General features: G+C 48.5%; 5 non-coding genes across 5 annotated transcripts; all 5 read right to left on the bottom strand.

Annotated features, from left to right (window-relative positions):
* Positions 1-34875: 34875 nt before the first annotated feature.
* Positions 34876-34948, bottom strand: TRNAK-CUU (transfer RNA lysine (anticodon CUU)). The gene has a single exon. It is a non-coding gene; the product is annotated as a tRNA-Lys (tRNA).
* A 7508-nt stretch (positions 34949-42456) lies between these two features.
* TRNAG-GCC (transfer RNA glycine (anticodon GCC)) lies at positions 42457-42527 on the bottom strand. The gene has a single exon. It is a non-coding gene; the product is annotated as a tRNA-Gly (tRNA).
* Positions 42528-45763: 3236 nt separating this feature from the next.
* Positions 45764-45836, bottom strand: TRNAK-CUU (transfer RNA lysine (anticodon CUU)). The gene has a single exon. It is a non-coding gene; the product is annotated as a tRNA-Lys (tRNA).
* Positions 45837-56195: 10359 nt separating this feature from the next.
* On the bottom strand, positions 56196-56266 carry TRNAG-GCC (transfer RNA glycine (anticodon GCC)). The gene has a single exon. It is a non-coding gene; the product is annotated as a tRNA-Gly (tRNA).
* Positions 56267-59495: 3229 nt separating this feature from the next.
* On the bottom strand, positions 59496-59568 carry TRNAK-CUU (transfer RNA lysine (anticodon CUU)). The gene has a single exon. It is a non-coding gene; the product is annotated as a tRNA-Lys (tRNA).
* Between the last annotated feature and the right edge of the window lie 12521 nt (positions 59569-72089).

The following is a 72089-nucleotide window of genomic DNA, read 5'->3' as shown; positions in this document are numbered from 1 at the left end:
AAGAAGCGACTGGAAGATTGGCGGCTTAAGGTTAGCAGCGAAGGATTGAAAAATGTATTTAAAGATTATGGAGAATTCATGGACTGATTTATTGTGCACACCACTGACAGTTTTAAATAAACGTATATATATATATATATATATATATATCGCCGCGAAATTTTTCAGTGTTTGTTGCTTGCGACGCAAGACGCGACCACATTTATCTCGATTGATCGCATACAGGCAGAGCTGACTCTGCGTTGTTCCAGAATGTTCGAGTGACTTTGCACGCTTTATCTCAAAAGTTCGCTATCTGCTTTAAATTGAGAATGGCCGACAGTGGCGGGCATTCTGTTCGACGACCGCCGAGCACATTTGTGGCTACGCCGCCGCCGAGGGATTCAGTACATTGTGGGTGCAAGTCAGCCCCCAATAAAGTTTTGTTTAGACGCCTTCTTCGCTGTCGTTCTGCTCCTCGGATTGCAGTCACCACTTCGTGATATCTGGTGGAGGTGCTTGGAGCCTTCCTTGTTCCGGACGCCGCCTTCAAGTCGTGACGCCAGCCCTCAGCGCTTCGCACCCGAGGACGAGCCAGCAGCTCTGCGAGGCAGCCGACGTCTCCAGGGAGAGGAGCCTGAGTTCGGGACCCTGCCGGACCGCACCAGACAGCGAAAAGACGCTGCTACGAGCACCGCAACATCGCCGAAGGTGTCGACACCGATCATACTACAGCAGCCGCGGGTGCCGCCAACTTTCAACGGATCCCTAGGCGAAGACCCCGAAGAATGGTTGGACCAACTTGAGTGCGTGGCATCATTCAACAAGTGTTATGATGCGGCAAAAATTGGACACGTATTTTTCTCATTGGATGGCTCCGCACGCACCTGGTACGAAAATCACGAGTCGTCCCTTGCGACATGGGAGCTATTCAAGAGAGAACAATTGAAGGCATTCACCAGTGTCGTGAGGAACGAAAGAGCCGAACGACTCCTCGAGTCCAGGATCCAGCTCTCGAATGAGCCCGTCCGCGGTTACGTCGAGGAGATGAAGCGCCTATTTCGCCGCGCCGACCCCGGGATGACCAAGGAAAAGAAAGTTCAGTTTTTAATGCGTGGCGTAAAAGAACAACTCTTTGGCAGCCTCGTCCGCCAGCCGCCAGCAACAGTCGAGGAATTCATGCAAGAAGCCTGCATGATTGAGAAGACCCTCGACGTCCGAGCTCAGCAGTACAACCGCCCTTCATCTGCCTGTGCAATCCGTTCGGACACGATGGCCACAACCAGCGACAACTTGCGGAAACTTATCCGGGAAATCATCCCAGAGGAGCTACGCCGATTACTGCCATCCTCCCCACAGCCGCAATCAGCGACTTTGTTGGATGTGGTATGGGAAGAATTGCAACAGGCACTTGGCACCCCGACGGCCACAGAACCCCAGGCCATCACCTACGCCGCTGCAGTAAGGACTCCTCAGCCACAACGACAGCCCCTACCTCCTCCCCGAGATGAGCCTTTGTTCCACAACGCCGCCTCCCAGCCCCCGCCCGCCCAGCCTATGACCGACGCTCAAGCCACAGCAAATGCGACGCCTCGAGTACTTCCGACAACCAACCATTGTGCTTTCATTGCGGTGAGGCTGGACATATTCTTCGTCACTGCCCGTACCGATATATCGGTCTTCGAGGATTTGCTGTTGGCGCCCCACGACCACGCTTCGGCCAACATGCGCAGGAAATCGACGAGTACCTGCGTCGAGAGGAGAACACGCCGAACTGCTTTTCGCGCTCACCATCGCCGTCAACGTCGCGCTTTGCGTCGCCACGCCGCAGCTACGCAGCCGCACTACGAGGAAGGTCTCCCAGCCCCCGTAGGGGAAACTAAAGGCAGCAACCTCTGGAGGTGAGGTTGCTCACGAGCGAAACGCCGAAGATCCTCCACCGACCACGCCCCATGAAGACGCTAGACCCGCTAAGCCGCATGAAGAACCTACACTCGCTGCACCAACGCTGCACAAAATGACAGCCCTGACTACGACGCAAACTGCCTTCAAAACGACGCCGCCACCCACAAAAGCTTTGACCACATGCCCACTCGCATACGCGACGAAGCCGTGACCCAACGCCGAGGACGACATGCAATGCAAGAGCCAGGACCTCCGACTTAGAAGTGACTATCGACAGCCGGAAAGTTACCGCTCTAGTCGAGACAGGAGCCAATTACTCGGTGATGAATGGAACATTCGCTGCGCAGCTGAGATAAGTCACGACGGCTTGGGACGGCCCACAAATTCGCAACGCAGGAGGCAACCTAATTGCGCCATCAGGACGATGCACAGCGCGAGTGACTGTCAAAGGACATACCTACCCTGCGACATTTGTTGCGCGACCGCAATGCTCCCGTGAAGTGATCATGGGCATGGATTTCCTTAATGAGCATCAGCGATCATCGACCCGCGATCCAAGGCCAAGCTGATCACGCTTTCGATAGACGAGGCCATCCCTTCGATGAAAACTCTGGAAAATCACGTTTCCCAGAGTGTCCTGGAGGAAGAAGTGAGCGTCCTACCTCGTTCAAGCGTTATCGCCACTGTAGGCGCCACGAAAGCCCTTAACGGTAAAGCCATCATCGAGGGGAACATACAGTTGCTTCTAGACCAAGGGATCAGCGTCACAAGAGGCATCGGACATTTCCGCAATGGCCAGGTCGAAGTGCTGCTGACTAATTTCAGCGAAGAATACCGGCACTTAACAGAGGAACGACGATTGCTTTTTTCGATGAAATTTCCGATGTACGAGACTGCTTCGCATTCTCCGACCAAACCGCAGAAGATTCGCCTAACCAAAACAACTCGCCCACTTTCGACATCAACCCAGCCCTGCACCGGAGCAGACAAGACCAGATCCGCAATCTGCTTCAAAACTACAGTGAGTGCTTTTCGACATCGCCGAAGGTGCGACAGACGCCAATTGCCAAGCATCGCATTATAACGGACCAACACGCCCGACCTCTCCGTCAAAGCCCCTACCGTGTCACCGCGAGAACGACAAACCATCCGGGACCAAGTCGAAGAAATGCTTCGCGACATGTCATCAAGCGTTAAAACAGCCCATGGGCGGCACCGGTTGTTCTATTGAGAAAGAAAGACGGCGCACTTCGATTCTCCGTTGATTACAGCCGCTTGAACAACATATCAAAGAAGGAAGTCTACCCCATCCCCCGCATCGACGACCCTGGATCGGCTCTGCAACGCCAAGTATTTCTCAGCGATGATCATCAAGAGCGGCTACTGGAAAATTGAGCTCGACGAAACAGATCGCGAGAAGACAGCATTATTCACTCCGGATGGGCTCTTTGAGTTCAAGGTGATGCCATTTGGTCTCTGTTCCGCACCAGCGACGTTTCAGCGAGTAACGGATACAGCATTGGCAGGCCTTAGATGGCAAATTTGTCTGGTATATTTAGATGACGTCGTTGTCTTCGCCGCAAATTTCGAAGAGCACCGAACCAGCCCCGAAGCCAACGACGACGAAGCGCTCGCGCCGCCGGTTGGATGCTCGTGCTGGATGGAACACGGCCGCTTGTGTCTGGTCTCTCGGCTCTCTGCGTCGTAGATTGCCTGTGCCAAGGTCTTCGTAGCCGGCGCTTCCATCGTGCCAATAAACCGCTCTACATTTGGTGGAGGTTGCTGTGTTCCCCTTTTCACCATCACCGTATACCTTCGCAGCCGCACCGTCCCGATGTCCACTACCAAGGCCAGTCAACAGCCCGCCGCCACGTCGCAGCCAGTCATCTGCTCCGGTGCCGTCCGGCAGCGTGACCCCGCTGTCTTCAGCGGCCATAGCGACCAGGACGTGGAAGATTGGCTGGAATCATACGAACGGGTAAGCCGCCACAACAACTGGGACGACCGCGTCAAGCTTACCAACGTCATCTTTTACCTCTGCGATGTTGCGAACCTCTGGTTCCGCAACCACGAGGCCGACATTCCCACTTGGGCCGTTCTAAAGAGCACCCTTGCCGAGGTTTTCGGCCGTCCTGCAGTGCGGATACTGCGCGCTGAGCAAAGACTGCGCGTCCGAGCTCAGCACAAGGATGAGACTTTCACCAGCTGCATTGAAGACGTAGTAGACCTCTGCAAGCGTGTTGATCCGGCTATGTCTGAGGCTGACAAGATCAAACACATCATGAAGGGTATCGATGACGATGCTTTTCAGCTGTTGTTAGCGAAGAGTCCCACCACCGTTACCTCGGTGTATACCCTTTGCCAGAGTTTCGACGAGTTGCGCAAGCAACGTCTTTGCGCTCGTCGGCCTCCTCCGCCAGCCGACTCCATCTCCGGCCTGGCTATCAATCCAGATCTACTTGCTACCATCAAAGACTTTGTGCGGGACGAGGTCGGCCGGCAGCTCTCGCTCCTATCTCGCCAACATCAGACACCGGCCCCCCTCAGCGTTGAGATCCGGCACGCCATCACGCAGGCGGCCGCTGACGCCCTCCCTCCTCTTCCACAACCAGCCCCCTTGGATCCCCAGGTCGGCCTTCCCCCGACCCCGCCACCGCCTGTTGCTGCTCCGTTGAGCTACGGTTTTCCAGGTTAAGTGCCGCCTGCCCCCGCTCCCGTGCCTCTCACGTATGCCAAGGCTGTCGCGCGACCACCGCGACCGCAGGCTTATACGTACGTTCCTCAAGTGGTGCCTGCGCCTGCTGCTCCACGGACCCGCTTCACGCCCCCTACCTACAACCCTTGGCGCACGGCTGACAATCGACCGATTGTCTACGCCTGCGGTCTTCCGGGCCACGTCGCGCGCCTCTGTCGACGTACTCTGCATGCGCCTGTCCACCCTCTGCCAGACTACCCTGATGCAGACCGTACCTTTCGCCCACGTTTCGGACCACAACCTCAGGAGACCTCTCCTGACCGCGAGCACGGTCGCCAGCCCTACGTTTCCCACCGCTCGCCTTCGCCTCGCCGCCGCTCATTGTCGCCCATGAGGCGTCGCAACGTCCGCGCCGATTCGGAAAACTAGCAGCCGCAGTTCCGGGGGCACGAACTGCGCACTCATCGCCCTGCTTAAGTCCTCGCCTTTCCCCGCCGAACCTTCTTGACGTTTTTGTCGACGGAGTCAAGACACTTGCGCTTGTGGACACTGGGGCCACCGTTTCTGTTATTCACGAAAACTTCTGCCGCTCGCTTCGCTAAGTTACAACCCCATCTTCTGGACTCTCACTCCGTACCGCCAGCGCCGATACCGTTCATCCCTCTGCCGCTTGCACAGCACGCGTCGTCATCGCCGATGTTTTGTATGTTGTCGAATTTTTAGTCCTCCGTGCCAGCTCCCATGACGTCATCCTTGGATGGGATTTTCTCTCCCTGCACAGTGCCGTCATTGACTGTGCCCGTGCGCACGTCGTCTTCTCTCCACTCTGCGATGCGCTCCTCGACGAGCCTCCGATTCGTTGTGCTGCTAAGCTTGTTGTCGCCGAGGACACTGACATTCCCCCTGACAGTGCCGTGCTTGTCCCTGTTTGCGCCGCCTCAGTTTTTGACGCCACCGTTCTCTTCATGCCTTCCCCTGTACTTGCCTCTCGCCGACACCTATGTCTTCCCTTCGCCGTCATCGACATTCGCCACTGTGCTGCCGCCATCCTCGTCTCTAACGAATACCACCTAGACTAGCTCAAGGCCTCCGCACGCGTCCGTGACGTCACACACAGCAGATATGCCTGGAAGTCAGCTTCACCCCACGCTGTTTTTCCGGTTGCCCGTCGGGCACCCATTTCTCAAAATACTGAGTGTTTTGTGCCAGCGTAATATTAGTATTTAACGGTTTCTGATTAGAATATGTATTCTTCAGGAACAGGCGGGAACGCGAAATAATCGACGCCTTCGCTATGCATTTTGCTCCAGATAAGCAATGCGTCAGCTCCGCTTCGGTGCTGTTAGGGAGAACTGAATTAAACTACCTCAAGATAAGTAATATTCGGCTGTTGTTCGTTTCTATTCTATTTTATTTCTTTCTTCATATCGCTCTTGTCAGTGTGGTGCGGTCTTCCCTCTTCTGCGCATGATTTCACGTTAACATGTCTATATATATTCATGTTTCTTCATAGAATAAACAGTTGCTAGAAAGCGCTTTGTCCTGTTTGTTCGTCACTTCTCGTATTTTGACAGCGCTTATCATCCCCTTCAAGAATGCATTTCCAGCTAGGCCCAGTTGTAGCTCCTTTGACTTTTTTAATTCTTCCTAGTCAGTTGTCTTGCATCCATAAAATGATTACACTATTCACTTCCCACTCATAACCACTTCAGTAAAAATCGAACATTCCCCTATGCTTTCGTTGGTTGCATTGACTGTCAGCTTCCTTCATATGTTATTCTATACTACTTCACGTTGCACGGATGTTTCACAACAAACCAGCAAGATTTCTAAAAAAAGTTGCAACGAATACGGTGAATAAAGAGTTTAAGCACTTCACACTCACACACACATACACAAAGAATATAGCTGTCACCAAGTTGTGTGATTTGGTGAGATGCACACACAAGAATCCAGTACAATTTGTTCAGTGCCATACTGTATGAAACAGGAACAAACATACCAATTTGCATTTACATGTCCATCATACAGAAGGGAAAAAATTTGGTACACAAGTTACCACTCACTACAGTTCTATCGAATGTTCTATAGCTGCAGTTGCTAAGTATGAAAAGAACATGTACAGATTATAAAATGCCTTAATACAAAGCTATCTTTATAATGTAATCAGGTGTGCAAGAAAGGTCCGCTATCTCAGAAACACTTGCCATTAAATGATACAGTCATCAATCCTCAACTCTTTAGAGTTTGCATTTTTCGCTGCTCCTTCGACACTGTTGTGTTGTTTTTCGTTTTGCACAGATTATAGAACAGCGTGTTGGCAGCAGCACTCAAAGTATGGTGCATGACTTTTTCTGGCGAATGACCAGAATCACACGTATCAAGGTCTCCAGAATCGTGGAGAATGGTTGACACAAGAGAAACAAGGGCCTCCTTCTGATTTGGAAGAGCCAGAAATTTGGATGCATACTGCTCACTCCTCAATTTGTCAAGGACTATTTCTGTATAAAGTACAGCGTTCACTACGTCATCTCGTCGAAACTTTAATCCTCCTCTTGTCATGCCTGAAATGAGCAGTGTGTCATCATGGTCAAAACTGGTGTTATCCAGGACGAGATTGTCCTTGCACGACATACACATGAGCTTTTTCAGTGTTGCATGGGCACAGCATCCCACAGCATACGTAACAGCGGGAATCATCGACGATTTTTTTCTACATCAGCATTGGTCACTGCTATACTGAACTGTGCACAAAGTGATTCAACACTTATGACTGAGATCGGTTCTGCAATAATGTCAAGATCAGGCATGTCCAGTACTTTTTGAAGCCTTAGCTTGTTCTCAGATTCATAAATCTGCCTGATCGAGACATGGTATTGGGCTCCGGATAGCTGGCGATACTTCCCGAATATATCCTCAAGGCAATATGTTTGAAATTTTCCAAGGAGCACATACCGAAATCCCAGCTCTTCCAGGCAGTATAAAGCGATCTCATGCAGAGCGTGGCTCGTGTGGCCAAAAGCCATGTGAGTTTCTTTCGTCAGGTGGCCAGCATCGTGCCTGAGGCTAGCCCAGTAGTCTAGCCACTCTGGTATTTTCCTCAAAAATTCAAGCTGTGGACATGTTGTTGACGCAATCGGAGACTGCATTTCATCACGCAGGCGTTCACCTTTTCTTGGCCTCTTTACATTCACTATTCGCCACCATGTCAAAATGGTATTTATGAAATCTGCTGTTCCTTTAGCATGTTGTACAGCGGAACATTGCAGTGCAGCTGCTGTCGATTCATTAAAAATCCTGAGAGCAAGCTTAACGTTCTGGCGCTCCATAGTTGATGGGTTCAGTGCTTTCAGTGAGAGTGTTGGTGCCAGCTTTAAAAGGTTATTTTGCTCAGCCTCATGCAGATCACACAAAGATTTAAATGATGCCGTAAGAATAGGTGGCTTTGGGTCATTGCTGCTTGGATCAGGGTAATATATTCACTTTCCACTGTTTCTCTGGTTTAGCCGATTGTTCCTAATTGACTTCAAAAGGTGCACAGGGTCCAAAATGAAAAACAGTGGACGAGAGGAATCAGCTGGGTGTGTGTAAACTATACTGGCTTTGGGGGGGGCTAGCAAAAAATGTCATGGCTTTCCGATTGATAGCATTGTTGTCTGAAACAACAGCTAGTGCCTTAAATCCAAGTGACTCAAGGTCAGTAATGAGCTTGTGCAAAAATAGATGCACTGCTTTTGCATCTATCTGTGCGACTGGCAAAATGTGAACAACATCCTTGTTGCTTGACAAAAGGCTTTGTAGCATGAACACATATGCTGTTTTAGCCGGATCGGAACTATTGGCTGTGGCACCTGTAACGAAGCCTGCTTTGTACTCAAAATAGGTTTGAAGATGGATCTCATCCATCATTAATGTCACAGTGCGCTCATGCTCGGCCATTGCTTGCAATACAGTTTTATCATAGTTCAAGAAACAAGGATCTTGCTGTTCAAGTGCTGGATTCATGTGATATGACGAACACAGTCGTCGAATAGTGTCTGGGTGCGGCAGCTTAATTTTAAGCGAGCTTCTGATGAACCTGTATGCATGTGGAGAAATGGTATACAGCAGACCTGAAAACACGAGTACATCTGGTGGATATCGAGGCACATTTTTCAAAACAAGCTCGACTTGGCTTCGCACAAATCTCAGTACCTGTAAGTTCCGTCCATGATGTTCTTGGAGCTCATAATCCTTGTTCACCTCATCCAGGAGCATTAGCACAGTTGCGAGAAGCTGGTGTTCCTTTTCGCTGCCACTAGCACAACTCTGCAGCTTTTCAAAAGACTGCAGCACTTTATCAAGCTCCCTTAAATCCTTCATTTGTGACGGCACACATTCGTCTCCAAGATTGTGGAGACGGGACCCTACGGGAAACACCTGAACAGACAGGTCGTCTAAAACCACCACTGATGAACGCACTGCGGGAGCTTGGTCGAGGGAGAGCTCCAGGAAGAAAACCTTTGCCTGCGTAGTGACCACAGTCCAGAGGTCAGAAGTCTTAAGCTTCGGAAGGGCAGAACACAGCTCCCCAAAACTGCAAATTTTGTTCCTGCGATCTTCTTCCTCTTGAGCAGCAATAGAAAGCTCTATCGCTTTTCGCAGTGACGCTGCCTCGAGTCGGGCCTTCTTTTCTGCAGGAGCTTCTCGCAAAGATGGTGGCTGAGAGAGATATTTCGGGCAGCCGGGAAACACACTCGGGACAGCAGCTGGCTTCAGGCGGACACGCTGCAGCGGAACTTCGATAACGTTTCCAGTGTTCTCGTCCGTGTACGTTGCAAACCTGACGAAGTCGCTCGTTTGAAAGTGTTTTTCACACACCTAAAAACAAAGTAAATCCACAATTCCATTAGGTTTGGGCGACAGGCTTACAAAAATCGGCAAGCGAAATAACTGGGAAATAAAAATCCGCAAGCGAAGTAATAAGAAAGTGAAGAAAAATTCCCCTCTCCGAAGCAAGCCATAAAAAAAAATGTCGTGTGAAGCACAAAACCAAGGAAAAGGAGCAGCGCAAAAGCATGAAACCACAAGAGAAGAAAGGACAAGACACGGCACAAAACGCGAAAACAGCGCTCGTGTCTTGTCCTTTCTTGCGTGGTTGCATGCTTTTGCGCTGCTCCTTTTCCTTGGTTCAAAATGTACTAACTAGGCTAAAAAGAAGTTTTACTGAAGCAAAAAGTTTAAGGCAAGCATCCTGAAAAACAGCACCAAAAGCGACGCTTACCACAGTGTGCTTGGTTGGCACAAAATCTTCGCGAGAAATAGCCTTTGTCCATGCTGCCCTTTGCGTCTCGTCGGCAGGAAACTTGTAGACGCGGACACTCGGACCACCATCATAATTTGATCTGCAGCCTGGGGCGCAGCAGCACCCAGGCATTTCAGAACTGAGGCTACACAGGTTCAAACACGCAAACGAAGCCTCTGCAGATGAAAAAGCTTGCACAGTTCTTGAGCTCTTCCGTAAAAACGCGACACATTCACGTCAGCTAGCACCATGACCATGTGCGTACTGGTTGTCTCAGTGTTCCCAACCAACTTAGGATGCGCACTGGCATTAGCTTTCAAGCGCAAGTAGAGTTTGATATTAAACATTGTTAAAGCCGCAGTGGACAGCACGGATGCAAGGCTTAACACGACATTTATTTTTGCAATATTTCAAACTATAAACTCGTTAATATAAGCGTGGCAAAAATAAGAAAAGAGCTTTCTTGAGTTTTAATTGAAGCGACAAGAAAATAGCCAAGTTCGAGCCAAGCCAGGATAATTCCAAATCCGATCGAGGGAAAAGAATTTTTCCGCTTAGTCAGTTTTCTCTTAGAAGTGCATCTCTTAGAAGTGACGTAGACGCTTGGCGAGGAGGTCATGCGGGGGCCTTGTAAAGTTATCTAGGTGGTATTGCTCTAACACCTCATTCTCCGCGCTCTCCCTGCCCCGTGGCGAGTGCCTCGGCCATTTTGAAACCGCTGCTTTGATCTCTTCCTTCGACACTGATGTAACCTCCTCCAGTGCCGAAGTCGCTGCCCTCACCCCACGTGGTGCTACTCCAGCTTTGTCATCGGACATTTTCGACCGCTGCATTGACCGCGCTCTCGGCACTGCTCACCGCGCGCAGCTCCTTGCCCTGCTCAACCAGTTTCGCTCATCGTTTGACCACCAGTCGACTTCTTTGGGCCGTGCGACCACTGTCGAGCACCACATTGACACCGGAACCCATGCTCCTCTCCGTCAGCGCCCCTACCGTGTGTCGCCTCCCGAGCGCCGCGTCATAACTGAGCAAGTTGACGACATGCTACAACGCGGCATTATTCAACCTTCCGCCAGCCCTAGGTCGTCCCCAGTCGTCCTGGTTAAAAAGAAGGATGGCTCGATACGATTTTGCGTGGACTATCGCCGGCTCAACAAAATTACGTGCAAAGACGTCTACCCGCTACCACGTATTGACGACGCCCTTGACTGCTTGCAAGGCGCCGAGTTCTTCTCCTCCCTGGATCTCCGTTCGGGCTATTGGCAAGTCCCGATGGCTGAGTCCGACCGTCCTAAAACGGCGTTCGTCACCCCTGACGGACTCTATGAGTTCAACGTGATGCCATTCGGCCTCTGTAACGCTCCCGCAACTTTTGAACGAATGATGGACAACATCTTGCGCGGCCTGAAGTGGACTGTTTGTCTCTGCTATTTAGGTGATGTTGTCGTGTTTTCGCCCGATTTTCCGACGCATCTCAAGCGCTTGCGCCAGATACTGAGCTGCCTCACCAATGCTGGCCTTCAACTTAATCTCAAAAAATGTCACTTTGGTGCCCGACAGCTGACAATACTCGGCCCCCTCGTCTCCAAAGACGGCGTCCTGCCCGATCCTGACAAACTCCGTGCTGTCGCTGACTTCCCTAAACCGACTTCTACAAAACAAGTGCGGCGATTTGTGGGTCTCTGCTCCTATTTTCGGCGATTCGTACCCAATTTCGCCTCCATCGTCGCGCCCCTGACGAAACTTCTTAATGGTCCCGCCGACCTGTCTACGTGGGACTCGGCCTGCGACGACGCTTTTGCTGCGATCCGTCGTTTTCTCACCTCACCACCTATCCTTCGACACTACGACGCCAGTGCCCCTACTGAAGTGCACACCGACGCAAGCGGAATCGGCCTCGGGGCTGTCCTTGCCCAGCGCAAGCCCGAATTTCCTGAATACGTCGTTGCGTACGCCAGCCGTGCCCTCACCAAGGCTGAGTCGAACTACACCGTGACGGAAAAGGAGTATCTCGCCGTAGTGTGGGCTCTAACAAAATTCTGCCCATACTTATATGGCCGCCCGTTCACCGTCGTCACCGATCATCACGCTTTGTGCTGGTTGGCTTCACTCAAGATCCCTCAGGGCGCCTAGGCCGCTGGGCCCTCCGTCTTCAGGAATTCGATATCACCGTAGTTTACCGATCGGGCCGCAAGCACTCTGACGCCGACGCCTTGCCCCGCTCCCCACTGCCCTCTCCTGTGCCCTCTTCGCCAATATCTGCATCCCTACTCGCAGCGCTCACTACCATGGACATGCCCCATCAACAACGCCAAGATCCATGGATTTCATCGTTGCTCGACGTACTTCGTGCACCCTCTACGGCCTCCTTCCCTCGAGCACTTCGTCGCCAGGCTTCCCATTTTGCCCTTCGCGACGGTCTTCTGTACCGGCGCAACTATCGTCCAGATGGCCGCAAGTGGCTTCTCGTGATTCCCCGACATCTCCGCACTGAGATTTGTGAACACCACCATGCCGATCCTCAGAGCGCTCACGCTGGCTCGCTGAAAACGTACGAGCGACTACGCCAGAGGTACTATTGGCGGGGCATGTACAGCTTCGTTCGTCGCTACGTTCGCTCCTGCACGGCCTGTCAGCAGCGGAAGTCGACACCTCGCCCTTCGACTGCCCCGTTACAGCCAATACCGTGTCCGGCTCGCCCTTTTGATCGTGTGGGCATCGACCTATATGGGCCACTTCCCTTCACGACCGCTGGGAATCGCTGGATCATAGTCGCCGTGGACCACCTCACTCGGTATGCTAAGACCGCTGCCCTACCTGCGGCTACTGCTCGCGATGTAGCCTTCTTCCTTCTTCATCACTTTGTCCTGCGTCACGGCGCTCCTCGCGAACTTCTCAGTGACCGCGGCCGTGTTTTCTTGTCTGAAGTTCTTCACGAGCTTCTCGCTGCGTGCCACACAGTCCACCGCACCACTACTGCTTACCACCGTCAAACCAACGGCCTCACCGAACGCTTCAACCGTACTCTTGGGGACATGATCGCCATGTACATTCACTCCGACAGCTCCAATTGGGATCAGGTTCTTCCGTTCGTCGCCTATGCGTATAACACCGCCTCTCAAGCAACCACCGGCTTTTCCCCATTCTTTCTTTTATTCGGACGCGAACCTTCTTGTATGTTGGATACAATCCTTCCCTACAACCCCGACAGCTCGGAATATGCTTCCCTCTCTGACATCACCCGCCATGCTGAGCAGTGCCGCCAGTTGTCTCGCTCCTTCACCGCCGATCGTCAAGGTCTCCGTACCCATGCTTCCGATCATGACACGCCCGCGGTTCACTTCTCTACTGGCTCACTGGTCTGGCTCTCTGTTCCGAATACGTCCAAATTTTCGGCCAAGCACATCGGCCCTTACCGCATCTTGGAGCGTACGTCACCGGTTAACTACATTATCGAACCGGTGACACCTTCTTCGGACCATCGCCGCAGTGGCCGCGACGTCGTTCACGTCAGCCGCTTGAAGCCGTATTATAGCCCCCTTGTAGTCTCCTCTCCTTGAGTCGCCAGGATGGCTCCCTCTTTCCGCCGGGGCACTAGGAATGAAGACGATGAACCAGCCCCGAAGCCAACGGCGACGAAGCGCTCGCGCCGCCGGTTGGATGCTCGTGCTGGATGGAACACTGCCGCTTGTGTCTGGTCTCTCGGCTCTCTGCCTCGTAGATTGCCTGTGCCAAGGTCTTCGTAGCCGGCGCTTCCATCGTGCCAATAAACCGCTCTACAGATGGCAAATTTGTCTGGTATATTTAGATGACGTCGTTGTCTTCGCCGCAAACTTCGAAGAGCACCTCAAAGTCTTCGAACAGTACTAGACGCCATCAAGTCATCTGGCGTAACCTTTAAAGCAAAGAAGTACCACTTTGCCCACAAAAAGCTGCTGTTTATAGGCCACATCGTTAGCAAGGAGGGAGTACGCCCAGACCCGCAGAAAACAGCTGCTATTGAAGTTTCCACGGCCGGCCGATAAGAAAGCAGTGCGCAGATTCCTAGGACTGTGAAAAGCTTTTCCTAGATTCCTAGGATTTGTGAAAAGCTTTTCGCGCATCGCCGAGCCCCTGACCCAACTGACGAAGACAGACGTGCCATTTAAATAGGAAGCGCCGCAAGCAGAAGCCTTCAAGGAACTTCAGCGTTGCTTACAGTCCCCACCGATACTCGCGCATTTTGATGAAAACGCCGATACTGAAGTTCATGCCGACGCAAGCAGCTTAAGCCTAGGTGCCGTTCTTGTTCAAAAAAGCGACGGGCTGGAGAACGTCGACGCATACACTAGCTGTTCCCTTTCCAAGGCCGAGGCTAACTATTCGACAACTGAGAAGGAGTGCCTTGCCATCATCTGGGCTACGTCAAAATTCCGCCCCTACATGTACGGACGACCGTTCAAGGAGGTCCGCGATCGATTGGCTTGCCAATTTGAAGGACCCCTCTGGCCGACTCGCTCCATGGAGTCTGCGTCTCCAGGAGTTTGACGTCACCGTCGTTTGCAAGTCCGAACGCAAGCACTCTGACGCCGATAGCTTCTCACGATCCTTTGTAGATACACCGCCGCCGGACGACGATGAAGCCGCCTTCCTGGGACCCATCAGCCCCAGCTATTTTGCTCAGCAGCAACGCTCGGACCCCGACCTAAAAGGCCTCATCGAGTACCTGGAAGGCAAGGTTTCTTCACCTCTCGCTTCATTCAAGCGAGGACTGTCTTCCTTCTGTGTGCAGAATGAGGTCCTTGTGAAGAAAAACTTCGCAGCGAGCAAAACAGCCTACCTCCTTGATGTACCTGCTTGTCTCCGCGAAGAAGTTCTACACGCTTCACACGACGACCCGACACTGGACATCTCGGGTTTACTCGCACACTCCGCCGCATTCAAGACAAGTATTACTGGCCCCGACTGTCTGCCGATGTCGCACATTATGTTAAGAGCTGCCGAGATTGTAAGCGATGAAAGACCCTCCCACATGACCAGCAGGATTTCTGATCCCCATTGCACCTCCCTCAAAGCCCTTTCAACAGATCGGCATAGACTTACTTGACCCTTTTCCAAAGTCAACGTCTGGAAATAAGTGGATCATCATAGCGACCGACTACCTGACCCTCTACGCTGAGGCGAAAGTCCTACCGAACGGAACAGCAGCAGAAGTCGCCAAATTTTTCTTTAAATGCATTCTTCTTCGACACGGCACCCCCGATGTGCTCATCACGGACAGAGGAGCAGCATTCACGGCGAAACTAACGGAAGCCATCCTGCGTCACAGCCAAACCAGCCACCGGAGAACACCGCATAACATCCGCAGACCAACGGACTGACCGAGCTCCTGAACAAATTCATCGCCGATATGCTCGCTATGTATGTCGATGCCGAACACAAAACCTGGGATGTCATCCTGCCTTGCGTCGTCTTCGCCTACAACACCGCGGTGCAGGAGACCACCCAGATGACGCCTTTTAGGCTCGTCCATGGCAGGGAGGCCACGACCACGCTAGACGCCATGCTGCCCAACGTTACAGAAGAAGAGAACGTCGACGTTGCCGCCTACCTTCAACGCGCAGAAGCAGCTCGAAGGCTTGCCCGATTACGGATCAAAGATCAGCAGCGGTCCGACGCCAGACGATAACACCTACGAAGACGCAACGCGGAATACAAGCCAGGAGACCAAGTATGGGCTTGGACGCCCACTCGCCGCCGTGGATTCCGTGAAAAGCTTTTGCGCCGCTATTTCGGGCCCGTACAAGGTTCTCCATCCGCTAGGTGAACTGGAGTATGAAGTCATCCCTGAGGCAATGACTGCATCCCAGCGATGCCGCGTATGACCAGAAGTTGTCCATGTCGTCCGTCTGAAGCCCTATTATGCGCGGTAAAGGACGCCGCATTTCCACACTTTATTTTTGCAAGATTCGTTTTATTTGTTGCTAGTCGCATTATTGGTTTTAATGCATCGGGTCGATGCTTCTTTGAGAGGGAAGTAATGCCGCTGATCTTTGCGGTGTTTGTTCATTCTTCAAATCTGCCGGCACGCCGCTTTGTCGCTTTCTTTGCAACGCAAGACGCGACCAGATTTATCCCGATTAATCGCAAACAGGCAGAGCTGATTCTTTGTTGTTCCGGTTTGTTCCAGTAACTTTAAACACTTTATCTCAAAAGTTCGCTATCAGATTTAAATTGAGCACGGCCGACAGTGCCGTGCATACTGTTCGACGACCGCCGAGCATGCTTGTCGCTTCGCCGCCGCCGAGTGATTCAGTCCATTTTGGGTGCAAGTCAGCCTCCAATAGAGTTTTGTATAGACGCCATCTTCGCTGTCGTTCTGCTCCTCGGATTGCATTCACCACTTCTTGACAATATATATATGAAACAACCATGATGGCAATTTCTACCTTACCCATTTCAAAGAAAAGGATCCCAGCTTCAAACCGTACGGCCATCTGTCCATCCGTCAGTTCCAGATCTGCCCACTGGAGACAAATGCAGGCTTATTTGATTGGACGCATTAAGATTATGGCGGCTCCATCTGCTTCCACAGCGAATTCCGCGCAAAAGCATCGAATTACAAGACCACGAGCGCCTCGAGTTCATATTTCGGTGGTCGAGAATAACGCACCAATAAAAAATCAAAGGTCGTCAAAAATGTGCGAAAAAAAACAAAGCGCCCAACGTGGGGTGAGTCTCATGCTCTACCGACTGAGCTAGCCGGGCGACAGGGACAAGGTTTCCAAAATAAATAGGCAAAGAATTAGAACAAGAATGAAATGGGGCGAGAGTGGGTTGACAAAGAGTGATAACACTTGTTGAGGGGGAGGAGGAAGAGTAGAAGGTAGGCAGCGTCCTGGAATCCGGCCTGGCATCTCCGCCATCCTGAGAAGGTGCTAAGCGGAGCGAAGTGTCGCTTCTCATCACCTTTTTTTCTCATCTCTCACGTTCTCTGACCATATCATTATACGAGCCGAAGGCTGCGCTCTGCAGCTCGCTGCAACGATGACGATTAAATGCTGCAGAAAAGGAAAAAAAATTGGGTGACAGTAAAGCTCCTCCGTTAAGGGTATGATGTGAGAGAGGTTCTTACCACGCAGACACGGACTCTTCTCTCGTTCAATAGTTGCATGAAAGACCACCCGGCATAAATTCAAAGCCCCGCTTCAACCTAGCCGTACGAGCGTGTCTGTGTCACTGGCAACGCGAGGGCCCGAGGCTGATGGGTTTCTGACGCACCGCTGGTGTGGCTGGTGCCATATATGGGAGCCTCACGCAACTTTTCCGTCACGCCGATGGCAACAACGACTCCGGCCTTTCTGAGACACGGGGCCTTTACGCTCGCGCGTAAAAAGGGAGGGCCTGCTGAGAGAGTGGGGAGAATTCGGAAAGAGCTAACGAAGCTTCGAGGCGACGCAACTAACTTTCTTTCGGTTCGAACAACAGTACATAACATGTAGAAAAAGCCAATAGCATGGATTCGCCAGCGGAAAAATGAGAGAAAATTGGCTTCGAGGAAAGGAAAGGGCGCAGTAACTGTCGATGGGCCATTGGTGACCGTCGATCAGTGATCACCATTGAAGCGCTGGTAGCCATTACGAGATTGTGGCCTGTGGCCGCCGTAGAAACAGTTATGTCAATGTATCCTTCTTTGCTGAAATGTCCATCTATTTGTGAGAAATAACTAAATTATTTATATTGTTGGTTTAGTTTCAATGCGATCACGTTTAGGTGGTCGTTTTTCAAAAACCGCAGGGATTCTCGGTTTGTTTGGTCGAGGGGCTCGTGATGTCATCAGCCAACAAATATGAAAATCTGAGGACTAGAATGTTCGAGTAGATTCCATTCGATTATCATGTACATTTATGCTAACATGATCTAATAATCCATCTTTATTCGCCCATTAACCCACTTTATTCTACCCATTACCTCCCCTGAATCACCTTAATCCATCCATTCATCCGCACTAATTCACCTTTATCCATTTTCTGGGCTGGGCCTGTTTCCAAAATTTTGGGGGTCATTTTAGATTATCGGGGGTTGGCCACCTCACGAATCGCATTTTCTTTAAAGGCTAGTTCACATTCAAGCGACTGAGAAAATTGCGCGATAGGGCGGCGCATCGCAGCGAAAATTTTCAACTTGTCGGAACCTCGTCGCACTGATCACTGGAGTCGCTGCGAAGGCTCGGAGCAAGTTTTTGCGCTGCGGTGGCAGGAATCGAGAGCGCTTCCACTTGCATGTGAAACAGGCTTGAGAATGAGGTTGAGAGCGCCTCCCAAGTTTTTGTTCTCGTTATTCTGCAGAATAAACGCAATCCTATAAAGGCTCAGTTTTTCATTTGCACATCGTATGCAGTCCGCCATTGGCAGCGGTATTTTATGGCGCCGCAAAAGTTGCTATTTGGCAAGGTGATTTAAAAACGGTTTTGCGCCCCGCTCCGCTCAACCGGCGAGCGAAAGCACTACTTCGCATGCGAAATACAAGGATCGGCACAACATAGAGCCGAGCCAACCAGGGAACTTAGATCTCAACAGTTGCGAAACTTCCCGTAGGGTTCATGTGTTCAAAACATAAACGGCAGTCTGACTGGGCAACATTCGGAAGTTTATGGATTGCAGTGACTACAGTGCAGTGACTAGAGTGGGTATGGGGGCTTTGCTACGATGCAGACCACAAACCCGTTTCACCTCTGCCTTTTGCAGCTGTCAGCCCTAGGCAGCGCCTGCGCTGTTCCTACGCCTAATCGGTGCTTCAGCGATGATTCCAGCTCCTTGTTCCAAGAGCTCGTACTTGCTATCTGCCCATTACCGCTTCATATGCCGGTGTGATGCAAGTCCTCGTGGCTCCCTCCGGATCGTCCGTTTCATCAGCATCGACATCAGCGACACCGCCCTACATAAATGCCTACCACCGTCGTCAGGATTTCAGTGGGCATGGGGGCTTTGCAGTCGATGCAGACCACAAACTCGTTTCACCTCTGCCTTTTGCAGGCTACTTACAGGTCTTCTAAGCGTTGGAACGATGTTTTTCTCATTGTGCTCTCATGCCCACAACTGCTTTTCGAGTATGACTACGAGTGTTTCTCTGTGCTAAGTTTATTGTTGTCGAGAGATGTGGAATTGTATCCGGGCTCCAATTATGGCAAAAATACCGAGCGGCCGCTCAGAATGACGCACAGGCGGAGTCTGATAATGACGACGTTCTTTCATTGCTTCTTGACTTCAAAGCACAGACCTCTAATATTGAGGAAATCCAAGCGCGCATCTTCGACTCAATTCGAGCTCTCAAAGACAATCAGGATGAATTAAAAAATAAAATTACAGGTATTCATGGTTGATTGGATTATGTTGAAAGCAACTTGATGCATTTGAATACTGTCGGAATGAGATGTAGTGAAAGCATCCACCGATATGTTAATCAAGGAGAACAAAACACTCAAATCACGTTTTAACGGTCTTCAAGGTAGGTCCCGCAGGGATAACCTATTGTTTTACAATATTTTAGACGATGCAAGTGAGACATGGGCTCAGTCGGAAGAGAAAGTAAAGAATACAATATTAAATGAAATGTCAATTAATGTACAAAGCACCGATTTTGATCGGGTCCACAGAATTGGTGCAGTAGTTTCCGAAAACCCAAAACCTATTATAGTTAAGCTCGCCAGTTATAAAGTGAACAATACAGTATTCAGCGCCAGGGCAAAATTGAAGGAATCGGACATCACGGTATGTGAGGGCTTCTGCTCAGAAAGCAGGCATGCACGCAAACAGCTAATCCAATTCACCAAGGAAACGGCTCCCAACGAAAAGTTTAGTCGACAGTATAATAAACCGGTTCTAAAAAAACTAATGGCACCCAATTCTTTCGCGCTAATGGCTGCCTGTCCTCATCAGTTTATGTGACTTCAGGTGTCTCACAACGATCCGTGCTTGGTCCTCGTTTATTTCTCATCTGCATCAGCGACCTGTCTGATAGCCTGAAATCAGCAGTAAGACTTTTTGCCGATGATTGTGTCATATATCGGTCAATAAATGCTACTGGCGATGTCGGTGTGCTTCAAGGTGATCTTGATGCCGCTTCCGACTGGTGCTCTGCATAGAATATGACACACAACTCGACTAAATGTAAAGTAATGCGCTTTTCTCGTCGCGGAATTTTTGTCCAATTTCATATAACCTTAATGGGGCCTCATTAACATCAGTAACATCATATAAGTACCTTGGCGTTACGGTCGCATCAAACTTAACTTGGAATGAACATACTACTTCCATTATCGCAAACGCTAACCGCATGCTAGGCTATATTAAACGTGATTTTTCTATGGTGCCATCTGTGAAACAATTACTTTATAAATCACTCCTTCGTTCTAAACTGGAATATGCTGCGTCAGTATGGAATCCTCCCACAGATTTATTAACCAATGCTCATGAATCAGTTCAGAATCGCGCCGCATGTTTCATTCTCAGTGGCTATGGTCGTTTGTCATGTGTGACAGTGATGAAAGACGCGTTATCACTAGAACCTTTGTCGGTACGCAGAAAAATCTCCCGCTTATGCATTTTCTTTAAAACTTATCACAATTATCCAACCCTGAACAATGCACTTATCACGCCACCAGCACAAGTCTCATCGCGTGTCGATAACCCCTGTAAAGTAGGAATACTTCGTTTTCGAACTGCATATTATCTATATTCATTTATACCTAAAACCATCGGAATGGATTTACCGGCCTGGAACACTGGTGCTTGCAGACGGTGTCGTGGATATCGAAACAGACCTATGTGTACATTGATGCCGCTTGATTTATTTTAGCCAAATGTTTTTGCAGATCAAGTTATGTACTTTTGCCTACCAGCGATCATGTTCCGCGTTGTACGCGACTTCATATCTGCTTCATTGATTCCTATATCGAGTGCTACTCCTTGTATGTATATCTTGAGAGTCTTTGCTTTTAGGTTGCTGATTCCGCCTTGCCCCGTGTTTCTGGCATCAAATAATTTGCTACTTACGCGTTTATGTTTTGTTCTGCTTGCTATTGTTATAATTTTATTGTGTAATCTCGGTATTTTCAAACCTCATTTGGCGTCACAACTGTCAATGTCACGTACCGCTGTTTCCCCTCCCCCTCCCTTTTTTTTATTTTGTTTGTCAAGCCCCACTCTCCTCTATAATGCCCGTCAGGCCAAGAGGGTAACTTAAATTTTGGGTCCTCTTTATTTTTTAGAATGGTGCGTAAGGAATTGTTATACATGGATTACCACGTGTCATATTCTCCTTAGATCGCGAAATAATTTATTATCGCATTTCTTTTTCATGCTGTTTCGGTTTCGGTTTCTGCAGCCGAATGAGGACTGTGACGTCAACGTGTACTTACATGCCCCGTGAGACATGAAAAAACTCCAATGCTCGTTGCCATTCCGGATCTTGAGGAAGGTCGGCTTCAGCACTGCAGTAAAATAAGCGATGAGGCAGCGATTATATGGACGTTTTTCCATGCCTCAAGTGACTCCAAAGCCCTCTTTGACGTCACAACCATCGTTCGGCTGTTGAAACCGAAACAGCATGACAGAAAAAAATTCGATTATAAACTATACAGCAGTCGTAGGCTAATATCACATATTGATTCATGCGTAGTAGTGTCTTCCGCATCATTATAGGGAAGAAAGCATGCCACCAAATTAGGTGTCTGTACTCCTTTAAAACTCCGAAATTGTTGATGAATTAACCCTTCATCCCATGGCAACAAAATTGGTGCAAAAGATGCAGTAACTAAGCTTAAAGCAGCTTTCAGACTACAGTCGCAACCGCCGTAAACGTCGTACATATCGTATTCTGCGCAACTGCTGTAACTTCCTTTTACGCAACTAAAAACCGCCGATTTTCACACGAGCCCTTCGGTAAGATACGTTTGTTACGACCGGCCAATCACCGCTCTCGGAAAACTGCTCTCCGCATTTTTCAACATAGCGCCGGTAAGCAGGCGGGTGTTAGCGGAGGTCGAGGCACTTCAAGCTCAAAATGAGCTCATCATCGTGTATGCGCTTAACCAACGCAGACGGCGGCGTCGTAGAGGAATGTGGGTGCGGCAAATCTTCCTTGATAGAGCCGTAGACGGAGAGTTCCACAATCTTTTTGCGAAGCTGAGGACTGGCGACACTGCGCTGTTCTACAACTTCGTGCGGATGTCACCGCAGCAGTTCGACTTCTTCGAAAGCCTTGTGAGACCACTTATTCAAGTCCAAGAAAGGGCACTGCGGGAATCTTTATCATCTGCTCAGCGTTTGGCTATAACGCTAAGGTAAGCATTATCTGGGCGTTTCTGCGTGTTTTTCTCTGCTTCAGATGGTAGACGCGGATGCAAGCGAGCTGCGCGGAGGGCTGTTGGCGAAATCTGTTTTTTGTTTTTGCAGAGAGAAAGCTTCTGTGTCATGTATAATAAGAGGATTTATATTCTAGTCACAGCGATGGGCATATTTTAAAGACAGTTGCAAAGCTTCCGAAGCCCGTATCAAATGCATATTTAGATATCCGGGGGGGGGGGGGGGGGGGAGTGTGCAATGCACTCTTGATGTAGCGAATTCACGCGGCTTTTCTACTTTCTTAAGGCTTTATGTATAGCATTTAGATTTCGCTACGCGAATTAGTGCGCAGAGTAAAGGCTTTTGCACAGGTGGGCCCTCATTTTTTTTTTATCACCATCCTTCCCTTCATGATGAATTCTTTCAGCCACCGCCAGTTATCTTTCCACGTCGCGATCATCCTTACAAAGTTAAACGCATTAACTGCCAGTCATTCCATTATGCCTATTCTTTTTTACCACGCACAATAACCGAATGGAACGCTTTGCCATCAGAAATTGCCACTGAATCTGATCTAAATAAATTCCAACATCTTATGCACTCATGTTTCAACAACTAAAAAGGTATTTTTTGAGAGTTCTTTTCTTCCGCCTTGTCTTCTTTTTATTGTATATTTTTTTTGTACTTCAGCGCACCTTTTCCAGTGTTGTCTTTTTCTTTTTCTAGCGGTGCTGTTATTTATGCTCAAATTTTGCTGTTATGTGCATTGTTGCGACCCTTTCTGTGAATGCCTAGTTATGATTAATATTTTGTGATTTCTATTTTATTTTAGTGCAATATCTTTAACCTTATAACAATGCTTTGTATTACTCCCCCCCCCCCATGTAATACCTTCAAATGAAGGCCTTTGGGGGTATTTTGAATAAATAAATAAATATGTAACATTGTCCTTTATCATGCCTCCTGCTCACAGCGTAGTCTATGAAAATGAACTGGTGCCACTTGACAAAAGCACATTTTGCAGAGCAGCTATCAACTGTTGTCTGCATGCAATGTTTTAGACAAAGCCAGCAAAAACCTATGTTGTCTTTTATATTCCAGGTTCTTGGCAAGCGGAAACAGTTACCAGTCCCCGGAAAAATTCGAGACAATATAGTTGTACCCCCCTTACCCAAGAATATGCATCCTATTCATCACTCAGTGCGCCGGGCCAAGCGGGCAGAGGCGCTAGAGAAACGCTTCCGCTCCTACAAAGACGAGGACGTCGTCTACGTGGATGCCGCTGAGTATGGTAAGAACACGATGACCGTCGCGGTCGTCAATAATAAACAACTCCTCAAAATAAGGGCCTCCATCCTCTCGGGTAACCCAGAGACTGCAGAGGAAGCTGCCATAGCACTGGCTTGTGTAGGCACAAAAGCGAGATACATCATCAGTGACTCCAAAGTTGCCATACTAAATTTCAGCAGGGGCCGGGTCTCCCCTCTAACGAGTACAATTCTAAGCCGTCATGTAATAGACCGGAAAATTACGCTAGTCTGGACACCAGCACATGCATCCCTGCCTGGTAATGAGACGGCCCACGAGTTCGCCCGAGGCTTTTCTTTCCGGGCGGACCCGAGCGAGGTGGTCTTTACAGACAGGGATCGCATGGTGACCTACAGAGAAATTACACAACACTATCGTTTGCAACGAGCTAGACTTCCTCCAGCGGATAGACCCTTGTCCAGATACCAAGCCATCAACTGGCGCCGGTTACAAACTTACACATTTCCAAACCCGGCACTGTGGAGTCTTATGTACCCAGGGCAATTTTCAGAAAAATGCGCGAACTGCGAACTTAGGGCCACCTTGGACCACATACTATGGGAATGTCCTCATGCTCCCCGGGAGGGACGAGGTATTAACACAAAAGATCAATGGGAGACCTTACTACTGAGCTCCGACCCGGCGACTCTTTCTGTTGGATATTAAAAGTTTTCCTATCCTATCCTATCCCTGGCATACAGCTTCAGGGTTGGGAAATCAACTATCTCGCAACTGGTTCCTGAAGTCTGCATTGCCATATGCAAGGTCCTAAAACCAAGGGTCCTGAGGCGGCTATACCATAGGCAATTGAATTCCATTGCTGATGAGTTCATGTGGAGATGGAACTTTCCCAATTGTGTCGATGCTATCGACGGCAAACACATTCATTTGGATGCACCGCCAAACTCTGGTTCCGTTTATTTTAACTATAAGCGCAGCTTCAGTATGAACCTCATGGCATCCTGCGACGCGGGCTACAGGTTTACAACAATTTACATAGGCGCTGTTGGTAGTGAAAGTGATGGTGGTGTTTTTTCGTCGTGCGGGCTTGGAGAAGTCGTTGAAAATGCACACGATACATTCCCATCCCCTGCGGCCCTGCCCAGTGGTGGCCCTGTGCTCCCCTTTGTGATGGTAGGAGACAATGCATTTCCTTTAAAAGTGAACCTGATGAAGCCGTACCCTGGTATCCAACCACCAAACACGCCAAGAAGAGTGTACAACTACAGGCGCACAGTGTTTTTAGTACTTGCACTTTTTATATCACAATGAAACTTGGCACATATATTCTTTAGAATGTGTAACCTGCAGGTATTTATTCAGAATTTCAATATCTTTGATGCAAGTTTACAAAGGGTTGATACAACAGTAATGAGCCCCAGGAAAATAACGATACAAATGATCATAATTGTTTTCATACTGCAAAATTTTATGAGCAAATTTTGGTTAGTTATTTGAATTCTACAATTACCAAGCTGCAAAATGAGCTAATGCTCCTCATTCTCAGTGAAAAATTTCTATGCAAAAGCATGTGCGCAAAAAGGCCTTTGTTTTATGCTTGGTAGCAACAGAGAAGAAAGTGTGCATGCTATAAAAAAAAACTAATTAGTTTTCTGAAGAGAGCAGAAAAAATAGTATAAGCACACAAATTTTCGTTGTTCTGGGTTAATTAAAAAAAATTTGTTTCGAGTAGCATCTCCCCTTAAACATTTCACCAACACTGTTCCCACTTCGAGTTATTAATCAAATCACTCTCGCCCTACCATAAGCTTGCCGCCCCGGTTAGCGCCATTGGTAGAGCGACTGCTCCTGTGAAGCGGTGGTCCTGGGTTCAAACGCCGAACCAGGACGCAGTTATCTTTAACTGCGAAGTTTCTGTGGAAGCTGTATATTTCTGCTCTGTAGCCGTATGGATGCCAATGTGTAATTACTCCCTCAATGCAGTTTTTGCATGTTTCACATGACCTGAACACGTATCTGACTTTACAGTGGATGATTCAGCTGTTGAAGCTGAAATCAAAATGATATGAGAAACCAGAGTGGAAGCTTGGACGAGTTGGTGATGGTTCACTTGCCACATAGCGCTAAACAGACACGGACGCAGGGAGGCAAACAGGCCGAGCGCCCGTCCTGTTCGCCTCCCTGCGTACATGTCTGTTTAGCGCTATGTGGCAAGTGATATGAGAAACGATTTCACCAATTCTTCGCCACTCTCAGGGTATGCTGCCTCAATTAACAAACTGTGAATTCGCAGCTTAAGCTGCTCTTTTCTGCGGCCATCCACCTTGCCGAGAAGGCTTTTTAAGCTCAAAATAAAATGCTCGTCGTCGTCTACGGACATGGTAGCCGTCGTCAAGTCATTCAGCCTCTGCCAGTTTGCTTGCAGAGTTGACATCATTATTCCGTCAAGGTCTGTCCTCTTTCTTTTCGCGCGCTTGCCGAAGTTTTTGCCTGGCACAGACATTTCACTTGAGGCAGGCTGGCCACTTGGGGCAGGCTGGCCACTAGGGGCAGGCTGAAAGTGTGTTTCATTACTGGGCTCCATCGGTGCTGAAGCAGACACTGAAGTGGACAACCCTTCCGTCTCATCAGGCAGTGCAAGCTCCTCCTAAGTGCTGTCTATATAAAATGAGCGGCATAAGCTTTCAACAGAAGCAGCCGAGTCAGCGGCTGGATCAAGCGACTGCGCATGAACTGCAATCTCATCTCTTTTCGCCAGGCTGTGGATGGCATGGGAAAAAAAACATAAGGTGCTTATATGCACACATAAACTCAAGCATAATTAACAACACAAAGAGAACAGCGCATGCAAGGTTGTGTCACACAGGGCTGTTTATAAGCTTCCTGTTAACACGCGACAAGTCAATGATGCCCCATTGTATGGGCTGGTTTTAGCTTCTAAATATTTTCTGCTCCCGGTGGCCTTTTTGTGACAGTAGAATGGAGCAGAAACGCTAGCCATGTGCTCTGGAATGAAGTAGGTTGTGGTGAAAAAAATAAATCAGCTGTGTCCCACTGATTGCTCTTACTTCAGGAAGTGAGGAAGTCAAGTACTACGTACATGTCAAACATGCTATTGAAACAGATCGCCTGTAAAGTGCCAATGCCGAAATTCAGAGTACAAAGGATGTTGCACTGTGGGCTACAGATTTTTTTTTCACCAGGGGGCCAGTTAGTCTACGCAAAAATGTAGGTACACCGAGCGTGGTTTTATTTCTTTCTTCATCGAAATATGACGGCTGCAGCCAAAAGTATCAACCCATGCTTTGCAGTAAAACACCACAGCCACCGAGTACCAAAGGAGCTAGCAATTGGCTTTTACCTTCCACGTTGTATTGCGTCGGCTAGGAACATTAAATTTGGCATCAATGTCCATCCTTTCTCGACATCCGCTGCGCCACTGCCGGACTTCGTGTATACTTTCCTGAGGCGGAGGAACTTCTGCCTCAGGCAGCTCCACCGATGCTGTAGCACTGGCACTGCATTGAACATAGGAAAAGAATATGTTTACATATTACACATTGCACATATTTTTCTGAAAAATGCGTTCGTCTAAAGAAAGCTCACTGCTGCCATATTATGCTGATCTCATTTTTACAGCCCAACATGAGGTATATGAAAATTTGTGCCCACTGCCGTAAAAGTGAGCTATGAACGTTTATTTCAGCCTACCAGCTCGAGTTCGGCAAGCTAGGATCAAAAACAAATGGCGTCACTTCATCGCTGATTAAAGACAAATCGATAGCATAGCCTGTCGCTAATACACTCGTCCCATTGAGATCCATAGTGTGACACATTTCCATAGACAACCTTGTACGTGTTGGTTTACAGTGCGGCTCCCAGTCGACGGCTGGAGCAAGTTGCGACTAGCAATAATGCGCTACAACTCACATAGATTTCAACGCACTCAATCACCACTTGTGCGCTAATTCCGGGGCCCGCAATTTTTGCCCTAGAAATCACCGCTTCACCACGTGTGACAGCGAAACAACACCGGGAAAACGCCGATACGGAAACCGCACCGCCGACAATATTGTGAACGCTCGCCCAGCGCCATAATCGCACTTTTCTAGACGAGGGAAAGCATTTGACTGTTGCGAGTTTGTCCGCAGATGGAAAAAAACGAAAAGCACTTACCGCTTTGGTTCAATGCGCTTGCTATTTCGAGCCAGGCGACGTTTTGGAGCTGCTTGTCCCTATATGTTTTGAGTCGCTGGTCGTACAGAAGCGGCCTCTGCCGCACTTCTTCTGTCAGCAGCTCATCTGATAATATAGAAATACCTTCTGCACTGTTCATGATGAAGCTGCGGGCAGACCACACGGTGACAACACGAGCGAGCCGAGACAATGTGGCAGTGTCGGGAGTGTCGGCATGTGTCGGAAGGAGCCAAGTGCCGTTTTGAGCGCGAAATCTAGGAACACCGTAAGCCTCGTAACCGGAAAATGAAAACTGTAACTCATATACGCATTGGCCGAGGTGTAACAGTTGCATCTGTGCTTGTCGTAAAGTCGCGGGTCTACCGACATTTACTTCCGCGCTGGCAGCAGGCTTTGCGTAGCTTTCGCTCAATGCAACACTCGTCTGAACAAACTCTTTGCGTTTCTTGCGATTACGCTTACGATCCTTACCAACGATCCGTGCGTAGCGTACGTAGTCTGAACGCGGCATTACTGACTTAACACTTCAAAAATAAATTCAGACGTAAAAAAAGGTTAAAAATAAAATGTTTTTGAGTAAATAAAGGGGGCTAATTGCGACAGTTTTTACTGGACGCTTTCAGATGGAGCCGCCATCCAAAAGCCTCCGCAAGTGAGCATTGAAGCGCCGCCCACATTCAGGACCGCCGCACAGAATTCCTCCTCGGCAAAAAAGTAGTCCGTCGAAAAACTTTTCCTGATGCCTAAACAAGAAGCTAATCACCAGAAAAAATTGTAATGTCTAAAGTTTTGACTTTTGTACTGCTTGTTGATATAGTCAAACAATAAAAAATTGGCTCCGGTTTAGCTCTGGTTGACCCTAGTTGAATTGCGGAAGCTTCGTTTCCTCGACACGTCGTCTACGCAGCGTCGAATTCCGACGCTCTCGACAACTCAAACTGGTATCTACCGCAGTTGAAGAGCCACTCCAGGACGTGACACGACTTCTAGCCGCATCTTCGTTACGACGCTTCTCGAGTCGTGTGGCACGTTCTTCTGCCGTCTCTTCAGCGCGTTGTCTCCTCGCGTCGTTCTGTCGTTGTTGCGTCTCTCTCGCGCTCTCCATAACATCATCAATACACTGAGGCGAAGCGTATATATATATATATGCCCCGCGAGGCGACACCTTCACTCCTACCCCAGCGGAGCACATCTGGTTGAGCGAGCGGCGACGGCAGCGCCATCTGTTGAAGCGCGGCTGCGGCGTTGCTAGGCAATGGCGGCTCAAGTTCGTTCGTGGGCCCACGGCATGAGACATACAGCACACGGCGCGACGAGCCGAATCGGCTCGCTGGCTGGAGTAGCAAAGCTTTCGCTTCAAAAATTGATTTCGTTCACTGTTCTGGCTGGAAAGCGGGGTAATACAGGGCGACGCGCACCACGGCCCATTGTTACCAACGGTTGGTTATTTTTTTAATGTATAGTATCCTACTATAGCCATTTTTAAAGCGGATTTTTCCAGCTGGTATGATCTAAAACCTCTGAAGCAAACGAGCGCGTGCGATTGCGTGCGATTGCGTGCGGGTGCGATTGCCAACCTATGCTTTCCGGGTGGGGATGGCCGACAGTCCTGCCTGTGAAAGCTGTGGCTGTGAGGAGACCATCGCTCATCTTTTCTGTGAGTGCCCTGCATTTGCGAGTGCAAGACATACACTGTGTTGTGCCCTGGACCGCCTCGATCCTCGCCCATTAACAGAGCAAAAGATCATCGGTCCGTGGCCACAGCAGTCGACTGCCCTCAAGGCTTACAAGGCAGTCTTTGCCTACTTGAGAGCGACTGGATTGAGTGACAAGTTGTGAGAGCATTGTGTGTGTGTGTGTGTTATGCCTTTTTCCCCTTCACTCTTTCTCTTTTTAGTCCCCTAATTCCTCTTCACCAGTGCAGGCCCCTTTCTGGTTAACATCCCTACCTTTCCCTCCTCCTCTTTATCTATCTATCTATTGCGACCGCGACACTGGCAAACACAATAATCCAACATGGTAGCCGCCTGTCCGACCATAGACTAAACTGGCGCCACCGTCTACGCGAGTTTCTTAAAGAGCACTTCACCCACCGCGGGGATGCCGGGAAGACGGGGTTACTTACTTGGCTTGGCTTGTGTTGGGCCAAAACGTGCATTCTGCCTCTGAATCGAGAGCAGCATTGCTGTGCTCCGGGATGCTGTCCTCTGCACGCAGATGAAATTAGTTGACCAGTGCACTTTTCACTTCAATAAATTTCACGCAAGCATTAAGCTGGTATGAAAACTCTCACCGCGTTTCAACGAGATTTGACTCCCTCGCGTCGGGTCATTGTTCTGCGCATGCGCAGAGGACCCTCGCTATTCCCTTATGGACTTAATCGATATGGTCGTTCCCATATTGTAAAATTAAGCCTTTGCGGAGCCCGGCCTGTATAGATCGGCTTCAAGGAACGGGTCAACCGTTCGGGGATGTAGCTCAGATGGTAGAGCGCTCGCTTAGCATGCGAGAGGTACGGGCATCGATACCCTGCACCTCCAGTTCATTGTTTGTATAATTTTGGTTTCGTTTTTTAATCATCAGCAAACACGGTGCCGACCGCAGCTGCTTGTCGCGACCTCATTCTTTTTTTGTCAAAGCTTCACTTCGTCGTCGCTTCGCGTATTTCTTGTGCATTGTCAGCACATATACGAGAGAGAGAGAGAGAGAGAGAGAGAGAGAGAGAGAGAGAAATAATTTATTAGCACCCGTCAAAAGGATGCTGGGTATCCGAGGCGCCGCTCGGTCCCAGCCATGTCCTCCCCCTCAGCCGTCGACCGGGATCTCTTGGATCTCAGCAGCGGCAAGGGCGAGACGGATGACTTCTCGTTGTTGATTGTCGTCCTCGTTGTGAAGCAGTGCCTCCCAGGACTCATTTGTTCTGTCAAGTTGTCCAAAGCTCGGTCATGTCCATACCATATGGATCATGTCCGCTATGCCGTCGCAACGTTTGCACCTGGGGATGAAAATCTGAGGGTGCCACTTGCTATGAAGCTGAGGGTTAGGGAATACTCCGGTTTGGACCTTGCGCCACACCACCTCTTCGATTTTAGTTAGCTGCTTACTTGTTTTTGGAAGTACCGCTCGGCCTAATTTGAAATGGTTTAGGATTTCCTGATGCGTGTTAAGATCGTCATCGAAGTGTAGGAGCTCCTAATCGCGCGAGGGGGGCGGGGTTGTGCACAAGACGCCACTGGGATCCCGGAAAGTAGCTAATCCTCGGGCCAGTGCATGCGCTTTCTCGCTTCCTCTCAACCCTTGGTGCACGGGTGTCCAAATGAGCGCTACCTTTTCTGCCGGTGGTGGACTGCCGGCCAATACTCGTGCTGCTGTAGCTGAAATGCAGCCGGCGTCAGTTTCTAATAGCTGATTTTGAGTCACTCACGATAATTTTAACCTGTTGTTGAGTTAGAGCCAGCGCAATGGCCAACTCCTCCGCCTCCGTTACTGTCGAGTGTCTGGTGCTGCAGCACGCTACCGGGCCTCCATTTTCCCTAGTGGCTACCGAAATGTGCCCCGAACTGTTTATGCATTGTGCGGCATCCGTATACAAGACATCCTGTCTGCCCTGAAAGCGGGCTTTCAACGCTACTGCTCCTTCCTTCCACGGCTCTCATGGTAGATGTGATGCATGTTTTTGGGGAGTGGGGGTCCGTACGTCTCGAGCACGCTCGAGGCTCGTGCCCCAGCTTCCCCAGAATGCTGTGGCCAGTACGACTGCGTAAAAGTCTCTGATACTGCGAGGTCCTTGCAGCCTCAATGAGCTCTTCGAGGGTAATCGAAATCCCTAGACTCAAAATCTTGTTTGCTGGCGCACAGGGTGGTAAACCTAGTGCTGTTCTTATCACTTTACGGATTAGAACATTCAGTTTGTCCTTTTCCGCCCGGTAAAGCCGCAAATAAGGTGCCACGTAGACTATACTAGTAATAATAAAAAATTGCACTAGCCGAAGGAGGTTAGCTTCTTTCATGCCCGCATGTTTGTTAGCAATAGATATACACGCTAGTAAAATCAACTGACACAAATGGCGGCCGCTGGACTATACCTGGCTAAGCCAGACCTTGCCCTCGTTAAGCCAGGTTCTTGATTACGTAGTCAGCTCGGCTCGAGAAAAGAGGCAGGAGCGAGGAGAAACGCGGATCCCGCCTTTATCATAATCCGCGCGCATTTCGAGACATGAACTTCAGGCGCCCAACATTCAAACCCGGGTTGCTTTGCGAGAAATGACAACGCGACACAGTCGTTCGAGGAACAGTTTGCAGAGTGCGGGCGACGTCGGAAAACCTTGAATCACTATTTCGGACCCCGAAATAAGGCGAAAAAGAGTTACTTGACGGCAGATGCCGCAGGATTTATTGCAAATACAAACATGTGCATTTTCAAAGCATTTCTATGCAGTGTTATATCGAGTGACTCTACAGTCAGACGCCACTGAAAGCCCCCTAACGGCTGCCGTTGGCACCACAGGCGGACCGCGTACTGCAGCAGTGCAGCTTGACGCTGCCACTGCAAACCCGGCTGAGGTATGTGCGCGTGATTTTCCGCTAGTGTGCGTCGCATGACCAAGTATGAGCAAAGGAATCACACTGCTTTAGAGTGGACATATACGCGACGTTGCAGCTCGCAGGGACGCTGTATCATGTCCATACGGGCTAAGTGGTTGCCGCAGAATAGCGTCGCCCAGGCTTAGTCGAGGAACTGATTATGGTATCCCGCCACGTATGCATCTGTTGTTCCCAAATAAAAGTTTCATACATCTACTACTTCATTGTGTGTCTGTGTGTGCGTGTGCGCCTGTGTGCGTGCAGGCTGTTTAACGTAATGTAAAATTTATGTTGCTACAAAAAGAAACTGGACTGATTTTTTGCAATTTTCTATTTGCAATACCTCAAAGACCCCATGGGAGTGGAATTTTGCATAAGGGAGTGAGATTTTGCATTTTTCTCTTAACATGAATTAAGACAATAACATTTCGAAGGCAGTTCTGAAATGGCTGGAGTTAGAGTGAATGATGACGCCTGCGGGAAGATCGTTCCAGTTGATGGCAGTCGTTAAGAAAAAGGAGTTGAGGTAGGTCGTTGTTCGGGCATGGGGCGGATAAACGGCCATGGTGTGGGTGAAGCGGTTGAAGGTCCGCTGAATTGGCACGATGGCTCTAGTGCTAGGTGATAAGGCTTGATAGAATTTTCTGAAACAAGCAGAGGGTTCTGATTTTCGGCGTCCTTGTAGTCTTGGAAGATCGGCTTTAACATTTAGGTTATTGACGCTTGCATCGCGGGACTAAGCAGAAAAGTTAAATCTGGCAGCACGGTTTTGAATCGATTCAATGGTAGCTGTTAGGTTATGGTGATGCGGGTCTCACAATGTGCACACGTACTCCAGCTTGGTCCTCACAAGGGTTACGCATGATAGTTGTTTTACGTGTGAAGGCGTATGAATTAGGTTACGTTGAAAGAAGCTAAGAGCGCGCTTAGCATCGTTAGTAATATTTTTAATGTGAGAAAACCATCTGAGATCACTAGAAATGTGAGCGCCTAAACATATCAAGGAGGAGACTCAAGAGATAGTGGACCCGTTCAGTAAGCAGATATTGGAAGGAAAATAGTGACGTCTGTGGAAGGTAATTACAGCTATATTGATAACATTGATGTCACTAGCCGATTTCGACACCATTCCTCGACTTTTGCCGGATCGTTCTGAAGAGGTAATTTGTCAGTCTACGGCAATATTTTGGACGATAAATAACGTGATCGTCAGCTAAAACACGTACTTTCGAAGAGAAGCATTCGGGTAGGTTATTAATATACATGAGAAAAAGAAGAGGGCGTAAAACAGTACCTTGTGGTACACCGGAGACGACTGGGGCAAAACTGGAAGAGTAATCATTAACATAAACAAACCTCAGGCAGTCGGTCAGAAAATCTTTGACAAGCTTATCAAAAGGTTATTTGAAATCTAAAAAAAAGCATTAATTTCAAAAACAATTAAGTCTAAGTTTGAAATAATGTCGTTTAGAAACAGTGCCAGTTGTGTGTCGCAGAACCGGCATTTCAGAAAACCGTGCAGATTAGGGTGAAAAACCCTCATGGGTTCTAGGAAGTTTTTGAAGTGAGAGTAAATAACATGTTTCATGATTTCTGAACGCACGCTTGTGAGTGATATGGGACGATAAGTTTTACCTGGGCCTTTCATGTGGACTGGTACGATCTTGCCCACTTTCCTGTCATAAGATACCGTCCCAGTTGATTGAGACTCCTGAAAAATGTGTGCTAGAATTTTGCTAATTACATGTTTAGTGTGTTTCAAGACATTTTGTTGATCCCGTAATTGCATGCAGGTGAAGGAATTTTAACGAGCCGATTATTTTTTCAATACCGTTAGGTGTAAACGTGAGAGCAGCCATGTTTGGATGATCTGAAATGAAATAATATGGGAGGCTAGTATCGGGTTCATGAGTAAACACTGCGCTTAAGGTAGGGTTTAGGGCTTCAGCTAAATCGCTGCCAGAGAGAGGAATACCGGACTGGTCCGTTAGAAATACTGGTGCTCTAGAGCGCTTGGTGTTAATAGTCCTCCAGAATTGTTTCGGATTCTTACGGATTAATGATGACAGTTTCAAAGAGAGGAAACGTTTTGAATTCATTAGTAACTTGCGGAAAGCTTTTAATGTCGAAAGGCACCTTTGCCATGCGTGTCTGCTGTCTGTGAATTTTACTGTTCTGAAGTATAGCTTTGTTGTATTTCTTAGCCGCTTAAGAGCTGACGTAAACCGCGGTGATGAAGGGTGATCACGAATCTTTCTGACGGAGACGTACTTTTTTTAAAGTTTCTGCATTTAAATTTTGGAAATTGACCAGTTTAATTGACCAGTTCACTTCTACTGAGCGTCCTTCATACCCTGAAAGAAATGGATTGCAGAAGTCGCTTAGTTCAGCATTCATAGATGCAAAATCACTTTTTTCATACAGCGTTATTAGTTCGGTGCTGGCGTTTAGACGTTTCAGCATGCACTGAAAAGTTCCATAAATTACTGTGTGGTCCCTGACGGCATCTATATAGCTTAGGGGAGATAGACTGCAGGGATGGGATGTTAGCACGAGATCGAGTATGTTAGAAACGCGGTTGGTCTGTCTGGTTGGCGAATTTACGATTTCTGATAATCGTGAGAATAAGAAAAACAAAGCGCCCAACGTGGGGCTCGAACCCAAGACCCTGAGATTAAGAGTCTCATGCTCTACCGACTGAGCTAGCCGGGCGGCACGGACAAGGCTCCCAAAATAAGTAGGCAAAGAATGAGAACAAGAAGTAAAGGTTGAGAGAGTGGGTTGACAAAGAGTGATAGCAGTTGTTTTGGAGGAGGAGGAGGAGGAGGAGGAGGAGGAGGAGGAACAGTAGAAGGTAGGCAGCGCTTTGGAATCTGGCCTGGCATCTCCGCCATCCTGAGAAGGTGCTAAGCGGAGCTAAGCGTTGGTTTTCACCACCTTTTTTTCTCTTCTCTCACGCTCTCTCACCATATCATTCTACGAGCCGAATGCTGCGCTCGACACCTCGCTGCAAACATGGCGATCAAATGCTGCAGAAGATGAAAAAAAAATAATTGGGGGACAATTAATCTCCTCCTTTAAGGGTATGATGGGAGAAGGGTTTCTACCACGCAGACAAAGACACTCTTTCCTTTTTCACAATCGCAGTCATTAGATGAAAGATAACACGGCATAAATACAAAGCCCTGCCTTAACCAAGCCGTCCGAACGTGCCTGCGTGGTGTAGCGGTAGTGTGACTCGCAACGCGAAGGCCCGATCGTCAAGGGTTTCCGACACGCAGCTAGTGTAACTGGCGCCATCTCTGGGAGCCTCACGTAAATTTCCGTCACGCCGATGTCAATGACGACATCGGCCTTTCGGAGACACGGGGCCTTTAGGCTCGCACGAAAAAAAGGAGGGCCCGCGGAGAGAGTAGGCAGAATGCGGCAAAAGCAAACGAAGCTTCGAGGCGACGCAACTTTCGGTTCGAACAACAATACATAACGTGTAGAACAAGCGAACAGATGTGGTTGAAAGAAAGAGGAAGACGAAGACGTTGTTCGATCGACTGTCGACTCAGCTCTGTTTATTTACCTCATTTTCCATAATTTATCTACTTTTATTTGAATATTCGAGGACGGCAGCATCTTCAAAGTCGGTATTGTCCCTATGGGAAGAGTACGGCTGCTCCGGCGCCGGGACCACGCCATTCAAAGGAGTCTGGCTCGGAAGAGGTGGCCATGGCTTCCCAGGCTGTGGAGTGACCAGAACATGGAAACGACCACCCGTCCAGCGAGACCTCATCGTTCAGTGGGGATGAGTCAAGGATTGTGGACGGTGACGAGTCAGTGGCCGATATGGCTGACGTGGACAACGAGGGCTTCAAGTTGGTGAGTCATCGCAAGCAACGAACGATAGGGATCCCGAAAGTGATTGAGCCCACAGAAAAGGGGGTTGATATAAGAGAGAAGAATCCCATCTTATTTTTCGCGGCCATTCAATCACTGCTGGTATCAGCTCCGATTCGAAGTCGGTTCACCATGCACGGGGCTCTTCAGCTGGATGTCTCGACGGAAGAGCAGGTTGACAAGCTCCTGCAGTGCTCTCAGATTTTTGGCATCAAAGTTAACGTGCGGTTGCCCCATTCCTACATGAAGAACACCTGTGTTATTAAGGGTGTACCAAAGTGGTATTCAGAACGCGACCTACTTGATTATCTGAAACCACAAGGTGTACTGCACGGGAAACGACTTGTGCGTCGTGTAGAGTCTCCAGGAAAAGAATAGGCTGCGAAATCTCCCAACTCTATCATGTTGACATTCGCTCCCAACTCAGAGCGCCCCGAAAAAATTGATCTGGGATTCACAAAACACGCAGTTGCAGATTTCACTGAAGCTCCTCCACGGTGTTTTAGATGCCAACGCTTTGGGCACGTGGCCAAAGTTTGCACAAAGGATCGACGCTGTAAGCTGTGCGGAGGCGACCACGACTTTAAAACCTGCAAGGCAGATTTGGCTTGCGCCAATTGCGGTAGTGATCATCCAGCGAGTTTCGGAGGCTGCCCCTTCCTCCGTGTGAGCGCTCTGCACTGTCGGATATGCTTTATTGCTGGTCCAAAAACCCCACTGACTGAGACGCCTGTCCCATGATTAGACGAGTTCCCAGTGTTGGAGTCTGATGTTGTTGCGTTGCCCAAGAATGTCCCTAAGAGACCTGAGTCCAGCAAGACGCCAAGGCCCAGTGCGCGCGAGTCGGCTGTTCCACCTCCAGCAAAGAGTGTCCATGTTCCTGAGCGCCCGGATCACAGCCAGACTCCACGGCAAGGGGGAGCCTCATATGGACAAGTGACAAAAACCAGCTACTGCGGCCTAGAGTGTGTCCCCGTCGGCATCATTTGTCGATGTAAGTTAGTGCGTTGCGCAAAATAAGGAGCTCGAAAATCAACGTATGTCTGACCTTCTTCATGTTTTGTTCGGGTCCCTGCGTTCACATGTTCTAGCGATGGCGCCTGGCAACCTGAAGAACTTCCCTACAGCTGGTGCTTTCTTGTGAGTTCCTAATTACCACCTTCACAGCAAACTCCCTTGCGAACTAAAATGGATGGGGTTAAACCTCGTGGATCTCATATGCACCGAAAAGTGCCGTTTATATTGCAATGGAATTGCGCTGGGATTTTAAGTCGGTTAGCTGAACTAAAACTATTCTTGATAGAGAGTTGTGTTCCAGTATTGGCCCTGGCAGAAGCGTGCCTGCCAAGCGGGAGATGTTTGACTGGATATGTCGCCCATAAAAACTGCAGCATAAAGTCATTTCCTGCCGGAAGTGCTGCGCTTTACATAAGAAGGAAAATTCCACATGTTTCTCTAAGCGTTGCCGATCTTTGCACGGATGACATTGAGGTAGCGGCTGTGGGAATACAGCTCGGCTCTCGAACCCTTTCTATTGCATCCGTGTACGTGTCTCCGCGGAAGAAGGTAACATTGGATTTGTTTCTACAGCAGCTCTGCGACCGTTGCCCAGCTCCTAGAATCATCTGCGGTGATTTCAACGCCCATCATGCCGTTTGGGGTGACAGGAACACGGATTCCCGTGGACGCAGATTGGACCTGTGTGTTGCCAATGACGGACGCCCCACTTTCTTCCGGCCTCCAGCCTCAGCGACAGCTATAGACCTGACGCTGCAATCACCTGACGTCCGCGTGACGCGTTGGTCAACAGCGCCTGACCGCATGGCAAGTCATCACTATACGATATTTGAGTTTGCTGCCGACTTTCGTATGCATGGTCCTAAAATTAGCAATGTGGTCAACTGGGACAAGTACAGAGAGCACCTAGAACGTGTTTCTGGTGATGATGTTGACAACATATCTAATAAGCTAGCAGCAACTACGGCAGTCAAGTTACGTGATCATTTTCCGGCCCCGGATTTAAAACTCAGGAACCTTTCCGCAGCGAGAAGGGCGGAGCGCCAACTCGTGCGGAAGAAGGACGACAGGCAACAGAAAACGACCTTCAATAGGCTGAATTCTGCCATTAGACGGCACAAGAACAAACTCTAAAGGTCGCAATGGGCCTCATTCTGTGCTAGTTGGACTGCGTTCTTACCGATGACGAGAATATGGCAAGTTATTGGCAGCCTTGTTGAAGAATCTCGCCCTTCGAAGCCTGGAAAAACCTATTGCGTGCTTGGCAGAGGAATTTGCAGACGCGCTCGTACGCGCCAATTCTGGAGTAGATATATATACACCACCTGTTTCTTCCAGGTCAATCATGGACGTCCCGTTCACGCTCCGTGAGCTTCAGACTGCGCTCAGTTGCCTGCGGCGCCGGTGCGCACCAGGTCCCGACGGCATCACCAATAAAATGCTGAATATTCTGCCCTTGTAACTCAGAAAGGAGCTCCTCAACTTCATCAATCGAGTTTGGGAGACTGGCAATGTTCCTCCGTCATGGAAGGTGGCACATGTAGTTCCAGTAATGATGCCTGGCAAAGACATGACAGACCTTGCCTCGTATCGCCCTGTGTCATTGACCTCCTTTGTAGATAAGTTGATGAAGAAGCTGGTATATGAATGCTTATCGTGGTGGCTTAAGGACAGCAAGGCACTGCCAACACGTATGACTGGATTCCGCCGAGGTCTTAGTGCCCAAGATAGTGTCTTAGATTTGGTCAGTCTCATTGAACACCAGAGAGCTTTCGGCCTTTCCACCTTAGCCATTTTTCTTGACGTTGCGAAAGCTTACTACAGAGTGCTTCAGAGCTCAATCCTAAACAGTTTGAAAGGCATAGGCATACAGGGCCATACGTTAAGATTCATTTACAAGTTCGTAAGTGATCGCGCGGTTCGTGTACGGTTAGGGAGCACCTTAAGCACCCAAAGGGTTCTTTCACGAGGTGTGCCCCACAATCCTTAACGTCGTAATGGCTGGCCTTCAAGATTCGTTGAAAAAAAGTTGCAGGCAAGTGCGTATGTCACTTTACGCTGACGACATCTGTATTTGGATTACTGGCTACCAACACAAGCGATTAGCCCTGATAACTCGACAGGCTCCACTTTCGGCACAAGCTTACCTTTAAGGTGTGGCGTTGTCTCTGTCAGTGGAAAAATCCGGCTTTGTTCTGTTTCCAGGTGTAAGAAGACGTAAAGCACGGTTGAAGATCGACCTCGGTCTCTCTTGCATCCGTCAATTCAACCACACGCGTTTCCTGGGCGTCATTATTGACTCTCGTCTACAGTGGCGAAAAGCTGTAGACGCGATTGTTTCATCTATATCTTCTCGTCTCAATGTGATCCGTAGAATTGCACCTACCTTCCTTCTTCAATGGTCAGACTTCATGAAGCGCTGGTGGTCAGTCGCATAATGTATCAATTACCTTTAAATTCCCCCTCGGCATCACAACTTGAACGTCTCGAAGTTGTCCACAGAAAGGGCCTAAGAAGAGCCATTGGAATTCCCCAGGCGGCTGCGAATAAGGCAGTACTTCATGAGTCCCCATCGAAACCTATTAGCCTTATCGCTTTTCAGGGACTACTAATGGATCTTGGCCGCCTAGGAGAGACGGTAGCTGGGCGATCCCTTCTCCAGCGGCTCTGCAAGAGATATGAGTCGAAGGCTTACTTGGCACTCAGTACTCTTTGTCCTTTAGGCAGTAATGTCCGAAGGCAAAGGAATCCGTTGAAACCCCCCTGGTCTTTTCCGACCCTCAACTGTAAAGTCACAATTCCCCACGTGAGCGCAAAGCGCAGCTCTCCTTTGGCAGAAATGCGTTCGCTTGTACTTGAACACTTGGAAACAAAGTATGCCTGCCATCTTCAAATTTTCACGGTGGTGGTGGTGAAAACTTTATTACATACAGGGGAGTTTAGGACGCGCAGGTCCTTGGGCCCCCGCACGGCACCACAGCACTCAAACGTTCATGTCCCGGAGGCTCATAACTCTGGCAACCCGGCCTGTGGCGAGGGCTTGCTTGGTCGGGTCCTCGGAGCGCAGTAGGATCTCCCAAGCCTCCCAAGTGGTAAGGTGCTCCAGGCCCCGCGGGGGAGGATCCTCCGGGCAGAGGAAAAGGATATGATCGAGAGAGGCTTTGGTGTGATGGCAGAGGGTACAGGAGGGGTTTGTGTGGACTTGATGATAGCGCGAGCGTATATAAGGGGAGGGTAAGGTGCGTGTTTGGAGCCGCCTCCAAAGTGTCTGATGGTAATTGTCGAAGGAGGGATGGGGGGGGGGGGGGCGCTACAGCCGACGCTCGGCTTTGCAGGCCTGCGTCAGTTCACTGAAGGAATGCATGCGCTCCCGTGAGAATCCCAGATCGGAGGCCGCCGGTGCCCGGTTGAGAGAACCTCGGGCTAAAGCGTTGGCAGTCTCGTTTCCGGGATTCTCGGAGTGTGCAGACACCCACATGAGCTCCATGTGGCGGGGCGGGTGCGCGGCGAGGGAGTACTGCTGTCGTATTCTCTAAAGCGGCTGAAAGTGTTGCTATTGAGGCGGCTTTACGGAAGTTAGGGTCTTGTCCGGCTCAACCTGTTGTCATTCTAACCGATTGAAAATCTACCCTTCAGAGGTTAGAGCACGGATTCCCTACTGACGCCTTGTCTATAAGCTCTCTGCGCTTGGTGCAGAATCTGCCCAGCAGAGGCTTTACTATACATTTCCAATGGGTGCCCTCTCACATAGGAGTCAACGGTAATGAGGTGGCAGACAATCTCGCCCATAAAGCTCCATCAAGGATTCCATCAAAAAAGTACCTCAAGATGGGAAAAGACTCTGCAGGAAAACTGTGCTCGATCACTTCAGTGCCCTGTGGAGTGCGTCCCACAAGCCATGTGTGACCAAGGGACTGAGAAGATCTCAGGCCACCCTTCTATATCGAATTCGCACGGCCTCTGCTCGCACTCCTGCATGAATGCATGACTGGTATAGCATCGTCTCCGCTCTGCTCTTTATGTGCTGTGTGCGCGGATATCGAACATTTTATTATGTACTGCCCAGACTACAAGAAGGGAGGCTGCACGCCTTCTTTTAACATTTCTGCAGGACACGGATCTTGTCTCTAAATGGTGACAGCAGGAACGGAATATGGCCTACTGTGATTGAATGTGTGCGTAGATGGTGTCTTCCGGAGTGGACTACGTTATGCTGTGAGTGAATGTGTGTTTGGATTGTGGCACTATATTGACCTGTGTTCTACTGTGACTGAATATGTACATAGATGTTGGCTTCTGGAGTGGACTGTGGTGTGTACTGTGTGGATTGATTGTGTGCTTTGATGGTGACTGCGGGAGAGAATATGTGCTATTATAAGAGGCTGTGCGCATAGCGGGGTAGATGCGACAAGCTTTAGGACATTGTTAATATAGAAGGGACGCTGCGGTGGAGCAATTGCCGGCAGATAAAGCCAGCCTAACCCAATCTGTAGCATTCAGCACCTCAACTCAACTCAATAGAAGCAGTTGGTCTGGTTGGCGAATTCACTATTTGTGATAATCCAAATGTTGGTCCCGTGTGAACAAAATGGGTTACGATGATTTGCTTTGACGATTTAGAAGTAATGTCAGACCACGTGATGGACGGAAAATTGAAGTCGCCAAACATAAGGATGAGGGTGTTTGGATTTTGGGTTAAGTTACAGCTTGCAGGGCTTCATGAAACTCAGTAACAAAGGTATTGTTAGCGTGTGGGGGCCGGTAACGAACTCTGATGATTAAATGTGGGTGAGCGGCATTGCATCCGACAAATATGATTTATAGAGGGAATTCATTGGGACGTGAGTGCAGGGCAAAGAGGTATGAGAACCTAAGAAAACGCCGCCTCGTCGCCTGGTGAAGCGATCGCGCCTGAATATGTCGAAATGAGGTAAGTAAGATTGAACTTAACGGTAAGTACTATAAGCTACGCGTCGGATGTGTTGATAAGGCCTCTTAATGCGTCGCCCTTTGGCAGATGGCTTCTAATGTTGGTAGAGAGAATGATATTTGACTGCAGTTTTGAGGACGAGCTGAAGTGAGGTGCTATGGCTCATGTTGTATCAACCTCTCGGCTTCGTAATCAAAGTTATCAATTTTCTCACCAACTTTTAGAGTATCATGCCAGAGTTTATAATTGATAATCTTGGATTTTACAAACTGTAGCATGTGTTTTCGGGCAGAACGTGTTCGAGTGGGGAAATCCTCGGCGATGCTAACACGCTAGATGCCTTGCAATCGCCATTGTAAAAACAATGTGGAGCAAAAGCAAAACATGCGTCGGCCGGGAATCGAACCCGGGCCACCCGCGTGGCAGGCGAGTATTCTACCACTGAACCACCGACGCCGACGTTCAGTTGGCGTGCTGCCCGTCTATTCATAGCGTAGATCGTTGCGTAAGTTTCCCTTTATGTAGGTCACTGGACCGGCTGGCGTCTCCTCTGCTGGGGAGTAACTGTCGTCGCAAAGCGCGTGGCGAGCGAACCGTGCCAATAGTACAGGCCACTATGCGATAGATCAGTCACTGAACTTCTGTGGGATGTATTAATAATAAAAATTACCGGCGGCACTAAACAACTTAGGTGCGACAAATGGCAAGACATTAAAATTCTATTTATAATCAGTCAAATTCCACTCTAATTCCATTCCAATTCAACGCTAACTTTATTCTATTCCTCTGCAGGTGGCGCAGCGGCAGATACTATAGTAGGACACAAATTTGAAAGAACAGCTGTTGGTATTGATTGGGAGGAGAATTAGCGCGAGGAAAAGGACGTGAGAGGGACACAGAGAAGGAGCGCTGACTTGCAACAAATAGAAGTGCAATCAAATGTACATGCTCGAGGAGTCAGCCGCGCATGCCCAGTTACGTCCACTGATTTGATGATGCGGCTAAATGTCAAGGTAATCTGATCTAAGATGATTCAGGGGCTCATAAAGGATCAAAGGAGCATGGAAAGCAAATAAACAGGACGCTCCTCCCTCACCTTCGAACATCAACAACGAACAGGTTATTCAGCTTATAGCAACAGATTCTCTCCGTTGCAAAACAACCGACGTCTCAGTGACGCACTCATCGCTTCTCAACTTACGAATGAACGAATCCTAAAGAAGCTCCCCTGCTAGCTGCCCTTTAGAGCGGCCAACAACTTCCGTTTTTCCGAAAAGTTGATGACAATGGCAGTCTAGCCAATGCTTAGGCATGCAGGTTCTTAGCTGTGGCAGCTACAAGTTGGGGGCGGGGAGGGAGGGGGCGCTCTAGTGAAACTTTGCTCCCCCTAATGGAGGACCCACATACCTATGGCTGAGCCACTCTGGCCCGCGGTCTGCGACATCCTGTGTTACGGCGCCAGGCAATCATAACAGTAAATAGCATCAGCTTTTCAATGTTTCACTTTATTCCAATCCAGGTATGAAAAATCTAGAGATCATAATTTTTTCTTATGTTTAGAAGTTTTACAATGGACTACTTTTTGTGGTGGACAAAATCTGTGCGGGGTCCTTATGTGGACAGAGCTTCTGAAGTTATATCCGGCTACAGCACTGACTATAAAATAGGCTGCATAAATGCCAGGAACGCTGTACAAAGCTACAGAGAATTCTGGCAACACTGTACCACACCGCCAATAATGTGCAGGAACGCATGCATTAACGAGTCTGGCCGCGGTGTACACATCCCGCGTAGACCATCTCTCGTCTAGCAAACTGAAGCTCCTCCGTCGATATATTTGAGGAACATTCGCAATTTTTAATCGGACCGGCAGTTTTAAGAAATTGAATGTGACGCCGATAGACAATGGTCAATATGTTTTACATATTTATTTTTTTAAACAAAGATAAACAGCTGTTCTGAAGTAGTTATCGTAATGGCGAGAATCGCATCTATCAGCGCCTGTTTCGAGCACTGTTAAAACGTTCGCTAAGTGCGAACAAAAGAAAGACCACGAAGAAAGCTTCGAGGGTTACTGCGCAGCAGAGCATCTAACGGGCAGGACTAAGCTTTAACATCTCTGCCTTAAGCACGGACTGACTGGATGCCAGAAAATCAGAGGTGTTGGTTGTTTGGGTTTTTTTTTTTTTGGGGGGGGGGGGGGGAGGAAATGGCGCAGTATCTGTCTCGTATACCGTTTTACACTTGACTCGCGTCGTAATGGAAGGGATAAAGGAGGGAGTGAAAGTAGAAAGTGGTGCCGTAGTGGAAGGCTCCGAAATAATTTCGACCACCTGGGGATCTTTAACGTGCACAGACATCGCCTAGCACACGGGCGCCTTAGCGTTTTTCCTCCATAAAACCGCATCCGCCGCGGTCGGGTTCGAACCCGGGAACTCCGGATGAGTAGTCGAGCGCCCTAACCACTGAGCCACCGTGGCGGGTGAAAATCAGAAGCATTAAGTTTAAATTAAATACATTCACACATAGTCATCAAAAGTCCTTTGATGTTTGGCCCATTGTGATTATGACAGCACTTTTTTTTGAACATCTGGTCCTCCTGAGCCATTCCGTGAAAGGGAAGAGGTCTCCTCTCTCCCGCGGCTTAACCGTTTTGCGTATGCTGCTCGTATCATTCGATGCCGAACGAGCAGTCCCGGTACGAATCTCAGAGGAGGGGCGGGGGGGGGGGGGGTGAGGGGATGGACGCCCGTATTCTTGATCCCTAAGCAAAGGAGGGGTCAGGGTGCCTCCCGGTCCCCACACCCCTCCGCGATTTACGCCTCTGGCGGAAGACTAGGATACTAAGCATTAGGCATGATGAAACAATGACAGAAAAATAAAGTGCTTTAAAATACAGGTAACAACACAAGGTAAGAAGTGGATTAGTTCAATGGGAAAGAAGTAGACTGTAGAACAATACAGAAATGTGAAGAGGCTAATCAGGAAGATCGTTCTATGTTAACTCAAGATGCGGCGCCCTATTCTCTGAAGCTAGATCAGGGTGCCTTGGAACGCGAAGCTCGAGAAGGAAATTTAACCAAGAAGATGACACATGCGCAGTGTGTGGTAAATCTGTAGAAATAGTTGAACACCCAATTCTAGAATGCGGCAATATTCACTGGGATGTCGATGCAGACTCACCCATTCTCCTTGAGGCCTTAGGATTCAGCGATAACAGAGGTAAAGTGAATGAATCAGCTGCAGAAAAAGCGATTGGAAGATTGGCGGCTCAAAAGCAGAATGCTAGCATAAGCTTAGAAGCGAAGGATTCGAAATCGTACCTAAAGATAATGGAGAATTCATAGTCTGATTTATTGTGCATAGCACTGACACCGTTAAAGACATATATATAAAAAAACCAAGCATGATGGCAATTTCTACCACACCCATTTAGGAAATGTTCCGTCCGTCCGGCCATCCGTCCATTTTCCATCCGTCAGTTCAGGATCTGCCCACTGGAGACAAATGCAGGGTTATTTTATTTGACGCATTAAGATGAAGGCGACTCCATCTGCTGCCACAGCGAATTCCGCGCAAAAACATCGAATTGCGAGACCACGAGAGCATCGAGTTCATATTTCGGGGGTCGAGAACAACGCACCACTAAAAAAATCAAAGATCGTCCAAAATGTGCGAATAAAAAAACAAAGCGCCCTACGTGGGGCCCGAACCCACGACCCTGAGATTAAGAGTCTCATGCTCTACCGACTGAGCTAGCCGGACGACACGTACAAGTCTCCCAAAATAAGTAGGCAACGAATGAGAACAATAAGAGAACGTTGCGAGAGTGGGTTGACAGAGTGATAGCAGTTGGTTTGGAGGAGGAGTAGGAGGAGGAGGAGCAGGAGGAGGAACAGTAGAAGGTAGGCAGCGCTTTGGAATCTGGCCTGGCATTTCCGCCATCCTTAGAAGGTGCTAAGCGGAATGAAGCGTTGGTTTTCACCACCTTTTTTTCTGATCTCTCACGCTCTCTTACCATGTAATTCTATGAGCCGAATGCTGCGCTCGATATCTCGCTGCAAACATGGCGATCAAATGCTGCAGAAGACGAAAAAATAACTGGGGGACAATTAAGCTCCTCCTTTAAGGGTGTGATGTGAGAGGGGTTCCTACCACGCATACACCGACACTCTTTCCTCTTTCACAATCCCAGTGATTACATGAAAGAACACACGGTATAAATTCAATGCCCCGCTTTAACCAAGCCGTACGAGCGTGCCGGCGTGGTGTAGCTGTAGTGTGACTCGCAACGCGAGGGCCCGATGGTCAGGGGCAGAGGTGGGCAAATGCCCTCTTTTTTAATTTTCCTCCCTCACCCTCACTTTTGCATCCATGGCCCTCCCTCCCCCTCGCCCTCATTCTGAAAAGTTTTGCGGCCCTGTCTCGCCCTCACCCTCACTTCGAAAAATTTGCTGGCCCTCCCTCGCCCTCATCCTCACATCGTCAGCCCTCCCTCACCCTCACTAAAAGACTTTTAAAATTCTAGTTATATTTTCCAGTCCGCTACTTCTGGCGATATCATTGAGTAATAAACATGCAAGACAAGCCCTCAAGGCTCTCTTGAACGAGAGGCTAGATGCTTATTCTGTTGTGTGTGTGCGGGTGTCTGTGTGTGAGCTGTTTCAGCTAATAGGCGAGACAAAACCGATCCAGTTACGAGTTGGGCCCTAAAATATCACTCTGGCTTTAATACTGGCACGCACTGCATGCATACATATGCCCTGCACTTGTAACATTTCATTGTTATCTATATTTATTTAGCTTATACTGCAATCCCCACTGAGGATTTTAGCAGGGTGGGATAGACAAGTAAACACAACGTAACAACACAGGCAATGAACACAAAAACAAAGTAGAATAAGGTAGTTTGAAAATTTTGGTAAATAAGCATACATAAAAGATTTTTATACAATACTGGAAAGAAATGTCGACATAGACAATTTCAAAACGTGGCAATTGGTTAAGAGATTCCCTTAAATCACTGTTCGTGGAAAGAAAGGATACTTAAAACGATTATCGCGCTTGGCAAATGGCGTTACTGTGCGGCTATGTCTTTGCCCAGTGGCGTAACCAGATGAAAAAGAAATTATTCTCGTGAAATTCGTCTTATACCGGCCGTTAATAAATTGAAAGACAAATTTTAGTCGTGACGCATGGTTTATTTGCGTTAATGGCGGCAAGCCCGCTTTGGTTAACAGTTCTGTCAAAAGAAAAAATTCACAGCGCTGAGGACGGGACAAATGAGAAGGAGACACACGACACACGCCAGCGCTTTTTCTTGTCATGCACCAACTGGCCCGGCTGATCCCCTCTTGGATCTGGCACTTATGTACGTCCAAATCTGTGTTAAGTGAAGCGAGCTGCTATTATTGGGGCCATTTCTACCTTAATTAGTGTAAGTTTTAGTAAAAGTGTCCCAAATAACGCAGGCATAGTCCAGTATCGGCAGAATGTTTTTGTATGCGAGCAGTCGGACAAAAGGAGTAGGAAGTCTCTAAGCTATCCTCAGAAAGGAAAACTTGCGCTTAACATTAACCAATATGTAGTTAATGTGCTTAGTATAAGTGAAGTCATTCGCGGTCAAAAGTCCGAGATACTTATAATGTATCTCGGGAAAAGTTTCGATAGGATGAAGGTTTAGATTTCTTATCTAAAGCGGCGTCTTCAGTAGTGAACTGCACAGCTTTGTGGTCCGATATTCTGTCTACTCTCTGGCTATTTGTTTTGGCAGTAATTGATCCGCTAACAAAAAAGAGGTCGAGCATTGATTGAGAATTGCCCTGAAATATGGTATTTTCTTCTACATTCTGCAATAAGTCGAAGCCAAAAGCAATGCCCACATAGCTTCACCTGGGGGTCATGCTTTTTAACTGAATACCTTGACCAGTATACTTCACGCAAATTAAAATATCCTGATAGAAAAATATCATGATATTTTAATTTGCCTGAAGTAGACTGATAGTAAAAATGGGATCCGCCATGGTGGCTCAGTGGTTAGGGCGCTCGGCTACTGATCCGGAGTTCCCGGGTTCGAACCCGACCGCGGCGGCTGCGTTTTTATGGAGGAAAAACGCTAAGGCGCCCGTGTGCTGTGCGATGTCAGTGCACGTTAAAGATCCCCAGGTAGTCGAAATTATTCCGGAGCCCTCCACTACGGCGCTTCTCTCTCTCTTCCTTTCTTCTTTCACTCCCTCCCTTATCCCTTCCCTTACGGCGCGGTTCAGGTGTCCAACGATATATGAGACAGATACCGCGCCATTTCCTTTCCCCAAAAACCAATTAATATTACTGATAGTAAAATACGATTATCAGGTTTCACATGCGTGCACAAATATCGTTTAAGCTCCTATAATACGACAACGGTAGAGTTGGTGGGCCAGTACATTGCTCCAATAATATATCTAACGTTTCCATAGTACGTTGTGCAAAAAATGCACTCTACATTGGGTACATCCGGCATTGGCGAAATTCACAGGGATTATTTAAACCGAATGCTGGCATCTTCACCTCTACCATCACGATTCTTTCGGTACGAACTGTAGCCAGTGTTAATGAGCTCACTGTCAAACAATGTATTGTTAAGCCAAGTTTCTGTCAAAACCGCTATTTCAGGGTCGTGCAAAAGCAGAAGGGCCTCCAACTCATTTGTCTTGTTTATGGCACTTTTGCAATTAACATTTAGTATTTTAGGGGTCTGAAGTCTCTTAGTCCAGAGCCAGTTTGATTTCTTTCTAAGCTTAAAGCGAGGAACTCTTGTTTCATCCGAACCATACAGTACGCTATTAACGCTTAGCTTATCATTGATTAGCTTTAAAGCTTGGCGCCCTCTTTCCCCTCTTCTTCACAGCACTTCCACTGCTGTTTCTATATTTCCTTAATTCGTTTAGAAAAGTCCTCAGCTAATAATTTTGAGCTATTTTGTTTCGATTTTGAGCTGATATTGGTCTTTTTGCGTTAATAGCATGATCTCAATAGGGAATTTTTTTCAAAAAGTCGAGGAGTTTCAAAACGACTGGTCGCGCCTTATTATTTTTTTACCCACCCTGTGGCATCTTTCGATGATACTCAGTGTTAAACCTTGTTCCGGAAAAAAACACCATTAAATACTTCCTTTCCCAGTTCCTCGCGCCGCTGACGCGCCGCTGGTGTAGCTGGCGCTATCTATGGGAGCCCCACGTAACTTTTCCGTCACGCCAATGGCAACGACGATGGCACCGGCCTTTCTGAGTAACGGGGCCTTCACGCTTGCACGTAAAAAAGGAGGGCCCGCGGAGAGAGTAGGCAGAATGCGGCAAAAGCAAACGAAGCTTCGAGGCGACGCAACTTTCGGTTCGAACAACAATACATAACGTGTAGAACAAGCGAACAGAAGTGGTTGAAAGAAAGAGGAAGACGAAGACGTTGTTCGATCGACTGTCGACTCAGTTCTGTTTATTTACCTCATTTTCCATAATTTATCTACTTTTATTTGAATATTCGAGGACGGCAGCATCTTCAAAGTCGGTATTGTCCCTATGGGAAGAGTACGGCTGCTCCGGCGCCGGGATCACGCCATTCAAAGGAGTCTGGCTCGGAAGAGGTGGCCATGGCTTCCCAGGCTGTGGAGTGACCAGAACATGGAAACGACCACCCGTCCAGCGAGACCTCATCGTTCAGTGGGGATGAGTCAAGGATTGTGGACGGTGACGAGTCAGTGGCCGATATGGCTGACGTGGACAACGAGGGCTTCAAGTTGGTGAGTCATCGCAAGCAACGAACGATAGGGATCCCGAAAGTGATTGAGCCCACAGAAAAGGGGGTTGATATAAGAGAGAAGAATCCCATCTTATTTTTCGCGGCCATTCAATCACTGCTGGTATCAGCTCCGATTCGAAGTCGGTTCACCATGCACGGGGCTCTTCAGCTGGATGTCTCGACGGAAGAGCAGGTTGACAAGCTCCTGCAGAGCTCTCAGATTTTTGGCATCAAAGTTAACGTGCGGTTGCCCCATTCCTACATGAAGAACACCTGTGTTATTAAGGGTGTACCAAAGTGGTATTCAGAACGCGACCTACTTGATTATCTGAAACCACAAGGTGTACTGCACGGGAAACGACTTGTGCGTCGTGTAGAGTCTCCAGGAAAAGAATAGGCTGCGAAATCTCCCAACTCTATCATGTTGACATTCGCTCCCAACTCAGAGCGCCCCGAAAAAATTGATCTGGGATTCACAAAACACGCAGTTGCAGATTTCACTGAAGCTCCTCCACGGTGTTTTAGATGCCAACGCTTTGGGCACGTGGCCAAAGTTTGCACAAAGGATCGACGCTGTAAGCTGTGCGGAGGCGACCACGACTTTAAAACCTGCAAGGCAGATTTGGCTTGTGCCAATTGCGGTAGTGATCATCCAGCGAGTTTCGGAGGCTGCCCCTTCCTCCGTGTGAGCGCTCTGCACTGTCGGATATCCTTTATTGCTGGTCCAAAAACCCCACCGACTGAGACGCCTGTCCCATGATTAGACGAGTTCCCAGTGTTGGAGTCTGATGTTGTTGCGTTGCCCAAGAATGTCCCTAAGAGACCTGAGTCCAGCAAGACGCCAAGGCCCAGTGCGCGCGAGTCGGCTGTTCCACCTCGAGCAAAGAGTGTCCATGTTCCTGAGCGCCCGGATCACAGCCAGACTCCACGGCAAGGGGGAGCCTCATATGGACAAGTGACAAAAACCAGCTACTGCGGCCTAGAGTGTGTCCCCGTCGGCATCATTTGTCGATGTAAGTTAGTGCGTTGCGCAAAATAAGGAGCTCGAAAATCAACGTATGTCTGACCTTCTTCATGTTTTGTTCGGGTCCCTGCGTTCACATGTTCTAGCGATGGCGCCTGGCAACCTGAAGAACTTCCCTACTGCTGGTGCTTTCTTGTGAGTTCCTAATTACCACCTTCACAGCAGACTTCCTTGCGAACTAAAATGGATGGGGTTAAACCTCGTGGATGTCATATGCACCGAAAAGTGCCGTTTATATTGCAGTGGAATTGCGCTGGGATTTTAAGTCGGTTAGCTGAACTAAAACTATTCTTGATAGAGAGTTGTGTTCCAGTATTGGCCCTGGCAGAAGCGTGCCTGCCAAGCGGGAGATGTTTGACTGGATATGTCGCCCATAAAAACTGCAGCATAAAGTCATTTCCTGCCGGAAGTGCTGCGCTTTACATAAGAAGGGAAATTCCACATGTTTCTCTAAGCGTTGCCGATCTTTGCACGGATGACATTGAGGTAGCGGCTGTGGGAATACAGCTCGGCTCTCGAACCCTTTCTATTGCATCCGTGTACGTGTCTCCGCGGAAGAAGGTAGCATTGGATTTGTTTCTACAGCAGCTCTGCGACCGTTGCCCAGCTCCTAGAATCATCTGCGGTGATTTCAACGCCCATCATGCCGTTTGGGGGGACAGGAACACGGATTCCCGTGGACGCAGATTGGACCTGTGTGTTGCCAATGACGGACGCTCCACTTTCTTCCGGCCTCCAGCCTCAGCGACAGCTATAGACCTGACGCTGCAATCACCTGACGTCCGCGTGACGCGTTGGTCAACAGCGCCGTACCGCATGGGAAGTGATCACTATACGATATTTGAGTTTGCTGCCGACTTTCCTATGCATGGTCCTAAAATTAGCAATGTGGTCAACTGGGACAAGTACAGAGAGCACCTAGAACGTGCTTCTGGTGATGATGTTGACAACATATCTAGTAAGCTAGCAGCAACTACGGCAGTCAAGTTACGTGATCATTTTCCGGCCCCGGATTTAAAACTCAGGAACCTTTCCGCAGCGAGAAGGGCGGAGCGCCAACTCGTGCGGAAGAAGGACGACAGGCAACAGAAAACGACCTTCAATAGGCTGAATTCTGCCATTAGACGGCACACGAACAAACTGTAAAGGTCGCAATGGGCCTCATTCTGTGCTAGTTGGACTGCGTTCTTACCGATGACGAGAATATGGCAAGTTATTGGCAGCCTTGTTGAAGAATCTCGCCCTTCGAAGCCTGGAAAAACCTATTGCGTGCTTGGCAGAGGAATTTGCAGACGCGCTCGTACGCGCTAATTCTGGAGTAGATATATATACACCACCTGTTTCTTCCAGGTCAATCATGGACGTCCCGTTCACGCTTCGTGAGCTTCAGACTGCGCTCAGTTGCCTGCGGCGCCGGTGAGCACCAGGTCCCGACGGCATCACCAATAAAATGCTGAATATTCTGCCCTTGTAACTCAGAAAGGAGCTCCTCAACTTCATCAATCGAGTTTGGGAGACTGGCGATGTTCCTCCGTCATGGAAGGTGGCACATGTAGTTCCAGTACTGATGCCTGGCAAAGACATGACAGACCTTGCCTCGTATCGCCCTGTGTCATTGACCTCCTTTGTAGATAAGTTGATGAAGAAGCTGGTATATAAATGCTTATCGTGGTGGCTTGAGGACAGCAAGGCACTGCCAACACGTATGACTGGATTCCGCCGAGGTCTTAGTGCCCAAGATAGTGTCTTAGATTTGGTCAGTCACATTGAACACCAGAGAGCTTTCGGCCTTTCCACCTTAGCCATTTTTCTTGACGTTGCGAAAGCTTACGACAGAGAGCTTCAGAGCTCAATCCTAAACAGTTTGAAAGGCATAGGCATACAGGGCCATACGTTAAGATTCATTTACAAGTTCGTAAGTGATCGCGCGGTTCGTGTACGGTTAGGGAGCACCTTAAGCACCCAAAGGGTTCTTTCACGAGGTGTGCCCCACGATCCTTAACGTCGTAATGGCTGGCCTTCAGGATTCGTTGAAAAAAAGTTGCAGGCAAGTGCGTATGTCACTTTACGCTGACGACATCTGTTTTTGGATTACTGGCTACCAACACAAGCGATTAGCCCTGATAACTCGACAGGCTCCACTTTCGGCACAAGCTTACCTTTAAGGTGTGGCGTTGTCTCTGTCAGTGGAAAAATCCGGCTTTGTTCTGTTTCCAGGTGTAAGAAGACGTAAAGCACGGTTGAAGATAGACCTCGGTCTCTCTTGCATCCGTCAATTCAACCACACGCGTTTCCTGGGCGTCATTATTGACTCTCGTCTACAGTGGCGAAAAGCTGTAGACGCGATTGCTTCATCTATATCTTCTCGTCTCAATGTGATCCGTAGAATTGCACCTACCTTCCTTCTTCAATGGTCAGACTTCATGAAGCGCTGGTGGTCAGTCGCATAATGTATCAATTACCTTTAAATTCCCCCTCGGCATCACAACTTGAACGTCTCGAAGTTGTCCACAGAAAGGGCCTAAGAAGAGCCATTGGAATTCCCCAGGCGGCTGCGAATAAGGCAGTACTTCATGAGTCCCCATCGAAACCTATTAGCCTTATCGCTTCTCAGGGACTACTAATGCATCTTGGCCGCCTAGGAGAGACGGTAGCTGGGCGATCCCTTCTCCAGCGGCTCTGCAAGAGATATGAGTCGAAGGCTTACTTGGCACTCAGTACTCTTAGTCCTTTAGGCATTAATGTCCGAAGGCAAAGGAATCCGTTGAAACCCCCCTGGTCTTTTCCGACCCTCAACTGTAAGGTCACAATTCCCCACGTGAGCGCAAAGCGCAGCTCTCCTTTGGCAGAAATGCGTTCGCTTGTACTTGAACACTTGGAAACAGAGTATGCCTGCCATCTTCAATTTTTCACGGTGGTGGTGGTGGAAACTTTATTACATACAGGGGAGTTTAGGGCGCGCAGGTCCTTGGGCCCCCGCACGGCACCACAGCACTCAAACGTTCATGTCCCGGAGGCTCATAACTCTGGCAGCCCGGCCTGTGGCGAGGGCTTGCTTGGTCGGGTCCTCGGAGCGCAGTAGGGTCTCCCAAGCCTCCCAAGTGGTAAGGTGCTCCAGGCCCCGCGGGGGAGGATCCCCCGGGCAGAGGAAAAGGATATGATCGAGAGGGGCTTTGGTGTGATGGCAGAGGGTACAGGAGGGGTTTGTGTGGACTTGATGATAGCGCGAGTGTATATAAGGGGAGGGTAAGGTGCGTGTTTGGAGCCGCCTCCAAAGTGTCTGATGGTAATTGTCGAAGGAGGGATGGGGGGGGGGGGGGGGCGGTACAGCCGACGCTCGGCTTTGCAGGCCTGCGTCAGTTCACTGAAGGAATGCATGCGCTCCCGTGAGAATCCCAGATCGGAGGCCGCCGGTGCCCGGTTGAGAGAACCTCGGGCTAAAGCGTTGGCAGCCTCGTTTCCGGGATTCTCGGAGTGTGCAGACACCCACATGAGCTCCATGTGGCGGGGCGGGTGCGCGGCGAGGGAGTACTGCTGTCGTATTCTCTAAAGCGGCTGAAAGTGTTGCTATTGAGGCGGCTTTACGGAAGTTAGGGTCTTGTCCGGCTCAACCTGTTGTCATCCTAAGCGATTCAAAATCTACGCTTCAGAGGTTAGAGCACGGATTCCCTACTGACGCCTTGTCTATAAGCTCTCTGCGCTTGGTGCAGAATCTGCACAGCAGAGGCTTTACTATACATTTCCAATGGGTGCCCTCTCACATAGGAGTCAACGGTAATGAGGTGGCAGACAATCTCGCCCATAAAGCTCTATCAAGGATTCCATCATAAAGTACCTCAAGATGGGAAAAGTCTCTGCAGGAAAACTGTGCTCGATCACTTCAGTACCCTGTGGAGTGCGTCCCACAAGCCATGTGTGACCAAGGGACTGAGAAGATCTCAGGCGACCCTTCTATATCGAATTCGCACGGCCTCTGCTCGCACTCCTGCATGAATGCATGACTGGTATAGCATCGTCTCCGCTCTGCTCTTTATGTGCTGTGTGCGCGGATATCGAACATTTTATTATGTACTGCCCAGACTACAAGAAGGGAGGCTGCACGCCTTCTTTTAACATTTCTGCAGGACACGGATCTTGTCTCTAAATGGTGACAGCAGGAACGGACTATGGCCTACTGTGATTGAATGTGTGCGTAGATGGTGTCTTCCGGAGTGGACTACGTTATACTGTGAGTGAATGTGTGTTTGGATTGTGGCACTATATTGACCTGTGTTCTGCTGTGACTGGATATGTACATAGATGTTGACTTCTGGAGTGGACTGTGGTGTGTACTGTGTGGATTGATTGTGTGCTTTGATGGTGACTGCGGGAGAGAATATGTGCTATTATAAGAGGCTGTGCGCATAGCGGGGTAGATGCGACAAGCTTTAGGACATTGTTAATATAGAAGGGACGCTGCGGTGGAGCAATTGCCGGCAGATAAAGCAAGGTTAACCCCATCTGTAGCATTCAGCACCTCAACTCAACTCAATAGAAGCAGTTGGTCTGGTTGGCGAATTCACTATTTGTGATAATCCAAATGTTGGTCCCGTGTGAACAAAATGGGTTTCGATGATTTGCTTTGACGATTTAGAAGTAATGTCAGACCACGTGATGGACGGAAAATTGAAGTCGCCAAACATAAGGATGAGGGTGTTTGGAATTTGGGTTAAGTTACAGCTTGCAGGGCTTCATGAAACTCAGTAACAAAGGTATTGTTAGCGTGTGGGGGCCGGTAACGAACTCCGAGGATTAAATGTGGGTGAGCGGCATTGCATCCGACAAATATGATTTATAGTGGGAATTCATTGGGACGTGAGTGCAGGGCAAAGAGGTATGAGAACCTAAGAAAACGCCGCCTCCTCGCCTGGTGAAGCGATCGCGCCTGAATATGTCGAAATGAGGTAAGTAAGATTGAACTTAACGGTAAGTACTATAAGCTACGCGTCGGATGTGTTGATAAGGCCTCTTAATGCGTCGCCCTTTGGCAGATGGCTTCTAATGTTGGTAGAGAGAATGATATTTGACTGCAGTTTTGAGGACGAGCTGAAATGAGGTGCTATGGCTCATGTATCAACCTCTCGGCTTCGTAATCAAAGTTATCAATTTTCTCACCAACTTTTAGAGTATCATGCCAGAGTTTATAATTGATAATCTTGGATTTGGCAAACTGTAGCATGTGTTTTCGGGCAGAACGTGTTCGAGTGGGGAAATCCTCGGCGATGCTAACACGCTAGATGCTTGCAATCGCCATTGTAAAAACAATGTGGAGCAAAAGCAAAACATGCGTCGGCCGGGAATCGAACCCGGGCCACCCGCGTGGCAGGCGAGTATTCTACCACTGAACCACCGACGCCGACGTTCAGTTGGCGTGCTGCCCGTCTATTCATAGCGTAGATCGTTGCGTAAGTTTCCCTTTATGTAGGTCAATGGACCGGCTGGCGTCTCCTCTGCTGGGGAGTAACTGTCGTCACAAAGCGCGTGGCGAGCGAACCGTGCCAATAGTACAGGCCACTATGCGATAGATCAGTCACTGAACTTCTGTGGGATGTATTAATAATAAAAATTACCGGCGGCACTAAAGCAACTTAGGTGCGACAAATGGCAAGACATTAAAATTCTATTTATAATCAGTCAAATTCCACTCTAATTCCATTCCAATTCTACGCTAACTTTATTCTATTCCTCTGCAGGTGGCGCAGCGGCAGATACTATAGTAGGACACAAATGAGAAAGAACAGCTGTTGGTATTGATTGGGAGGAGAATTAGCGCGAGGAAAAGGACGTGAGAGGGACACAGAGAAGGAGCGCTGACTTGCAACAAATAGAAGTGCAATCAAATGTACATGCTCGAGGAGTCAGCCGCGCATGCCCAGTTATGTCCACTGATTTGATGATGCGGCTAAATATCAAGGTAATCTGATCTAAGATGATTCAGGGGCTCATAAAGGATCAAAGGAGCATGGAAAGCAAATAAACAGGACGCTCCTCCCTCACCTTCGAACATCAACAACGAACAGGTTATTCAGCTTATAGCAACAGATTCTCTCCGTTGCAAAACAACCGACGTCTCAGTGACGCACTCATCGCTTCCCAACTTACGAATGAACGAATCCTAAAGAAGCTCCCCTGCTAGCTGCCCTTTAGAGCGGCCAACAACTTCCGTTTTTCCGAAAAGTTGATGACAATGGCAGTCTAGCCAATGCTTAGGCATGCAGGTTCTTAGCTGTGGCAGCTACAAGTTGGGGGCGGGGAGGGAGGGGGCGCTCTAGTGAAACTTTGCTTCCCCTAATGGAGGACCCACATACCTATGGCTGAGCCACTCTGGCCCGCGGTCTGCGACATCCTGTGTTACGGCGCTAGGCAATCATAACAGTAAATAGCATCAGCTTTTCAATGTTTCACTTTATTCCAATCCAGGTATGAAAAATCTAGAGATCATTATTTTTTCTTATGTTTAGAAGTTTTACAATGGACTACTTTTTGTGGTGGACAAAATTTGTGCGGGGTCCTTATGTGGACAGAGCTTCTGAAGTTATATCCGGCTACAGCACTGACTATAAAATAGGCTGCATAAATGCCAGGAACGCTGTACAAAGCTACAGAGAATTCTGGCAACACTGTACCGCACCGCCAATAATGTGCAGGAACGCATGCATAAACGAGTCTGGCCGCGGTGTACACATCCCGCGTAGACAATCTCTCGTCTAGCAAACTGAAGCTCCTCCGTCGATATAATTGAGGAACATTCGCAATTTTTAATCGGACCGGCAGTTTTAAGAAATTGAATGTGACGCCGATAGACAATGGTCAATATGTTTTACATATTTATTTTCTTAAACAAAGATAACCAGCTGCGATGAAGTAGTTATCGCAATGGCGAGAATCGCATCTATCAGCGCCTGTTTCGAGCACTGTTAAAACGTTCGCTAAGTGCGAACAAAAGAAAGACCACGAAGAAATCTTCGAGGGTTACTGCGCAGCAGAGCATCTAACGGGCAGGACAAAGCTTTAACGTCCCTGCCTTAAGCACGGACTGACTGGATGCCAGAAAATAAGAGGTGTTGGTTGTTTGGGGTTTTTTTTTTGGGGGGGGGGGGGGGGGTGAGGAAATGGCGCAGTATCTGTCTCGTATACCGTTGGACACTTGACCCGCGTCGTAATGGAAGGGATAAAGGAGGGAGTGAAAGAAGAAAGTGCTGCCGTAGTGGAGGGCTCTGAAATAATTTCGACCACCTGGGGATCTTCAACGTGCACTGACATCGCCTAGCACACGGGCGCCTTAGCGTTTTTCCTCCATAAAACCGCATCCGCCGCGGTCGGGTTCGAACCCGGGAACTCCGGATGAGTAGTCGAGCGCCCTAACCACTGAGCCACCGTGGCGGGTGAAAATCAGAAGCATTAAGTTTAAATTAAACACATTCACACATAGTCATCAAAAGTCCTTTGATTTTTGGCCCATTGTGATTATGGCAGCACTTTTTTTTGAACATCTGGTCCTCCTGAGCCATTCCGTGAAAGGGAAGAGGTCTCCTCTCTCCCGCGGCTTAACCGTTTTGCGTATGCTGCTCGTATCATTCGATGCCGAACGAGCAGTCCCGGTACGAATCTCAGAGGAGGGGCGGGGGGGTGAGGGGATGGACGCCCGTATTCTTGATCCCTAAGCAAAGGAGGGGTCAGGGTGCCTCCCGGTCCCCACCCCCTCCGCGATTTACGCCTCTGGCGGAAGACTAGGATACTAAGCATTAGGCATGATGAAACAATGACAGAAAAATAAAGTGCTTTAAAATACAGGTAACAACACAAGGTAAGAAGTGGATTAGTTCAATGGGAAAGAAGTAGACTGTAGAACAATACAGAAATGGGAAGAGGCTAATCAGGAAGATCGTTCTATGTTAACTCAAGATGCAGCGCCCTATTCTCTGAAGCTAGATCAGGGTGCCTTGGAACGCAAAGCTCGAGAAGGAAATTTAACCAAGAAGATGACACATGCGCAGTGTGTGGTAAATCTGTAGAAATAGTTGAACACCCAATTCTAGAATGCGGCAATATTCACTGGGATGTCGATGCAGACTCACCCATTCTCCTTGAGGCCTTAGGATTCAGCGATAACAGAGGTAAAGTGAATGAATCAGCTGCAGAAAAAGCGATTGGAAGATTGGCGGCTCAAAAGCAGAATGCTAGCATAAGCTTAGAAGCGAACGATTCGAAATCGTACTTAAAGATAATGGAGAATTCATAGTCTGATTTATTGTGCATAGCACTGACACCGTTAAAGACATATATATAAAAAAACCAAGCATGATGGCAATTTCTACCACACCCATTTAGGAAATGTTCCGTCCGTCCGGCCATCCGTCCATTTTCCATCCGTCAGTTCAGGATCTGCCCACTGGAGACAAATGCAGGGTTATTTTATTTGACGCATTAAGATGAAGGCAACTCCATCTGCTGCCACAGCGAATTCCGCGCAAAAACATCGAATTGCGAGACCACGAGAGCATCGAGTTCATATTTCGGGGGTCGAGAACAACGCACCACTAAAAAAATCAAAGATCGTCCAAAATGTGCGAATAAAAAAAAAGCGCCCAACGTGGGGCTCGAACCCACGACCCTGAGATTAAGAGTCTCATGCTCTACCGACTGAGCTAGCCGGGCGACACGTACAAGTCTCCCAAAATAAGTAGCCAACGAATGAGAACAATAAGTGAACGTTGCGAGAGTGGGTTGGCAGAGTGATAGCAGTTGGTTTGGAGGAGGAGTAGGAGGAGGAGGAGCAGGAGGAGGAACAGTAGAAGGTAGGCAGCGCTTTGGAATCTGGCCTGGCATTTCCGCCATCCTTAGAAGGTGCTAAGCGGAGTGAAGCGTTGGTTTTCACCACGTTTTTTTCTGATCTCTCACGCTCTCTCACCATATAATTCTATGAGCCGAATGCTGCGCTCGATATCTCGCTGCAAACATGGCGATCAAATGCTGCAGAAGACGAAAAAAATAACTGGGGGACAATTAAGCTCCTCCTTTAAGGGTATGATGTGAGAGGGGTTCCTACCAGGCATACACAGACACTCTTTCCTCTTTCACAATCCCAGTGATTACATGAAAGAACACACGGCATAAATACAAAGCTCCGATTTAACCAAGCCGTACGAGCGTGCCTGCGTGGTGTAGCGGTAGTGTGACTCGCAACGCGAGGGCCCGATGGTCAGGGGCAGAGGTGGGCAAATGCCCTCTTTTTTAATTTTCCTCCCTCACCCTCACTTTTGCATCCATGGCCCTCCCTCCCCCTCGCCCTCATTCTGAAAAGTTTTGCGGCCCTGTCTCGCCTATACCCTCACTTCGAAAAATTTGCTGGCCCTCCCTCATCATATCACTCTGGCTTTAATACTGGCACGCACTGCATGCATACATATGCCCTGCACTTGTAACATTTCATTGTTATCTATATTTATTTAGCTTATACTGCAATCCCCACTGAGGATTTTAGCAGGGTGGGATAGACAAGTAAACACAACGTAACAACACAGGCAATGAACACAAAAACAAAGTAGAATAAGGTAGTTTGAAAATTTTGGTAAATAAGCATACATAAAAGATTTTTAAACAATACTGGTAAGAAATGTCGACATAGACAATTTCAAAACGTGGCAATTGGTTAAGAGATTCCCTTAAATTACTTTTCGTGGAAAGAAAGGATACTTAAAACGAATATTGCGCTTGGCAAATGGCGTTACTGTGCGGCTATGTCTTTGCCCAGTGGCGTAACCAGATGAAAAAAATTATTCTCGTGAAATCTGTCTTATAGCGGCCGTTAATAAATTTAAAGACAAATTTTAGTCGTGACACATGGTTTATTTGCGTTAATGGGGGCAAGCCCGCTTTGGTTACCAGTTCTGTCACAAGAAAAATTCAAAGCGCTGAGGACGGGACAAATGAGGAGACACACACGCCAGCGCTTTTTCTTGTCATGCACCAACTGGCCCGGCTGATCCCCTCTTGGATCTGGCACTTACGTACGTCCAAATCTGTGTTAAGTGAAGCGAGCTGCTAATATTGGGACCATTTCTACCTTAATTAGTGTAAGTTTTAGTAAAAGTGTCCCAAAAAACGCAGGCATAGTCCAGTATCGGCAGAATGTTTTTGTATGCGAGCAGTCGGACAAAAGGAGTAGGAAGTCTCTAAGCTATCCTCAGAAAGGAAAACTTGCGCTTAACATTAACCAATATGTAGTTAATGTGCTTAGTCCAAGTGAAGTCATTCGTGGTCAAAAGTCCGAGATACTTATAATGTATCTCGAGAAAAGTTTCGATAGGATGAAGGTTTAGATTTCTTATCTAAAGCGGCGTCTTCAGTAGTGAACTGCACAGCTTTGTGGTCCGATATTCTGTCTACTCTCTGGCTATTTGTTTTGGCAGTAATTGATCCGCTAACAAAAAAGAGGTCGAGCATTGATTGAGAATTGCCCTGAAATATGGTATTTTCTTCTACATTCTGCAATAAGTCAAAGCCAAAAGCAATGCCCACATAGCTTCACCTGGGGGTCATGCTTTTTAACTGAAAATCTTGACCAGACTACTTCAGGCAAATTAAAATATCCTGATAGTAAAATATCATGATATTTTAATTTGAGGCCATCTTAACCACATTTTTAAAGAAGGAAATGCTGCAGCATTTGCAAGTTGGCTCACCTGAGAAAATTTAGAAGGATCCCAGTAGTTTTGGAAGTGGGGCCATCACAAAAAATGAATTATGCAGATAAGCCATACCCGCCACGGTGGCTCAGTGGTTAGGGCGCTCGGCTACTGATCCAAAGTTCCCGGGTTCGAACTCGACCGCGGCGGCTGCGTTTTTATGGAGGAAAAACGCAAAGGCGCCCGTGTGCTGTGCGATGTCAGTGCACGTTAAAGATCCCCAGGTGGTCGAAATTATTCCGGAGCCCTCCACTACGGCACCTCTCTCTCTCTCTTCATTTCTTCTTTCACTCCCTCCCTTATCCCTTCCCTTACGGTGCGGTTCAGGTGTCCAACGATATATGAGACAAATACCGCGCCATTTCCTTTCCCCAGAAACCTATTATTATTTCTGATAGTAAAATACGATTATCAGGTTTAACATGCGTGCACAAATATCGTTTAAGCTCCTATAATACCACAACGGTAGAGTTGGTGGGCCTGTACATTGCTCCAATAATATATCTACCGTTTCCATAGTACGTTGTGCAAAAAATGCACTCTACATTAGGTACATCCGGCATTGGCGAAATTCACAAGGATGATTTAAACCGAATGCTGACATCTTCGCCTCTACCATCACGATTCTTTCGATACGAACTGTAGCCAGTGGTAATGAGCTCACTGTCAAACAATGTATTGTTAAGCCAAGTTTCTGTCAAAACCGCTATTTCAGGGTCGTGCAAAAGCAGAAAGGCCTCCAACTCATTTGTCTTGTTTATGGCACTTTTGCAATTAACATTTAGTATTTTCGGGGTCTGAAGTGTCTCAGTCCGGAGCCAGTTTGAGTTCTTTCTAAGCTTAAAGCGAGGAGCTCTTGTTTCATCCGAACATTACAGTACGCTAATAACGCTCAGCTTATCATTGATTAGCTTTAAAGCTTGGCGCCCCCTTTCTCCTCTTCTTCACAGCATTTCCACTGCGGTTTCCATATTTCCTCAGCTCGTTTAGAAAAGTCCTCAGCTAATAATTTTGAGCTATTTTGTTTCGATTTTGAGCTGATATTGGTCTTTTTGAGTTAATAGCATGATCTCAATAGGGAATTTTTTTTCAAAGAGTCGAGGAGTTTCAAAACGACTGGTCGCGCCTTATTTACTTTTTTTACTCACCCTGTGGTATCTTTCGATGATACTCAGTGTTAAACCTTGTTCCGGAAAAAAAACACCATCAATTACTTCCTTTCCCAGCTCCTTGCGCCGCTGACGCGCCGCTGGTGTAGCTGGCGCCATCTATGGGAGCCTCATGTAACTTTTTCGTCACGCCAATGGCAACGACGATGGCACCGGCCTTTCTGAGTAACGGGGCCTTCACGCTTGCACGTAAAAAAGGAGGGCCCGCGGAGAGAGTAGGCAGAATGCGGCAAAAGCCAACGAAGCTTCGAGGCGACGCAACTAACTGTCTTTCGGTGCGCTCAACAGTACATAACACGTAGAACAAGCGCATAGAACGGATTCGCCAGCGGAAAAATAAGAGAGAATTTGATTTGAGGAAACGAAAGAGCGCAGTAACTGTCGATGGACCATTGGTGACCATTGATCAGCGATCCCCATTGAAGCGCTGGTAGCCGTTGTGAGTTTGTGGACTGTGGCCACAGTAGTAAAAGCTTTTATGTCAATGTAACTTTCTTTACTGAAATCTCCATGCAACAATCTACTCCGCGATGCATAACTAGAGTATTTATGTTGTTGGTTTAGTTTCAATGCGATCGAGTTTATGTGGTCGTTTTACGAAAAACGCAGGGTTTCTCGGTTTGTTTGGTCTAGGGGCTCGAGACGTCATCAGCCGCAAAATATGAAAATCTGAGGACTAGAACGTTCGAGTAGATTCCATTGGATTATCATACGGAATCATACTAACCTGATGCAATAATGCATCTTAATTCGATCATTAACCAACTTTATTCTACCCATTACTTTTCCTGAACCAGCTTAACCCACCCATTCATTCCCACTCATCCACCTGCTAACGCCGAATAATCGACTTTAATCCATTTACTGGGGTGGGCCTGCTTCTAAAATTATGGGGGTCCTTTGGCATTATCGGGGGTGGGCCACATTACGAATCGCATTTTCTTTAAATTCTGGTTCGCATGCAAGCGACTGAGCGAATTGAGCGATTGGGCAGCGCGTCGCCGCGAAAATTTTCAACTTGTCGGAACCTCGTCGCTCTAACCTCTCGAGCCACCGCGAAGGCCGGAAACATGTTTTTGCGCCGCCGTGGCAGAAATCGCGAGCGTTTTCGTCTGCATGTGAAACAGGCTTGAGAATGTGGTTGAGAGGGCCTCCCAAGTTTTTGTTCTTGTTATTCTGCAGAATAAAAGCAATCATATGAAGGCTCAGGTGTTTATTTCAGCATCGTATGCAGTTCGCCGTTAGCGACGGTATAATATATTGCGTCGCAAAAGTTGGTATTTAGCAGGGTGATTTAAGAACGGTTTTGCTCCCCTCTCCGCTCACCCGGCGAGCAAAAGCACTACTTCGCATGCGAAATGCAAGGAGCGGCACAACATTGCACTGCAATAACCAGAGCTCCTTCATCTTAACAGTCGCGAGACTTTCCATAGGGTCCATGTATTAAAAAGAAACCCGGCAGTCTGAGTGGGCCAAAATGAAGCAGTTTACAGTTTGCAGCGACTACCGTATCATTAGCGTAAACTGTCTCCAAATTACTAACTTCGAAATTATTGATAAACCCTTCATTGCTATCCAAGAAAATCTGTGAAACAGATGCAGTAACGAAACTTTACGGGCATAACAGTTCAAAAGATGAGTTCAGACGTAAAAAAAAAAGCTGAAAATAAGACGTTTCTGAGCAAATAAGATTATTGACAGCTTTTGCTGGTCGCTTTGAGACGGAGCCGCCATCCACAAGCCTCTGCAAGTCTGCAGTGACGCTCCACTAAAGCCTTCTAGAACACTGCAGCTCCACCCTTATTCAGGACCGCCGCCTTGAATTCCCCCTCGACAAGAAGTAGTCCGTAGCCAAAATTTTCCTGATACCTAAATAAGAAGCTAATCACAAGAAAAAATTATTAGGTAAAAAATTTTGACCCCTCTGGCTTGTTCGATATAGTCAAACAATAAGAAAAGTTGATTTCGTTCACTGTTCTGATTGGAGAGCGAGGTAATACAGGGCGACGCGGACATCGTTCGTTGTTACCCGAATGTTGTTGTTTTTGAAGCCGAAGTTTCACTACGCCAGGTTTTCAAGTGGGTATTGTAGTTCCATTTATCACCTTGAAAAGCTTTAGAGGCCAAACCGTGGAGCATAGTCACGTAGGCCACGGTGGCGCATATATGCCAAACCAAGATGGTGGACCCCCCCCCCCCCCCCAAATCTCTCGAAAGTCAGTCAAGGTCAAAGGTTGAAGAGCAAGACATCTGCGAATGCTTGGCCGAAAAGTGATTTTAGCGTCATGGTCTTCCCCTGGCAACTCCACATGCCGTCTGCACCGCCTAGACCCCTTACTTCAACTCGCTCCTCCGTCCGGCCTCCCCTGCTGCGATGCTACGCTGTTGCGTCGCTTGTGGCTGGGAGTGGCGTTCACAAAAGCCTACTCCAACTTAATCGCAATGGCAGACTCTCCTGCGTGTGAGACGTGTGGGTGCGACGAAGCTATAGAACACCTTCTTTGTAACTGCCCTCGGTTTCAGCGTGAGCGTGCACTCCTGGCTGCAACACTCCGCCGTTTAGATCCTCGGCCCCTTACTGAAGCCAAGATTATGGGTCCTTGGAGTAAGCCTTCATCGCAGAGGACAGCTTGGAAGGCACTTTTAAGGTTCTTGAAGGACTGAGGACTGAGTGCTAGGTTGTGAACTATCAGTGTGCGGCCTGTGTACCCTGCAAGTCATGGCCAGCGGACATGCGGAAAAGTGATCATCTCACTTTGTTCTCTCCCCTTTCCATCTCTCCCTCCGTTCCCTTTCCCACGTGTAGAGTAGCATACCGGGCGCTGCCTAGTTAACCTCCCTGCCTTTCCGTTTGTCTCTCTCTCTCTCTCTCTGAAGAGCTGGGACAACTTGCGATGCTGTATGACGGTGTAGTCATATATAAAATGAATTTGAGTAAACAAGCTAGCACATCAATCATGGAGACAGATACTCTGCTTGACAAAGAGGGCGGAGCCACCGTCTGTGACGTCAATGGAGAGCTGTGTATAGATACCAACGGCGAGCCTGTGGGAGTAGAAACCGGTTTTGCGGTTGAGGATGAAGAACATCCTGCCGTGATAGCGCGCCGCAACGCGAAGCTTGAACGTTTCAATGAGGCTAGGAACAAACGCCGTGCCGAAGAGACAGAAGAAGAACGTGCCACACGCGCCGAGAAAGGACGGAGGAGTGCTACTGCGAAGAAACAGCAGAAAGTTCTTCAGGCCGTACGTCTAATGCGACGCAAAATCGGAGTTTCTTTCGCTTCTCACCAGGTTTAACCAAACCTAAACCACGGCAAATTTTTTTTAATTTGTATCCTACTATAGCCACTTTTTAAAGCTGATTTTCCCAACAGGTATGATCTAAGAGTCTGATGCAAGCAAGCGCCCGCAATTGCGCATTGCAGCAAAAAGTTCGCGTCTCTCGGCGCAAACCTGGCCACCGCGACAATGACAAACAAACCAGTGCAACATGACAGCCACCTGTGTGGCCATAGACTAAATAGAGTTTCTCAAATGCCTAGAGGGAAAGCTGGCCCACCGTCTATCCGAGCACTTCATCCAACGCGGACGGGAAGACGAGGTTTCTTACTTGGCTTGGCTAGCATTGGGCCGAAAACGTGGGTTCTGCCTCCGAATCCAGAGCAGCGTCGCTGTACTCTGCGATGGTGTCCTCTGCACGGAGATGAAATTATTTGATCAGTGCGCTTTTCACTTCAATAAAATTCACGTATATATTAAGCTGGTATGAAAACTTTCACAGCGTTTCATCGAGATTTGCCCCCCTCGCGTCGGGTTATTGTTCTGCGCATGCGCAGTGCAGCCCCGCAATTCCTCCATGCCCTTAATCGATATGGTCCCCGCATTGTAAAACTCGCTGCGATATCGCTACAGCAGCGAGGAAGCCAATTCAGCCTTTAAGGAGCCCGGGCTGTACCATCGGCTCTAAGCCTCAGGAGGACCGTTCAGGGACACGTAGCTCATTCTACTACCGGCTACCGTTCGGTGCGGACGCAGGATCATGAGCTCCGGCGGAGCGGCGATAGCGGCCGTTGCGGGCGCGGAAACAGGCTTGAATGAAACGACGACTAGGAATATCAGATCATTTTGCCGAACCTGCCCACCGGACGTGTTGTTTTGAACACAGCTTTTTGCACGGAGACGTGCGTGTGCGACCCTTTAGAGTGGACGATTTCCGGGACGCCTTGGCGAAGACTGGTACGCTCCCAGACGTGGTGGCCCTGGGAGCGTATCAAATCAACCATGTCTGGGCCGTGACTTTGAGCAGCGTCGAAGCAACTAAAGTGCTGCTTAATTGCCTTCAAAGAGCTTCTAGTGAAAGGGCGCCGGTGTATCATCATCGACCCTGAGGATCAACAGGTTAAGCTCAGGCTCCATTGGATGTTGCATGGAGTTGCCGGTGAGGACATCCGAACTGCGTTGGCGGCATACGGTCAGGTGACCGAAGTTACCCGTGAGCGGTGGCGCGTCCAAGGCGTTCACGAAAAGGGTTCAACGACAAGGACCGTGTTCCTAAAGATGAAGCGGGGGATGAAGACAGAGGACCTGCCCCACCAGATAAGAGTTGCAGGAGAGTTGGCCCTCGTGGTTGCGCCTGGTCGGCGAATGCAGTGCCTGCGCTCCCACGGGACCGGTCATGTACGCCAAGAACGTAGGATTCCGCGCTGCTCGATACGTAAGCGGTTCGGCCACGCTGACTCTGAATACGTACGAACGTACGCGGTGGCTACAGGACTACCATCGAGTGCGGACTCGGCGGAGAACCAAATGGATGTCGCCGAGACAGAAGAAGCACCAAGTGGTGTCGGTGATGCGGGAAAGCCAGCTGGAACTACGGGCAAATTGGTACCTCTGGGGGGTGGGAACGAGGCATCCTGTGTGCCCGGGAAGGAAACCGTAACACGCGGCAACGAAGACGCGGTGGAAGGCATGGAGGGCGAGGCTGAGCGCTCTCCGAATTTTGAGATACCGGAGTCAGCCAGCAAGCAGGAATCTCTCGAGAAGGCAGGCGGCCGAGTGACCAGCGTCCTAGGACCGGCGAGGCGAGCCCACGACGAGAGCGGCAGCGGACAGGATAATACGGAGACAACTAGCATCGAGGAGCCGCCAGCGAAAACGCCACTATGGAGGAGACCGAGTTTTAAACCCAAACCGAATGTCTCGACGGCCAAGAGAGCCGTCGAAAAACCGCCCCCGACGCAAGGTACGCCAGTCCAAGCGCATGGCTCTGGCGTCAACGAAGGCGTCTAGCTTTATGCTAGACGTGCCTGTTTTCACTTGGCCTGTTTTCACTGCAATAAAATGGCTACTGCACAGTCGCTAAAAATTAACACATTTATCGTACGAGGTTTTGCCGCGAAAAGAAGCAGAACCAAGTTCTGCGCCTCTTAAATGACAGCGACATAATTTTTCTAGGTGTTCAAGAGACGAAAGTCGACGGCGAAAAAAAGACTGAGAGCATGGTGCCGCGTTTCACGACCCGGTTTTATGCACTTGTGAGTCACGTGGTTGGCACTTCGGGAGGATGCGTCATGTTCGTTAAAAAGCTGCCAGGTCTTGTTGTTGAACCGCATGCTTCTTCTCCGTCTGGTATGGGAGCGGTCCTCGATTTTTGTTTTTGTTCTTCCCAATGGCGTGTTGTCTACTCTTGTTCATGAAAGGGCACCTCTGTTTGATTTCGTTCAGCAGTATTCAAACACGGACAAGAAACTCGTCTTTATGGGTGACTTCAATTGCGTTTTGAGCCCCGCTGACAAAACTAGCCCGCGTGCGTTTAGAGATAAGAGCACAGAAATTTTGTCTCGCGCGATTGACGAGTTTGCTTTGGAAGATGTGGCAGAATATATGGCAAGCAATGGGCGGCTTCACAACAGGCATTTTCAGCGTTCTAGCCACGCCCACCTCGACAGGATTTACATATCGGCGGAACTGGTCCCAAAGTGCAGATGTTATGATGTTCTACCCGTAACATATTCGGATCACTGATTGGTTCATTACGCTATTGGAACCAGAAAGGAAGGCGGTTCTTTTCAGTGGGACCTTTGGAAGTTAAACAATATTCTGTTAAATTATGATCAATTTACTAGACTAGTAGAAGGGGAAATTAATAACGTTGCTCTGGATAACAAGCATGGACTGGGTCAAGAATGGGAACTGTGCAAGCGACAGATTAAGGTAAAAACTATTGAACAATTCAGCTGCACTAGGTGTAAAGAAAAACAAAATGAAAGGGATTTAACGCCATTGCTTGAAAAATTGTTGGCTCTGGAGTGTAATGCGCCTGTTTATACATGGACGATGTTAGAAAAATCAAACAAAAGCTTCTACTGATAGACGAAGACCGTTATCGCGGGGCACTTGTGCGCGCGAGAGCGGAGAAACTGGCCGTGGGCGAGGCGCGGACAAAAAGATCGTTAGTAATCGATAAAGCGAAACAAAGGCGTAATCACGTAGCAGATATAGAATGGGCGGGCCGCACAGAAACAGATAACGAAGGAATCGCGAAAGCTTTCTTTGAACACTACCAACAGCTCTTTTCTTACCAGTGTCGAGTTGGATCGATTTAAGGAATCCTTTCTTCAGGCGATGCCAAAAATTGACGACAGGGAAAAAGCTAGCCTTTAGCGGCCAATTACTGAACAAGAAGTGCAGCAGGGAATAAATAACCTAAATCCGGGAGGATCACCCGGGCTCCACGGCCTGAGTGCGGCTTTTTACAAAGCATTCAAGGAACAATTATCACCAGTGTTGTGTGCCTTATTCAATGAGGCCTATGAACTGAAGTTATTGCCAGCATCGTTCGGGTCGTGTCATACCGTGCTTATCCCAAAAACTGACCAACCAGATAAGCTTAAGCTGGTGTCGTCATACAGGCCCATTGCTCTGACGAACGTTGACTACAAGATTTATATGAAGGTGCTTGCTACATTAATGTTGGTACAGTCATTCGAGAGGGAGTGGCCTTGGCGTACCGTGACTGCACTACGAGATTAATTGTCAATAAGTCATTGGGGGCCCCCATCAACGTACGACGTTCGGTGCGCCAGGGTTGCCCCCTCAGCCCTCTTTTGTTGTGTATTTATATTGAAGCTTTGTGCTTAAGCATTCAACAAAACAAAGACATTGATGGCTTCTGACTGCAGGCGACTGGCCCACGCTGGTGATATCGCGGTTGTTTGAGTAAACGAGGAAAGTGAAAAGAGGACAGTCAATGCTGTGAAGCATTTTAGTGAAGTCACAGGGAGTCAAGTTAACTGGGGTAAGTGCCTGGGATTTTGGCATGGAGAATGGCAGTCAACCCCCGACACCTTCGCTAATATGTCATGGGCTATAACGCCTGTCAAATACTTAGGAGTGCCTTTAGAGTTTTATAAGGACACCGAGCCATACTGGACACAGATCCAAGAGATCCGCGAGAAAGCGGAGAAATGGAAAAAACGCTCATTTGTCAATATTTGCAAGCGCAACAGTTTGAAATCTTTTTAATAAGCAAATTATGGTATATAATGCAAGCGTTGCATTGCTCTCGTGTTAATGTGCAAAAATTGCACCGAATTTTTGCAGTGTTTATTTGGGCCTCCAGCTGGGAGAGGTGCAGTAGGACAAATTTGTTAAGGTATGTGAAGGATGGTGGGCTTGTGTTGGGCCATTTATTTGTACGCCAGATCGTAAACCGGTTTATCTTTTTTAGGGATGTAAGAGACCCATTCCTGCGAACTGTTTACCACCAAAGGCTTGGTCGAGCATTGCCTGATGTTGTAGTTCATACCCGATGTATGCCTGGCCGTATTTTTGGATTGTATAGAGAGATTGTTCTAAGTGTGAAATTCCTCAGTGTACGTTTTACGATGGAGTATTTGAGTACGGTTGATAAGAAAACATTATGCAAGAATCTCTGTGATGTAGTGTTCCCGGTGCCCTTGTACAGAACCTCATAGTCTGGAGGCCGAGGAAGTGATGTATTGAAACGTGTAAAAAAAAATGCAAGTTTCAGCAGGAGCAAAAACATTTTCCTTCATGCTGCATACCGGTACATTGACGGTAAAATCATTCCTGGAGGAAAAGGGCCTGTTCGTTCCGCGGGGTGCCCACTGTCTCATTTGCACACAGCCGTTGACAGTAGATCACGTGTTTCTTCATTGCTGGGAAGGGGTGTATTTCTTGGATGTGCTGCAAAGAACAATTAAGAAAGAGCTGCCACTAGATCCTCATGGAATAAGATACTTACCAACAGACAACCATGATGATGTCCCATTAGACGAGGCGATGTTGTGCCTCCACAGTATATGGCGCTCTCGAATGGCCGGTTATCACTGCGATTCGGATGCAAGACCGGCACGCATGAATTTCCGTGAAAGCGTATAGATATGGCTGGAGACGGTGAAGTTGCAACCATGTGTTTCCGAGTGGCTGTCAAGGCTGCAGCCTTTGACGGTACTCAGGGAATTTTAGCATGAAAATGCCTGCCCCTCGTGGGTTTTAGGCTGTTCCAACGCTGTGTATACATGTTCTCGTGTGTTCCTGTTGTATATATGTCAAAGTCAGGCAATAAAGAAATAAAAGGACACGTAGCTCAGATGGTAGAGCGCTTGCTTAGCATGCGCGAGGTACTGGGATCGATACCCCGCCCCTCTAGTACATCTTTAAAAAACAATTTTTTAATTTTAAAAAATTTTCCTTTTTTTCGCTTCTAATGACACACGGTGCTAACCGCAGCTGCTTTTCGCGTCCTCCCCTTTTTTTTCTTAGTCAGCGCAGCACGTTGTCGTCGTTTCGCGTATTTCTTGTGCACTGTCAGCACATACGAAGATATACACGCTTGTAAAGTCAACTGAAACAAATGGTGGCCGCTGGACTATACCTGGCTAAGCCTGACGTTGCCCTCGTCAAGCAAGGTAGTTGATTACGTAGTCAGCTCGGCTCAAGAAAAGAAGCAGGAGCGAGGGGAAACGCGGATTCCACGCCTCCTAATCCGCGCGAATTTCGAGACATGAACTTCGGACGCCCAACATCAAAAACGGGTTGCTTTACGAGAAATGACAACGCGACACAGTCGTTCGAGGAACAGTGTGAGGAGTGGAAACGACAGCGGAAAACCTTGGCTCACTCTTTCGGACTCCGCCTACCCAGAAATAAGGCGAAAAAGAGTTCCTTGAAGGAAGATGCCGCCGCATTTATTGCAAGTATAAACATGTGCATTCTCAAAGCATTTCTAAGCAGTGAGATATCCAATGACTCAACAGTGAGATGGCACTGAAAGCCCCCAAACGGCAGTTGTTGAC

The sequence above is a fragment of the Amblyomma americanum genome, chromosome 4, assembly GCF_052857255.1.
Source record: "Amblyomma americanum isolate KBUSLIRL-KWMA chromosome 4, ASM5285725v1, whole genome shotgun sequence".
NCBI classification, from domain to species: Eukaryota; Metazoa; Arthropoda; class Arachnida; order Ixodida; family Ixodidae; genus Amblyomma; species Amblyomma americanum.
Note: the sequence above shows the minus strand (reverse complement) of the source record. Positions and strands in the feature narration are given on the sequence as shown.